Source organism: Cavia porcellus, unplaced genomic scaffold, assembly GCF_034190915.1.
Source record: "Cavia porcellus strain 051 isolate PalLab524CR breed Dunkin Hartley unplaced genomic scaffold, mCavPor4.1 scaffold_2, whole genome shotgun sequence".
Taxonomy (NCBI): Eukaryota; Metazoa; Chordata; class Mammalia; order Rodentia; family Caviidae; genus Cavia; species Cavia porcellus.
In genome coordinates, this window is record NW_026947485.1 from 107,782,658 (window position 1) to 107,854,282 (window position 71,625).

Sequence of the window (71,625 nt, forward strand, 5' to 3'; positions counted from 1 at the left end):
AAGGGCTCCTGGCCATTGGACAGCCTCCTCTAAAGGTACCATATGTTCTACTAAGTACAGCTAAGGAATTGAAAAGAAGCAAAGGACCTGGTCCTTACCATGGGGTTCAAAGACCATTTAACGAGTCACACGTGTCAAAAAAATCATGCAATACGAGTGAAGCCCATCCTAGCCAAGTGAGCTGTGGTGTGGAGTAAATCAAAGAGCCTCCCTAAAGGGAGGAGGGGTAGGAATTTTGAAGAAGAGTTGGGACCAAGAAAGAAAAGAGGAGACAAGAGTGTTCCAACAGTGGTTCCAGGAGTAAGCGGAGAGCAGAGAGGAGATTGCCAGATGTCAGGAGCAGAGAAGGAAGTGTTGGGGAGAGCCAGCTGGAGTTGCTGAGGCTGCCCGCCCTAAGGAACACTGCTCTTCAGGAGAATGTGGTGGAAATAGTGTTTCAGGGGAGACTGGGGGGCGGGGGGCGAACTGGGGAGTCCAAAAGCAAGGAGGATGGCAGGGGATTACCGAGGTTCCCTGGATGGAAGGAATCTGCCAGACTGGGGCAGGTGGCTACAGGATTATATGTGAATCCTACCTGCTAACAGATAAAAATGAAAATGAAAGTTATGTTTCATATTGCTCTATGTAAAACTATTTGCATATTCAGAATTTTTATAAGCAACAATAACTATTTGTGGCTACTGTACTCACAGAACCTCTATGTGTGTCAGTCATGTGTGTAGCTGCTCAAGAGAGCATTAAACCACTCTCTGAGTGATATAAACAGACACCATGAACTGTCACCTGATATCTATTCCAAATTTGCTCAATCAAATGACTTTTTGGGGGGAGGGGGTATGTTTCAGACAGGGTCTCACTATGTAGTGCAAGCTGGCCTTAAACTCACTTTTGTAGTCCAGGCTGGCCTTGAACTCTCCACAATCCTCCTGCCTCAATAATGCCGAGTATGAGGATCACAGGTGTGCACCCCCCATATCCAGCATCAATCAAATGGGTCACGTGAGAATCCCGTTAGATGTGGCCGGACTTACTATCCTTATTTTATAGATGAGAAAACCGATGCTAAGAAAAGTAAGATACTTGCCATAAACAATTTGGCCCCTCTTGGGCTAGCTGGGCCCTCAGGCTAGAATCCTAACACCTGGCTTTCACTCGGATTCTACCACAGAAAGTAAGAGAGACCCCTGACTTTTGCATAGTGCTGCTCTGGCTTGGAATTGCTGCCCTCTTCAGTTAAACACTGAATTCCTAGCACTGATTTACTAAACATTAATCCAGTTTGTTTGTGGTCAGTCAGCTGAGCCTGATCTGCCTGCAGGAAGTGGCCAAAGAAGAAAAGTAGGGGGGGGGGACAGGGAATGAGCCTTGCCAATCGCCTCTCTTTCAGGAGACATGACCGTGTCCCTTTTCCTTAACTGCCAACTCAGAGAGGGCTTAGATCACCAGAAAGTGGGAGATGCACTGGATCTGCATCGAGGGGCGCGGTGGGGAGGGCGTTTTGAAACAACCCACAGATGAGCAGAATGAGGCCATGTTCTTACGGTCACCTTATCATTGCACGTCAGGGTTGGGACTCAGGAAAGCAAAGGACATGCTGGTGGTTGCTCAGAATCACAACAAGCAAGGAGGTGGACACTGGGAGGTCTCTGTAGTCACCACACACTCCTAAAGCTGCTGGGCGTGCTCACCAGCTGACTCTAGCTCCAGCTGTTGGCTGCTGCCAGAATCCTTGTGTGCAAGGCAGTCATGAGTTCTGCTGAGGTCTTCCTCCTGCCCTTTAAATCTCTCTCCAGGATATGAGCTGCTGCTTTCTACTTTTCTTTTCTTTTTTTCTTTTTTTTTTTTTTTTTTTTCATTTTTATCGGTACTGGGGATTGAACTCACGACCGCCTGCTTGCAAGGCAGGGGCTTATGCCGCTGAGCTAAACCCCTAGCCCCTACTTTCTACTTTTCTAACCCACACAATAAAATGGTCTAGATCAGCGGTGGTGAACCTACAGCACGCATGCTGCAGCTGGCTATTTAATCTCATGGAAAGCTCTAAAAGGTTCACTGTTACGGGTCTATATTGTTCTCGCCAGTCTCATTCTTACAGTATGTGAATTTAAAATGTATTGCAAATCTGGCCAAATCCCAACATCTCAGGTTATCTTCCAAAATGGCTTTCCACCAAAGTGCAGAGATGGAGTCACGCAAGACTAAGGCAGGCACAGCTGGAGAGACAAAGGACAGGTGGGAGATCCTGTTCCCAGGAACTGGATGGCCACCAGTGTTGGGTGGGAAGCCAGGGTGTCACTTCTCAGCTCGAGACAGAGATCAGGCATGTGTCTGTTGGTGTCAACTTAATGGCTTGACACAGTGCTCTTCTGAGAAGGAGGTATTAAAACAGGCTTGGGAGCAAGGAGTTAGGCTAGGGATTTCGTTTGTCTCACATATTCCAAAAACAGCTGTATTCTTCCCACGGGCATTTCCTTGTCTTAGCTACAGCTCAAGGTATGAAATAGTTCATGGAACATTTTCTTGATCTAGGGATTTCATCCAAAATATTTATTGAGCATGTATTACCTACCAGGCATCTGGGATGTGGGTAGAGACAATAAGTAGCTTATACTTTTGTGTAAGTTACTATATGGTGGGTGCTGTTCATTCTCATAATAGTCCTGGGAGTTAACTCTGAAAATGGATCTTTTCAGTAAGAAATGTGCCCAAATTCACATAGTAAGATCATGACAGAATCAGAATTCCAACCTAGCTTCCAGAGGCTGTGTGGCTTGCCAGTGCCCCATAGGACCCATACAGGGAGCAACAGTCCGGCTTACAGACTCCCACGATCTACTGGAGAGACTGACAAAATAGGTCATGAACACCAGGGATATAGTACAGTGGCACAAGTGCCTGCCTGGCAAATGGAAGGTCCTGAGTGCAATTCCTGGTACACACACACACATACACACACACACACAATTAGGTCATGAAATGTAGATGCTCCTGACTCTAACAGAGATGTGAAAATTTATAATTGTCTTTCTCTTTCTGCCTGTTCCTGGGCTGGTACTCATCAATGGGATCCCAGCATCTTTGGAAAGGGCCAAGAAGCCAGCGGAGTGGGCACTTGGGTCTTGTTTACACCTGCTATTCAGACAGGACCAGATAGGTCAAGACTGCCTCATCCACTGTCTATCCCGATATGCTTGAGTCTTGCCTCCCAGAAAGGTCATCCCTAAATTCCTTGTCTAGAAAGCATGGTAGCACATGCCTGTAATCCCAGGAGGATCTCTGCAAGGCCAGCATGAGCGACATAGTGAGCTCAAGGCCAACTTGAACCACATAGCAAGACCTTATCTCAAAAAATGAACACAAAGTTTCTTTATCTACTATAGCCATTCCAGTCGTTGTGCTTGATTTTATCTCCCCCTTTTCAGTACCGAGGGTTGAGCTCAGGCTCTTTGCTCTGAGATACATCACCCCCTCTCTTTATTTTTATTTTATTTTATTTTATTTATTTATTTAAATTCTGAGACAAGGTCTCACTACATTGCTAAATTGTGCAGGCTGAGCTTAAACTTGTGATCCTCCTGCATCTGCCTCCCATAGTGCTTGGATTTTAGGCATATACTGCCACACCTGGCTCAGCTTAATTTCCCTTATTGCCTATGGCATTGTCAAATTTTTATCTCTAGGAAGAAAATAGTAAGTAATAAATAATTTAATCAGTGAGTGATTTGGTCAATAAATCATTTAAACTTTACAATAACACTGCAAGGTAGGTATCTTGAAAATCATTAGCTTCATTACCATTTTGAAAATAAGGACACAGGCTCAGGGAAGTCCTTTGGTAAGTAAGTTCGGGGCCCAGAGCACATCATACATCAGTTCACATGCATGTGGGAGGTCCCTCTCTTTCCCACATCACCCACTCTCTTTGCCCAGTTCAGCATTCCTCTCTTCTCCTGACTCAAACGCTCCATAGTTCTATGACCAGGGACAGTTAGCTCATTGTGAAAAGGAAAGAAACCCAACAATACCCGGGAGAATGGTTTATAATCCCTGGGTGGGGCAGGGTCGTGTCCTCTGAGAAGCACAGCACTGCATCAGCATCACCAGCTCTGAAGCACCGCTCTGCCAGTGAGTGCCTAGTATACACCCGTGACCGTACCCAGGTGCCCTCCAGATTGCAACGCAGGTCAACCCCACATACTCGAAAGGGGCACCTGCCTCACCTTCTGGCCTTCCCTGGGGCTCCTGGAGCAGAACCTCAACAGGCCTGCTACGGGGGAAAGAACTGATCCCACCCACATGCAGATACACAGCCTGAGGGGCAGCAGGACTGCCCTGCCCTGTGATGCCTGAGAATGAGGTAAAGACCCACCCCTGGTTCAGGTGCTCAGGACTGTGCTAGGCAGAAACCACACAGCAGGAACAGCAAAAGAGGGGCACACAGCTGGGCATGCAAGTGTGTGAGTGAGGGGCAGTAAGTGTTCCCGAGCTCTCCCCCTCTCTCCGTCTCTCTGTCTCTCTGTCTCTCTTTCTCTCTCTCTCTCTCTCTCTCTCTCTCTCTCTCTCTCTCTCTCTCACACACACACACACACACACACACACACACACACACGGGGAGAAACATGACAGTAGGAGGGAGATCTGGGTCTGTGTTGAAGCCCACCTCATACAAATGATAATAAGACATGAAGGATGTGATGGCCTTTGTTAAATGGTGATCATAAAAGACCCCTTCTTAGAGGGCTTCCTATAGGTTAAGAATAAAACTCAATAACAGATTGGGAAAGTGGTAGGGGAAGAGAACAAGAAGCCAACAAGAAGCTAAGACCTCCTGTGAGTCAGTGCCATGCTTGGGCTGACTCGGGGAGAGCCAGATGCCAGCCCCTTCCTGCACACGGGCAGGGAGACCAGAAGAGCCAACGTTGCCCCCTCCCATGAGTGACCAGCTGGTCCAGAGGGACACAGGCTGTGATGATAGCTAATGAGGTGAAATACAGTTTAATGCTTGCAGTGTTCAGCATCAGCATCACCAGCTCTCAAGCACTGCTCTGCTTGGGAGATTTCACTGACTTTGCAGGCCTTAAGCTGGTAACCTGATCATCTATTCAGAGGATAACAATATGAAATGTAGCATCTAGGGAGGATCTCCTTCTGAAGATGGCGGACATTCTTAATTCCCTATTATCTTGTCTGAAAATCCTGTATCATTCTCATTGTTTTGTTTGGTTGGGTTTTATTCTGTTTCATCTTGTTTTGATTTTGTTGTACCTGATGGCATGGGCAGCTATTTTGGAGACAAGAGGCATTTTGGTAACCATTGCTGATTTCCTATTATCTTGTTTTGAAGTCCTGTGTCACTTACACTGTCCTGTTTTGATTGGCTTTATTCCATTTTATTTTGCTTGGCTTTATTCCCTTTAAAATAAGATTTAAAAATAATATGTGAAAGTATCTTAGAAACTCTAAAGTATACCTAAACACAAAAAAATGTATTACAAGTGCATCTTTCCTGATTAAAAAAGGATTCGTAGGCCCAGCACTGTGGCATACAATTATAATCCCAGCACCCAGGGGGTTGACACAGGATAGAGGGTTTGAGGCCAGCCTGTGCTACATTCTAAAACACACACACACACACACACACACACACACACACACACACACTCACTCACCAATATAAACAGTAAATTTAAAAAACTAATTTTATTGCTCTTAAGCACTGCTCTTTTGTTGTTGTTGTTGTTTGTTTGCTTATTTGTTTGTTTTTGAGACAAGGTCTTATAGTTCAGGCTGGCCTTGAACTCACTTGTGTGGCCCAGACTGGCCTCAAACTCGTGGTGATCCTCCTACCTCAGCCTCCTGAGTGCTGCCCTTATAAGCATGTGCCACAACATCTGGCCCTTCAGGGTCTTGGCATTCAGCTATATTACCAGTCCATTTTTAAAATTTTGAGACAAGGTTTTGCTAAGGTACTAAATTGCCCAAGCTGGGCCCAAAGTTGCAGTTCTCCTGCTTCAGCCTCCCAGAATAGTGGGATTATAGATATACGCCACCACATCTAATATTTTTCTTGTACACAAAGCACATATGTACAATGCTTGTTTGTTTGAGAAAATTTTGAGACAAGGTTTTGCTAAGGCACATGCCTATTCACCACAAGAGTGGATTATATAAACTGAAACCTAGAGCTTCTCTAAAAGATTGTGTTTTTTTTGTTTGTTTGTTTGTTTGGTTTTTTTTTTTTTTTTTTTGATCTATGCTTGGGATTGAACCCAGCTCTATCCCTGAGCTACAACCCCAGCCTAAAATTTTTATCATTAATTTCATTAGAGTTTACCCTCAGTTTACACTGGTACTTTATCACTGCTCTGGATAAATAACAAGCTTTCAAAATTTACTGTTAATGATTCCTCAGTTCCTTAGTTTAATAAATACATAATTGCTGAAACATGGCACACTAGGAAAAAGGGATCTTATCTCTTTTCTTGTGTCTGCCAATAAAGAACAATAGGGCTCAGCTTCCCCATCTATAAACTGAAGGTAACAGTCTATGCTTTGAAAGTCAGATGAAATAATGGATAGGAGCTGGGCATGATGGTGCATGCCTATAATCCCAACACTTAGAAGGCTGAGGCAGGAGGATTGTTGCAAATTTGAGACTAGCCTGGGCTACAAAGTGAGTTTAAGGTGAGCTGAAACTGCATAGTGAGACCCTATCTCACAAAGATGAAAAAGAAAAAAGAAAAAGAAAAGAAAGAAAGAAAGAAAGAAAGAAAGAAAGAAAGAAAGAAAGAAAGAAAGAAAAAGAAAAAGAAACAATGCATGGGAGAATGCTTGGAAGCATCAGGAAGCATCCACAATGGAAGGTACTATCTGTATCCATCTCCATATAAGTACAGCCAGTAAGACATTACACAGGCATTAATTCCAATTTCATCCAACAAGTCCTAACAATCTAAGGCAGAGGCTACCTTGAGAAAGTGTTTGCTCCTAAAATGCTAATACAGCATTCCCTATGCCTTCAGCACTTAATAATGAGTCATTGTATCCCAATGGAGGTAAGGTGGCTGGCAAAGTAATTTACTATTACTCAGCAACCTGACTTGCAGGGGCAGGATCTGAGGACCAAGTGCCACACACTGTGCTTCTGTTTGCAGACTGGTCATACCCTTTGTTCAAGAATAGAATTCAGAATGGGAAAGGAAAGGAGCTCTTCTGTCCTCCCATAGCATCATTCCCCAGCGTTCTGAAAACACGAGAGATTCCATGCTAGTACCCTTTAACAGTCTGGCGGCCTTACTAGACCACACAGAGCCAATAAATGTCATCTCTCTGGACTTCAATAAGGTTTTGGATGGATTCTTACATAAAAAAATCCTTGAAAAACTTAGAGATCTGGTCGATTTCTAAGTTTTGCGAGTTTTATTAAGCAGAAGGTTGGAGAAATTAGTGGTGCCATTTAGCACCCCCAAAATCATTCTTGGCATTCACTGCCTTTGGCATAGATGGCCTACAAAGCTCTCCTGGATCACTTATTCTTCCCTTGTCTCTTTCCTAATCTTGATGATCCTTTAAAATCATGTACCATCCTTCAAAGGGACTTGTGCAGTCTGAAGCAGAGTTATAAACCAAGATTTACATAAAAAACTGGAGTCATGGGACTTGTAACAGAACGGTTTAAGCAAACAAAAGATACTTTGATGTTCCAATCTTAAACATAAAATAATTCTTAAATATATGCCAATTGAGTATGAAGAGAATAAAATTTCCCTTTTGAATATGAATTACACCTTCTAAAATTAATTGCTTGCACATCATTTTAGAAGTGTGGTCTCAGTAAGGAGAAAAGTGTTGCAAAGTCAGATAAAAATCAGCAATTGCCCATTGAGTTCAGTGTGGAGAAAATCCGGGGTGAACACAGCAGGAAGGCATGACGTAGCTAGATCCAGAAATTGCCCGGAATCTTTCTCTCTTCTTAGGCAACCCTGTAAACTCATAGCTACCCATCTGCAAGAGGCAGGAAACAAAACTGAGAAAACAAGAACTATAGATATTTACAGCCAGTTACTGTGTCTCCAAAACGCGGAGCACCATGCTAAGAGATTTCTCTCTCTGGATTTCCCCAAAAATTATGCAGGGGAAGTGTGAGTCTCTGCTTCACAGATGGTCTATCATGATCATCTAGCTAAAGTAAGATCAAATTCAGCTGCACCACCGTCACTCCAAAGTCTATGTATTTATTCTTTTTTAAACCACATCAGAGAGAAGATGACATAGGTACTGATACTGGTATTGTTGATATGACAATGTCTTATGGCTTATTGCATTTATTAGTATATTTTGTTTTTTTAAAATCATTTTAAAGAAATATATAATACATGTTTATTGCATTTTTTTTTCCTGAGATGGAATCTCAATAAGTGACCCAGGCCAGTCTTGAACTTTCAGTTCTCCTAAGTGAGTCTCCCAAGTAGCTAGAATTACAAGTGAGTGCCATTATACCTGCCAAGTACCTTCTTATAAAAGTCAAACAATTCAGAGTAAATAGGATGAAAAATAAGAATACTTCTCAACATTACCTAGAGTTATAAGTGTAGTGTAGAGGCTGAAGGTGTAGCTCAGTGCTACAGCACACAGTTACCACATAAAAAGACCTGGTTTGATCCCCATTGTTAGAGTTTTCTGGCACTATAGAGAAGCAAAAAGTACAAAAAGAAAAGAACAGGTTTACTGAGGACCTGGAAAGGAGCACACAGCCCGGGGCGGTTGGGCTGTCTCCTTCGACTGGATACAGAGAGGCAGAGGGTTATATGACCTCTGATCGGAAGTGGCGCGTGGGGTGGATGCTGATGATGTGTGAGCTACTGATTGAAATTTTCTTTGCATGCAAACAGGAAAGCGAGTTGCAATTAGGGCTGAAGAAGAAGCAGGAAGTGGTGAGCACTCCCACTTTGGCCTTCCTCCATGTTAGATCACCACCATAATTGCACAGTAATTTATACTGGGGCAAGAACTTTTTACCCACTACCAAAAGACTAAAAAGCATGCATGTATAAAGGCACACTGAAGAAAACCTTTTAAAAACAGAAAAGAAGCAAAATCCATAGACCCTCAATCTGAAGAAGCAACACAGTTATTCAGAATACCATTTTTCAGCCTTGGTTTCTCTACACTTGGGGTGTTTGTTATATAATAATCCACTATTTTGCATTCCATTTCCCTCCAGTTATGACATGGGCATTTTCCACATTGTCTGACTGTCTCCTTACTCCACAGAGTCGGTGGCAGGATAATAGTTAATTGGCATCCATAGTTTGCTTAACCATACCCCTATTACCATTTAAATTGTTTCTAATATTTGCTATTATAAAGTGTATTGTGACTAAGATCTCTATGCATTTTTTCCTTTCTCTAGTTTGGATTATTTCCCTAACATTCCCAGAAGTGGAATTTCTGGGTCAAAGGATGTGACCATTCCTAAGGCTTTTAATCCATAGTACCAAATTGTTTTTCAAAGGCACTGAACCAATTTTCAACTATTTGGAAGCTTCTAGCTTATTCTATGTGAGGAGTTCTGGGGAAAGACTTCGTTTAAGGCGTCTTGTTCTTCTGCTTAGCTGAAATCACTATGGCTATTAATTTTGCTATTTCATATGGCCTCTTTCAAAGTCTGCTAACAATGTCTGACCATCTGATTACTGGGTAGAAGATAAATTTTAGTCTTCCTGTCTCCAGGCTCTTCCTGGCCTCAATATGTTTTGCACAGTTTGGACAAACTGACTATTTTGAAAACATTGCTTGCCTTCTGTCACAACCTCCTCAAAAGCTTGTAGTGGCTCTTTCTTGCCCCTAGAATCAAGTTCAAACTGTTCTGCTAAGTCTTGAAGACCCTCATAACAGAGTTGTGCAATCTGATCTCCTGCCACACTTAGCAGAAACTTTCACAGATTATGTTCATCTGTTTCCCCTTTTCTTGTTTTCGCCTACTTGGAATGCTTCCCTTCCCTTCTTCCGGGTTCAAATTCTTCACTTTCAGAGTGGTTCGGTCTTACCTAGTAAATGTGAGAATTTTGTAGACAGGAGTCGTGGAAAGTATCAAAAGGCCTGGAATCAGAAACGCAGGATGAGGGGACACAGAAGAGGGAGAGCAGACAGGAAGCCATGGGTCTCACTGGCTGGGGGACACCGTTCCTGCCGTGTCTTGAATGACAACTGAGGTCAGAAACAGGTAAAGCTTTTTGCACTGCAGATGACATTTAGACTGTTTCTAGTGGCCTAAAGAGGAACTTGTGATTATGAAAGCAGGATCATGGGTTAATAAAATAAAGATAGCAATAATAAATATAATATATTAGTGATGATTAGCTTTGCCTTGAATAGCTAAGAACTGAAGTGGTTTAAAATTTTAAAAAATTCTCTTATATTTTATAAATCTTCAGGAAACCTAGAGATGGAATGGTGGCTTCCTGCTCAACAAGGACCAAACCAATGCCGTCCCTGGGATGTCACCCTCCTCTCTACACTCCAAAGCAGTGACAAGGGCACAGCCATAGTAGCTAGACATTTACAGACCAGTTCATTACTAGGCAGAAGGATGTCAAACAGGGCCTCTTTCATCTAGGGAGACGTCTTAGAATCCTATGTGAACTACCTGGCTCATCACATGCCTGTACCTATTTTGGAGCACAAGGAGGACCACGTAGCTCAGCATGAGACCCTGGCTGGGTTCAATGCTCAGTAAAGGGGAAAAAAAGGGTACAAAGAATCCCATCTGTCATTCATGCAAGTTTGCAAAAACATTGGCATTTTACTGCTCAGAGTAAATAATGATTACATTTTCTACCTTTCCATAGTCCCTTGGACTTAAATTTGCACCTGCTTTTCAGCAATTACAGAACCTTGCTGAGGGTAAAGAGAAGGGCAGCTGGCTGGTAGGCAGCAGGCTCCACTCAGCACCAGGGAAAACTGAACTCCTGGGGCAGATGTGCTGCCTCCTAGCATCCTCCCAAAGGAAAAGAGGGTCATCCAGTGACCTGACTAATGGGAACCTTCTGAGGAATGTCCCAGACACCAAGCCTGGATGGATTCTTCAGTACAACAGATGCCGAAACAAGAGAAACATCAGCAATGACAGACCCTTAAAAATGCCACCTCTTCTTCCATGTGCTGTCAACTCAGAGCAGAAGGACCTACTGTGAACCTACCTGGGTGCCGAATTAAGTACTAGGGTAAATTGTAATATTATTAACAATGTTGCTTTCTCAATAGAAAAACAATGCCTTGATTAGAAAACATAAGACAGTATCAACAAAAATTGCCCCACTAGTACATCTAGGAACTTTGGTTGGGGGAACACTTCACAGGTATTTTGGAAACAAAAATGAGGTAAGAGAGAGAGAGACAGGGAGGGAGCCAGGAGAAGGTGTGACAAGTTCTGGCATGAAACAGGACAATTCAACTCTGCTTTCTGCCTAATGTGCTGGAAGGGGTGGGAGCAGGGCTGGGGGAAGGAGGCCCTGAGGTGTGGCCAGAGAAGGAACGGCTAAAGATCTAAACCTGGAACACAACTGGAAAAGCACTGGGTTAGCCCCCAAGCAAATCTACAAACCATCCAGAGAAGTTTGGTTAAAACTCTGGGACAATATTTGCATATGGAACTGAGGAGTGAGTCCAATGGACAGTCAGGAATGCGCTCTGTCCCCAGCATCATTCCTGTATCCTCAGGCCTCACTGGTTCTTTATCCTTGTGATAAGGGATGTGCCTCCCTCGTGCCGGTTTCATCCCAGACTTTCATTGATCCTAAAACACCCAGCAGAAACCAGCTAAGGTGGTCAGGTCAGACATCTGAATTCAAGTCCCAACTCTACTACTGGCCAGCTGGGTAGTTCTTCGCCTGTCTGAGCCTCAGTCCCGCATGTGTAAAGCGGAAGTGCTGATACCCTGTCATGGGCTTGGTATGTGGATAGGAGGAGATAGGAGAAAAGATGAGCTGCCCAACATAACTGCAGGCTGGTGCCCATTTCCTGAACATTGCAGGCTACTCCTCCCAACCATCTCCCCACCCTTGATCCCTGACACACTGGTGCCAGCTGCAGTTTCTTGTCTATCTTTTCCAGATATGGCAGGAAACAGATCCAACTAGGCCAAGGAGCCAGATCCAAAGATCTGGGTTGGACTTGTCATCCTCCACTTAAAAATTGTGTGACCTTGGACAAGTCGATTACCCTCTCTGAGTTTCTCCACTGGCCAAGTGGAAATTATTCCTACCTCAAATGAGATAATCTGTGGAAGTGCTTTGTGTTTCAGCATCTTATGAGAGTCAGGTTGAAGCTTTGCTGCCATTTCCACTGCCTCCTCATCTCTGAACCCCTCTTCACCAAGCCTGGCTTGGTTGAGAGGGACCCTGGACAGGGAGTCAGGAGTTCTGAATGGGGGTCCCAAGCACCAGCATCAGTTTTGGGGCCTCAGGAAAGTCATAATCCTTCCCAGACCTCCATTTTTCTTACATGTAAGCCAAAGTATTGGATCCCAGTATTTTTCATTGTCTCTTGTACTCTGAGTCTCAACAATGTCATTGTTAAAGGGGTCAGGAGTTTATTTTCCAACAGGAATCCAGTTGGGCTTTGAGGACGTCACTGTTTCTGTGCTCAGATATGTTCTCATCACATTCTTCTATTAATATGGCCAGGATCATGCGCTTTCTGGTCCCATGTGAGTCTGAGGGTGTCTCCAATGCTCTGTTTCGGGTGATTAGTCTTTTTGACTCTTAACAGGGGAAATGTCTCCAATTGGGGGGAAATGAAGTTGTCAAACAGAGTTCTTAAGAAAAGGGAGATTTATAGGGGATCACATACAAAAGCACAGGAATTAAACAAACAAACAGGGAAAGAGCACTTAAGAGCTCAGACCAAACAATATATACCGCACGCTATGTTCAGGCAGGTCAACAGTGGTCTGAGGGCTCCCCAAGCACCACCCAGGCACAGCAGCCCAGACAATTGTCCATCTTCCAACAAGGGCTTCCCAGAAACCGCAGGGCTGCAGGAAGGTAAAGCCAATGACCTCACTGAAGGAAGGAAACAGCAGCATTCAGTGCAGTCCTTGGAGGATCATTTTGTTTCTTAAAACTTGCTTTTCGGTAGTCCAGATTTGGTCCCTGCCATCTGTCCTACCCTTCTTTGTGGTCCTGGCATCCCTGCTGCTAACTGCCCCAGGCATAGTGCCTACCTGGTGTTGCTCCAGCTCTGCTCCCATACTTTGATCCAATAAAATACAGGTCAATCAGTTAAATTCAAATGCTAGCTAAACCATATATATATATTTTTTTTTAAAGTATGAGTATGTACCATGCAATTTTAGAGATGTACTTATACTAAAAATTTCTTGTTGTTTAGCTGAACTATAAATGTAACTGAGCATTTTATATTTTAATTTGCAAAGTCAAAGCACTTTTACTTGCTATCACCTTTGCTCAGAACGCATCAGACTCACATCTTCCCTGGCCTGGCCCTTTGTCATTTCAGGCTCACAAGAGTGTCCTTTCCTTGCGAAATGCTCTCTGACTCAGTCTTTTCCCAATTTAAACTAGTTATCCTGCCCCACAGTGCCTCTCCAGAACACTTCCCTGTATTACTTTCTCACCCTGAAGTGAATTTTTATTTGTTTCTTATTTACCATCTGTTTCCACCAGCTAGGACAGATCTTGTGTTTTCCCTGATCCTTCTCTATCACCTGAATATACCGGGCACACTAGACATTTAATAAACATTGGTTAAATGAGTGAATGGGTTGTAGGTTTTAGAATAGTGCTATATGAATTTAAATGAAAACCCTAGAGATATTGTTCAATTCTACTAACATTTAGATCCTGAGTTGAGTCCTCAGCACCACGAAAATAAACATATCTAACCCTTACAACCCGAGGAGGTAGGCACAAATAGTATCTTCATAGTACAAGTGAGGAAACTGAGGCACAGAGAGGCCAAAGGGCCTGCCCAAAGCCACATCTGGACAGTAGGCATGGAATACTGGCATTCACTTCTGCAACATGTAATTATTACCTGCAGATTAACAGCCACTCCTGAAGTTCATGCTTACCAAGCTGTCCTCACAGATAATGCTAATGATGAGCCAGGTGAGTGTGTTCCGACAGTGGCTCTGACCCAGCTGAGTTGTTCCTTCTCCTCCTTCTGTGATACAGGGGCTGAACCCAGGGTGTTCTGCGCTGCACTGCATCTCCAACCCTTCTTACTTTTTATTTTGAAACACGATCTCATTACTTTGCCTAGCTTGGCCTCAAATTTGTCATCCTCTTGCCTCAGCCTTGAGAGCAGCAGGTATCACAGGCACAGGCTTGTGCTACTCTAAGCTTCATGCTTCAGCCCTCATCTGTGAGATGGGGAATAACACCTGCGTTGCAGGACTGAGGATGAAATGAGACGAGGATATACTCATAGCAGAGTACACAGCACACAGGAAGCCCTCCTGGCTACTCATGGTTGCTGATCACTTCAGTCTCCCATATGTCCCGTATGTCTCTTGAGAGGCATCATCAGGTTTTTGTTTCCTGAGGGGTCCCCATGAGCCAGTTACTCTGCTAAAACCTTCTTGTACATTTTCCCATTTGCAAGGCAGGTAGGTGCTATCATCCTAATGAAAAACATTTAAATTACGGTTTTGGCATTTGACCCTTACGAGTTTAACCACTTCCCCAAACACAAACCTCTCCTGAGTATGGAAAACAAATAGTATCTTCAAGTCAGCATCTGGAGCCTGCAGCCACCTCTAGAAGCTGCCACAGGATATATCCTGGACACCCTGAAGCTGCTAATCCTAACATCAACATTGGGCTTTTCCTTGAAGGATTTCCTTTCCTCTAACAAAATTGGTGTCAAATAATAGTAATAACAAGCTATTAACACCAATGCTTGTTTGATGTGTGGTCTTCTAGGTATTTTTATACACATACACACACACACACATATGTCTTTTTTGGTCTTACTTTTTTTATTTTATGAAAAAAAACACCAAAATTTCATAACAATAAGAGAATAATAACAGTTAATACACTGCCTAGGTAGTACTTTGAAGATAATGATACACAATGTATAGACATATGTATTTTGAGACCAAAATGAGTTTCTGTTTCAGGTATTCTTCTTTTTTTTTTTTTTTTTTTGTCTGTTTCGTTTTTATCGGTACCGGGTATCAAAATCACGACTGCCTGCTTGCAAGGCAGGCGCTCATGCCGCTGAGCTAAATCCCCAGCCCCTTCAGGTATTATTCTTGCTTTCTTGTTTAACAAATGATGTCTTTCCATGTCAGAACAGATAGCCCTACACCATTTTTTAAAGGCTGCATGCAATTAAGCATGACTTTTTAAAAAATTGGTTAAGGAGAATGAAATAGTTTTCATTTTTACTCATCTGTCTTTTGCAACACATCGATCCTAAAGACGTATTACCTAAAGAAAAAAGAGGTCATAAGTGCTTTTTAAACTAGTATTGAAGGGTAATATAACAACACTGGAGAAGTAAATATAATTTCATTTTTGGCTCAATATTCTCCAGGTCTTATCTATATTTGAAAACGAGCACAGATTGTTTTGTTTTTGTTTTGAGACAAGGTCTTGCTTGTTCAGACTGGCCAAAACTCATGATTCTGCTGCCTCAGTCTCCTGAGTGCTGAGATTACAGATGCGCACCACATGTGGCTAGAACAGATATTATTTAACCTAGTTGTAACTGTGCTGAAACACTGCATCTGAAACATTTGTCCATGTTTCTGTGGTGTTCCCTTAAACAGGTAGGGGAGGTATTGAGTAACTGTATCAGAGTTCCAGGGATAGAGACCCCTTAGCAGTCTAGTGGAGCCCCTAGACCCCTTTCAGAGTGCATAAAGTACAATGCATACATTACTCTGCATATTCCATAACTCCCCTTCTCAGTAATTTCAGGTTGATAAAACAGAATAAGTATAAAGAATAAATCAATTACGTTGAAAAAGGATTCTCAAAACAAAAACATGTAATATAGTTACAATATTACATACTTCTTTGTGCAGTAATAACACCGCCTAGCAGTTCTAATTCCTACCATGATTTCAGGGCCAGGGATTTAGCTCAGTGGCCTAAGTGCCTGCCTGGCAACTGTAAGGTCATGAGTTCAATCCCCGGTACAAAAACAACCATTACATGATTTCAAAGTAGTTTCATGATACAACACAACTATTTGATCTGCAAATATGTTATTTCTACTGATGAAAAGTCTCATGTTCACAATTACAACCACGGTCCGTGGCATTCCCTGGTAATTGAAGGAAATGCTACATTTCACTTGAAGTTAGTGGAGATGCGACTTGTTTGCCCACCCACGTTCATAGACCTGAATTCTGTGGTCAGGGAATTCTGCCTCAGCAGTACTCTGCTCTGGAGAATGCCTACTCCAACTAGCCTGGGAAGGTGGAAGGAGAGAATTAGTATTAAATTTCTTTCCCTTTCTCTTTCCTCTCCTCTATTCTTTCTATCCAAACCACCAGCCTCTTTTTTAGCTCCCATGACTACAGGACCATTCATGATTAATTTGAGGCTTTCCCCCATTTTCAGTCATCTACCTTCCCCCAAATTCCTTCCGTTCTCTGGCCATTCTCTGCACATACACAGAGAGAAGCCAAACTCAGCACCTTCCAACAGATCTAACATGTGTCCCCCTTCCTCCTTCCTGATGGCTGTAAGTCGTCTAACAAGTCTAGTCAGTTCCGAATGAAGGAAGCTAGATAATCCACCTACTTATCAAAGGCTGCCTCATCCAAATAGATGTTTTTCATCACCGACCACATCTTCCAGGACTCTGCAAATCCAGAGGATCAGCCTCCTTCCTTCACACAAGCATTGGCCCTGGATTCTTTTCTAAAGTCACCGGTACCAAGCAGGCTCTGGTTCTTGGCCCAGGCTTCAGAAATTATCTTACACTGAACTCTCTTTTCCTTCCACCAATAATTATAAGCATATTGCACTTGTATGGCACCTTATACCTCTCAGAAGTAGTGTTCACACACAAAATACTGTTATTCAGAGCCAGAATGTAGACTCAAGGCTCCAAATTTTTAACCCAATGTATATTCCATGATGCTATAATTCAATTATAACTCCTTGCATTACAACACAGGACTCCTTAAATGTAGTAAACATGCAGTCCCTTGTTCTAAACATGAAAATCTCATGTGCACCTTTAATAGTGTTTGAACAATTAAAATATCTAAAATTAACTGGTGCTTTAGCATGTTTAGCATGCCCGAGGCTCTAGTGTCAATTCCCAGTACCAGATAATAATAATATTAATACCAATAAACAAATTTAAAAATACTGCAGCTAAAACCAAATCCAATCAATGGAACATGAAAGAAATATTCCTTATTTAATTTTTAATAGCAACATATATTTAACTTCAGTTATACAAAACTTAGAGTGGTAAAGTTGCCCTAGTCTTCCTGGTACTATCTTGATTGAAAACTAAAAACCCTGTCTTCCATAAATTCCTCAGTCCCAGAAAATGTTCAGTAGGCAAAATCTCAGTCTACTGGGTGTGTTAGTCAGCTTTCCAGTTCTGTGAAAAAATACTTTAAAAATTTTCTAAAAGAAATCAAAGCCAGGTTTGCTTGTGCACGCCTGTAAACTCAGAACTTGGGAGTCTGGGGGAAGAGAATCAGGAGTTCAAGCCCAGACCGGACAACCTAAGACTTAGCAAGACCTTATCTCAAAATAAAAATAAGTAAGTAAAAAGGGCAGGCAGTAAACATCAGTGCAATTTCTGGGTTCAATCTCCAGTGTTACTCCAATCCCCCCAAAAAAGAATAAGAAAGAAAGATAGATTTGTTTTGGCTCTTGATTTTAGAGGTTTAAGTCCACTGTCTGCTGGTTTCATTTCTTTTAGGCCAGTGGAAAGGCAGAAACATAGTGGCTGAAGGGCAAGGCAGAGGGAAAGTCTCTCCTCGTGGGCAACCAAGAGAGGGAGAGAGAGAGAAACAGCAAAGGTCATGCCCCCAGGGTCGTGCCCCTTCAAACTAGGTACCCTCTCCTGTGTTCCATGGCCTCCAAATAATGACATCAAATTATGAATCCATCAGTGGCCTAACTCACTGATCCAGTTAGAGCCCACACAATCTAATGCCCTTCTAGAAGCCCCATCTCTGAACATGAGAGGCGTTTTAGGTCTAAACCACAGCACCAGGACAGTTTAGCAGTGTTTCCTCAGTCAGCAATGACTGAGTCACTGCTCCCAGTTCAGTGACTTTTACAGCATGAGAACATTAACTGAATTTAGCCCTTCGTCTCTCAGGGTAACAAGTGCAGGGCCAGACAGGGTATGGTGATCTCTGCACTGCCAGCTGCAAGGGGACACTCACGAGTCTCTGTGAGTGATGTGACCCCTGGAGTTGTGCAGGGAGGCACTGGGAGCGGAGGCTGAGCTGGATCACAGAGTCAGTCCATGAAAGGGATCGAATGAGAGCTGCGCTTTCTGAGTTTCAGTCCAGGCCTCTTTCTGTTTGCCCTGTGAAATGAAGGCTAAGCTCAAGGTTTGATTTCTTCAACACATAATCTTTTCTCCTCTCCTCACTAACCAGCCAGGATCTGGTCCTTTTGTCCTTGAGGATTCGGAGGCTGCTTCACACCTGTGCAGAGGAAGCACAGTTTCAGCCGGAGAATTTGAGAAATTCATCAAACACTATCTCCTAGATGAAGACATGCATGTCCTCTACTGGTTTATCACAGGGCCTAAGGTGAAAATGATTAACGAGACAATGGCTGTAGCAAGTGAGTCCTGGGGAAACTGCTCTGTGCTCTTTGATTCTAGAAGCAAAGCATCTCCAGTTCCTGGTGTCCTGGAGTTACTCTGCTTTTTGCTTTTCCCGAGCTGTATTTTGACCCCACCCCCCCTCCTCCCCTTCTTGGGGACAGGGCTCTTTGATGTTGGCTCAGGTAGAAACCAGAGGAAATCCTAGATTAGGCTCTGATGGCCGAAGAATGTCTATTATACCCCGGGAGGGGCACTCCACTGGAATTACATAACAGCATGGATTTTATGTTTATGTGAAAATATGCATTTGTGATATTTCTGTAAAAGTTGAGTTAATCAATGTAGAAATGGAGTCATATGATGTTGACAGAGGAAAAGTAGATTCTTAATCATTGCCCATGTTGACAGTTTAGGGTGACCATGCCCCGGCTGGCTCAGAACTGAGGGATTTCCCAGAACTTGGGATTTTCAGTAATAAAATGGGGACAGTTCAAGCAAATATGGATGAGCTAATTACCTTAGCTTTAAATAACAATAACATGAAAATAAAATAATGATTTACTATTTATTAAAAGTACTTTGCATTCATTTATTTCTCAATGGACTCAACGAAGTCTATATTTATTGCTGTCTTATGAATGAAGAAACTGAAAATCAGATAAAGCAGCTAATTCTGCAGGTAACTCTTCAAGTTCACAAGGCTAAGTGTGGAATTCAGACTAAAATCCAGATCTATTCAACTCCTGACTCCATATTCTTAACCATCTTAACTATTGTGATATGATTTTTCCTTTAAATACTGTATCTGTGAAAATAGCCATACATTGGGACTTTCAGGGTACTGGTACTGGGTTCTGGTACTGGTACTGGTACTGGTGGCTCTGGATGAGTCATACTGATGACCATTCTCTAAACTAGAAAGAGGTTTAGAAAGTTCTTTTTATTTCTTTATTGTTTGATGCATCATGCTTAATTATTTTCATACAGAAAATAGAATGTTCAGAAATAAACAAATATACACAAGAAGTAGCACATTTAGAAATATGATTAGGAATTTATTCTTTGGTAAAGATGAAACTTCAAATCAGTAAGGTAAATAAATGTTATTGGGACAATTAGGTAGCCATTTGGAAAAAAGTAAAGGTAGATCGCTCTTTCATGCTTTATACTGAAATAAATTCCAAATGGAGCAGGGCTTAGGTGTGCAAGCACAGAATCAGAAATATTAGACGTATAACAGTGAGGAATGGGCCTGAGGATGATGTGAAATGTGAAATTCAAAAGCCATGAAAAAAAATAGAAAATTCAATTACATTAAAAATATTCTACATGACAAAGCAAAACCAAAAACATAAAACAAGTTGGGGGAAATATTTTCAGTGTTCACACAAACCAAGAACTAACTTCCTTAATGGATAAAGTATATAAGTCACAAGAAAAAGACTAATAAACAACACAATCTAACACAATAAAGAAATAGGCTCTGAACAGTGAGTCTGCAGAAAGACTGATGTCTAACCATTTGAAAAAAGGCTTACCATTCAGGATGCTGAGTCAGGAAGATGAAAAGATCATGTCCCACCTGGACAGGACTGTTTCTCACAGTGAGGTATAAAAAGGGCTGAGGATGTAATTCAGTGATAGAGCACTTGCCTAGCATGTGCAAAACTCTGCTATCACAATCAAATCAAATCGGGGCTGGGGATTTAGCTCAGCAGCATAAGAGCCTGCCTTGCAAGTGTGTGGTCGTGAGTTCGATCCCCGGTACTGATTAAAAAGAAAAAGACAAAGACAAAAAAAACCAATCAAATCAAAACAAAATACGTTTAGCTTCACTGGTAAGAGAAATGAAAATTAAGACTGAAACCAGTCACTATGTCATCCCATCTACTGGATTAGCAAAGAACAGAAAGTGTAGTAACTGTATTTCTGGGTGTATAAATTAGTACAATCTCTTTTTACCAGGTAATTAGCAATGCATATTACAATTAAAACAAACCAGAACCTTTGACTTAAAAATTCCACAGAAACACTCTCCCAAAAAAGCAAATGATTTGTAAGGATTTTTTTGTTGTAAGTGCTTTTATAATTGGAAGTAACATATCTATATCAACTAAAAGGAACTAAGCTATGTTAAATAAGTTGTGTTGTATCGGTACAGCGGAATACTACGGAGCCATGGAAAAATGAAAGAGACACTACCTGTAGGAATAAGGAATGATCTCCAAGATATATTGCTTTTAGGATATATGCTGCCAAAGCAAGCATGATATGTTGCTTTTAAAAAAGCAGAACAATGTGTAAGCTATACCTGTGTGTATGTATTATAAGGGAGGATAGATAATATACTGCAGACGTGTATTTGCCACTGAACGAAGTTCCAGAAAGGTACACAAGACACTGGTAACAAAGGTTCTGAAAGGGAAAGGAGCTAGGAATTTTTTTGTATCTTAAATTTTGTGATACATTAATGTCCTCATTCACTCAATCACTCAGTAAACGAACATATAAAATTTAAATATAGGAAAAGACCAAGGCTGACATCATGGATATGAAACTTACAAAGCTCCCGGCCTTTGCTTTAATGCCCTGTTTAATCTTTCCTCCCAAGGCTGAGGATAGAACTCAGGGCCTTTCTAATGCCAGTCACGTGCTCTCCTACTGAGCCACATTCCTAGTCCTGGAAATCTCACTCCTTTCAGTACTGGAAATTCAACTCAGAGGCTTCTTACTGAGCTATATCTCTTTTTTTTTTAGAGACAGTCTCACTAACTCACTAAGTTGCCAGGGTTAGGCTCAAAATTATGTTCCTCCTGCCTCAGCCTCCTGGAACACTGAGATTACAGGTGTGTGTCTCCATGCCTGATGGTAAAATTCTTAGCAATTTTTTAACAAGAGCTCTTCATTTTCATCTTGCAGTGACTCCTACAAACTGTTCAGCCTGTCCCAGAGATCCTTCTTTTATAAATGCTGAGACTCAGTCCCTTATTAAAAGTAGATACTTGTTAAATTCAAATACATTTTCACTTTCTTGCAGTCACTAATGATCACAACTGGGAAATACATATCCAAGTAAATCTTTGCAATTACAGTGCAAGCCAACAAAATCACCAGTATTTGGGCCTGATCAGTGAAACCTTCATGATTGCCAACAAGAATATTTACCTGAAAAGATGAGGTTCGGTCTGCCCAAACTGAACAGCTCTTCACGACTCTTCGAAAACTAACTGACATTTCAGCTTTCTGTAAAGGAAGCCCCAACAATAAAAATCTCACATGATTTCCACCTGCCAAGCAGGCTAAACAGAAGCATGGTTCTGTGAAAACACACATTCATGAGATATTTCACTTCTAAAAATTCTTTTATGATAACCTTGGGAAACAAGCACTGTAGCGCCAACTCCTGCCTAGCCAGCGACGCTTTCTGCTTAAGTCTAAACCATTGTTTCATCTTGAGCAGTTTTGGATAAGGATGCTTCACTGCAAATGTGTGGATTATACATGTATTTTATTGTAATACTGGAATAAGTATCAGAAATACTACAGCAAAGCAAAACAAAGATAGCACTCAAAGGGTAAGTGATGAGAAAGACACAATGTAGAAAAGATTGACACTCCTATCAACTGAGGAATGGATAAAAAAAGTTGTGGTATTTCTATACAATGGAGTATTATTCAGCTATAAAGAAGGATCACATTGAGATATTTATCAATAAATGGGCACAGCTTGAGACCATACTCATAAGTGAAATAAATCAATCTCGCATGTATGAATACCGAATAGTTTCCCTAATGTAAGTAATGATTCAAATATATAAAAATATGTGGTAATCATGATTCCCCATTATGTGGCCTTGAAGCCTTATAAAGTTTTCACTTATTAATTGGAAAGGCTTTATTCTGGGCTTCTTGATATGGAAATATTTGAAGCTATAGTATATGAAGTTTTATTCAAATATTTCAAGGAAAAAGACAGACACTAACTACTATTAAGTTGGGTTATTTGGTGGTGAAGCACTAGGTTGCTGAAACAGTCATGCTTTGACCTCTATTGTTATATTGTTATGTCCTGTTTTATCTCAATCTCTCCCTTATTCTTTAAAAAAATTATTTAGTTATTTCTTATGTTTGTTTTAATTAAGGGGAAAAATTTTAAAAATTAGCAGGATGTATAATAGTAACTTTTTTGATTTCCTATTAACTTGTTTTGAAGTCCTGTAATACTCCCACGATCTTGTTTTGACTGATTAGACTCTGTTCCATTCTGTATGATAGTATCAAGTTTGAGGGTATAGGCAACTACTTTGAAGGCAATAAGATTCACTAAGATTCCCATTCTGGTTTGACTATTGTCTCCTTTGGAAGTCCTGTAATGTTTACAATGCTTAAGTTTTATTGGTCTTGTTCTTTACTGTTTTGTTCAACTTTATAATATCTAATGAGATAGACAATTCTTTTTAAGGCAACAAGAGACATTGTTGATAACCATTGTTGATAACCTTGTACTCTGTTTTACATCATGTGCTATGTCTATCCTTGGTTTTGACTTGGTTTTAGCTTTGTTTTGCCATATTTGACTTTATTCTCTCCCCCCAAAAAAGTAATAAGAACTAAGGAGTAATAAAACCCAAAATGTGTAAATTTTGTTGTAAAAAAGAGAGGGAAAAAAAGAGCTCTAAAGGATACAACAGCAAGTGTGTTTAGGGGTGTTAAATAGCTGACCATATTAATGTTTTTGGTTGGATCATTGAACACAACTGTTTGCAGTCTCACTGTTTGAATGTCTACTTTGTATGCTTTGATACTGTGATTTGAGCAACTATCTCTAAGATGATAATATGTAATATATTAACTGGTGATTTCTTACTTTTTTTTTTTTTGTAGTTCTGTATTACTTTGTACCCTTACACCGCTTTGTTTTGTTTTGTGTTTTTCTCTTTTTCCTTTTAAATAAAATTTAAAAAAAAGAGAGAGAGAAAAAAGAGTGACACTCATCTCTCATGCATAATTAACAAAACCATGCTATGGATGAAATAAGAATGAATGTGAGCATGCTTTGTAATGCTAGTTACTGAAGTTCTCGGGAAGTTTTGCAGACACCAAAGTGCAATGGGCTCCAGGGACACCCAGTGGGGAGAGAAGTTATTCTGCACTGCATCAGACTAGATGGCACTAGGGTCACCGTTTATACTATCATGTGAGGACCCTACACTCACACATTGTTGCACAATCATTGCCACCATATATTTTCAGAAAATGTTCCTCTTTCCAAACTGAAAGTACTATTCCCACTAAACAACACTTCCTCATCGCCCTCTTGCCCAAGCTCTTGGTAACTGCTGTTCCATTTTTCTTATTTTATGACTTTGCTTATTTCAGGCACCTCAAAAAAGAAGAATCAGGTAATTGTCCTTTTGTGTCTATCTTCATTCATTTAGCATAATGTGCCATTTTACATTCCCGTCAGCAGTGCACAAGAGTTGCAGCTTCTCCAAGTCCTCCCCGACTCTTGACATCTCTCTTGAAGCACTAGCCATCCTTTGATAGGCGTATGTGCAAATACCACATTGTTGCTCTGGTGTGAGAAGCTGAAAGTGTAAATAAGGACCAGAAGGTATAATATATATTGTGAAATGGGAAGAAAACATTCAAATAGGAAGAGGCACAAGGGAGGGGGACGGGGAAAGAAGGAAAAGGAAAAAAAAGAAGAAAAAAAGATAAAATGGAAACAAAGCTTTTATAGGTAGAAAGGGGAAGAGAGAAAAGGAGGAGAGGTGGTGGGGAAGAAGAAGAATCGAGATATATAGATAGATAGATAGATAGATAGATAGATAGATATAGAGAGAGACGCATTTAATATGATGAATGTGATCATTATGTATAACAAAACTGTACCAGTAAACCTAATTAATCATAAAAATAGCCATCCTGGGCCAGGGATTTAGCTCAGTGGCTAAGTGCCTGCTTAGCAAGCATGAGATTGTGAGTTCAATCCCCAGTACAAAAAACAAAAAAACATAGAAAAGCAAAAATAGGCATCCTGATAGATGACAAGAGGTAGAACCTGTGTTTCTTTTTTTTTTTTTTAAATCGGCACCAGGGATCGAACTCACAACCACACTTGTGAGGCAGGCGCTTATGCTGCTGAGCTAAATCCTCAGCCCTGAACCCATGTTTTAAAACAATCCCCTACATGATTTTTTTTTAAAATCAGGAATTGAACTCAGGACTTCATGCTTGTGAGGCAGGTGCCGCACCACTGAGCTATATCCCTGGCATGATTCTTATTCATACAGAAATCTCTAGAAATCTTAGCAGCCAGAGGAGGAGGCATGGTGAACCTTCTAAATCTGAAAAGCAGAACGAGCACATGGCTGGAAGCATCATCAGTAGTAGATCAAGAAAGTCTAACATACACTTCAACTCCTCAAATGAAAAGCTGTTTTTTTTAAGGGATTATCTTTTTTTTTTTTTTTTTGCTTTTTTCCGTTTTTTACCGGTACCAGGGATCGAACTCACGACTCCCTGCTTTTGAGGCAGGCGCTTATGCCGCTGAGCTAAATCCCCAGCCCCTAAGGGATTATCTTAAGTCACCAACTTAAATGCTCTTAAATATAAGCCAGTTGTCTTATATATATCAATTAAGAAGTAAGACAAGTACTTACTTGGTAGATTGGTAGACTGAGCAACACACGCAGGAAATACTGCTTCTAATCTTGGCAGCTGCTCTGAGTTGGGTCAAAGCAAGGGGCTAAAGTCTACAAGGCAGAGTTCCCCACAGCGGTCTTGGTCATCTCTGAAACAACGAATAGCACCTGGGTGCACAGTCTACAGAAGAATTAATGGAAGACTCTTCCTTGGAATTTCTAGGTGAGTGAGTGTAGCTGGGCCCGCTGGTGCCCCAGACAAGAGCTGATACCAGTTAAACCAGGGAAGACAAAGGAGAAAAGGAGACAAATGAGAAAGGAAATGCGGTCTTGGGTTTCCCTTTGCCTGAAAACCTTCCTGCTGCTTAGGTGTGTACGCTCATCATTTTGGGATGGGAAAATGCACTACGGGAACAGGACCCAGGCTTTCAAGTGGTGAAAGTGCGCCTCCTAGTGGTTAATCTCTACAACATTCAAATCTTCAGATTTCCAGGCGCCAGCGAAGGATGTACCCTGAAGGTTGGTGACTCGCTTAATCCATCACAATTAGCTGGAAACGAAGAATTTTGAAAACATTCTCCTCAACTCATTTTCCTGAGATAACGTGGATGCTGGCAGTACTTTCTGTAACACAGAGTGACACCCGCTGCATTTCTTCAGTGCTTACGGTTTGTACCATGATCCTCGGCACCTCACCGACAGGTGGGTTTTATGACTGTTATCATCATTCCTAGTCTCACTTAACGGTGAAGGAACAGGGGCTCAGGGAGATTATCTGACTTTTCCGCGCCCTAGGCTCTCCCACTGAACCACAGCTCCTCTCAGCACGGAAGCACATAGCAACATGCTGGAAAGAAACAGTGAAAACATTGGAAGGCAAATGCATGCTCCTCACTTGAGTTCTCTGCGTGGCAAAAGGAGAACAAAGATGAGCACTAGAAAACAATTTTATATGTACTTGTACCATAAAATGTATGCTGTAATAAGCTTTATGGAGAATTAAGCAGGAGATGCTTTAGTTTGAATAGCCTGGAACAACTTCTTTCTCCACTGGGTGTCCCTGTAGGTCAGGCCACTTCTGTCCTTCTGGGGCTTTCAACCTTGCAGGCCTCATCGGTAAGGGTTTGCCTATGGTCACTGCCTAAGCTACAGAACTACTCTTCCTTTTTCTCCTTTGCAAAAATGCTGGATTATCCTCTGATAACAATTTTTAAATAAGGTTGTGTATAATTTCCCAGATCCAGGCTGCAATACTCCCTCCCTGCAATAGACAAATAATTTAATATTTTAAGTCAGAAGATATTTTACAGTCAATGTCAAAAGAAACCTTCCTGCCATTACTTTTCCTTCTGAAGTGTTACTACATTGATGGTATCTTTTTTGTTTTGTTTTTGAGACAGAGTCTATGATCGTGCTATGTAGTCTCGGCTGGCCTTGAGCTCACTATGTGGCCCAGGGCAGCTTCAAAGTTCCCAAGTGCTGGGATTACAAGTGTGTACTACCATGCCCAGCTGATGGAATCTTTGAGTTGAAGAAGCTATTAGCCTCTCAAGGCAGGGAAGCGAGGAGGAAAGGATTGCTGGGAGGAGGGAGACTGGATCCCATGATCCTATAGATGGCAAAATGGGCTTTTCCAAGTTCTATGCCCAAGCAGAAGTCGTACACTGTATATAAAAAGGGCTTAGCATAAATGAATCACCAGGGATAACTGTTAGACAACAGCCATCCCACACTTGGTATATGATCAAGAGAAATGAAAACAGCCATTCACACAAAAGCATCTTCACATGTGTTCAATAGCAGGGCTGAAGCTCAGTGGTACAGTGAAATGCTTAGTGTATGTGAGGTCCTGGGTTCGATCCCTACCACTCCCTCCAAAAATGTATACTCAAGAAACATTATTCATATGTAGGTAAAAAGAAGAACAATTCAAATGTCAATTAAATGATGAATGGATAAAATGTCACATAGCCATGCAATGGACTATTGGCTGGCAATAATTAGAAATAAAGTTCTGATACATGCTATAACCCCAACAAATCTTGAAAACAGCATGCTTAGTGGATAGAGCAGGCAGAAGAGATCATGTACTATATGTTTCTACTTATGTGAGGTCTTCACAACAGGCAAATCCCTAGAGACAGAAAGTAGATTCAGGGTTGTTAGGTGCTACAAAAGGGTGAACAGAGAGTAAGTGTTAATGAATATTGAGTTTCTTTTTGGAGTGACAAAAACTTTCTGGAATTAAGCAGAAGTAGTGATTGAAGAATTCTGTGAATGTACTAAAATCTCCAGGTTGTGCATTTTAAAAGTTTGAGCCAGGCGTGGTGGTGCATGCCTGAATCCCAGCACTTGGGAAGCTGAGGCAGGAGGATCCTTGCAAGTTCTAGATCAGCCTGGGTTCCAAAGTGAGTTCAAGGCCAGCTTGAACTGCATAGCGAGACCCTGTGTCAAAAAATAAATAAATAAAAGAGTTTTATATAAACTGTCTCAGTTTTAAAGATCTAAAACCAAAAAGCTATTTAAATAATTTTCAATAAAAATAGAAAGGGGAGAGGTCTTAGCATTTTCCTCTTTGACTGTGAAAAATTTGTCAGGAAACACCTCTTTGCTTAGAAGACAGACAAATTCCTAAGAAGGCAGAGTCTGTCAGGTTCCCAAGCCTCCAGTGAGATCTGCAGCTCTTAGGGAGCTCTTACATTACATTTCAAGACATCTGACATCCCAGCACCCTCCTAAGGGAGCACATATAGTGACACATGAACTCATCCTAACACACCTGAAGGCTGTGACGTGGTGGAGGACTTGGGATTTTGAGTGACTCCATCAAGCACAAATAGGACCACTGGATGCCATGAGGGAAAGTGCAGTCTGGGCAAAAAGAAGGAAGACTGCAGCTGCCCAGACATGGTGGGACTCACCCACACAGGAGCCCAAAGTGGGCTGCTCTCAGGCCAACCTGGATCCTGGCGCCTTTGTGTGTTCCTCGGGCAGAGGGCTGGGTGTCCCAGCTTTAAGTCCCTTAGCCTCCATATGAAGGGTGAGGGAGGAAAACAGGAGAAGGCAGCTGATGGCGGAATCACCATGGAGGTATCACTGTGGGGCAGCTCCTTCTCAGTTTGAAGGGTTTTTAGCAGCCGGGCATTAAACGAGGAGAACCTGGCCCTGAATCAAAGCCAGCAGCTTCCTGACACTGTTGGTTTCAAGCAGGAGCCTAAAGAGATGTCTTTCTATGATCTGTTGGCCATTTCAGAACTTGGGCAGTGAAATGGTCAATTCATTAGAAAGAAACAGCTTGAAGCCAACTCCACCCCTCAGCCCCCCAGTGAGTGGCTGTGAGCGTGGCAGGGTGGCAGGCTGAGGAGGCCCAGGATTTGTGCCTCCGCCATTTACTGGGACCTGCGCCATGCTGGGCCCTGGAGCGCCAGGAAACCAAGCAACCCTTCCAGGCTGCCTGTTTTGTTGAACTTCAATATACATGAAAGTATGGACAGCTATTTTTAAGAGAATGAGAGACTCTACAACAGCCATTAGTGATTTCCCTATTGTCTGGTTTTGAAGACCTAATCTGTTCGGATCAGTTTCATACTATGTTGTTTTGTATGACTTCTCTGTATGCCAAGACATGGACAACTTTGGAAGAAAACAAGAAACAATATGATAGACAGTGAAGATCTCAGGTCATCTAGCTTTGAAATTTACATTGCTTTCTTATGTCCTATTTTGTTCTGTTTTGTTGTGTTTAATTTTACCTCCTTTAAAATAAAAATATTTTTTAAAATGAGGAAAACATAGCTGCTAACAGCTGGACTATGGCCCTGTTGGAGGGAGGTTATTCCAGCTCTGACTCTGAAGATTCTCAAGAAGCACCATACAGTAGTTAAGTACAAGGGCTCTGGCCTCAAACTAGGACTCACTTCTTCATAATAGTCATGTGACCTGGGCAATACATTAAGATCTCTGAGCCTCCTTTTCTTTTTTCTTTTCTATTTTTTTTTTTTTTTTTTTTTTTGGTCTTTTTCCTTTTTTATCGGTACCAGGGATCGAACTCACGTCTGCCTGCTTGCAAGGCAGGCACTTATGCCACTGAACTAAATCCCCAGCCCCTGAGCCTCCTTTTCCCTGGAAAGAATCAGGAAAAAATAATCAGATCCACCTCAGAGACCTGTCCTGAGGCAAAGCTGTTAGGTTTGTTGGATAGACACACACATACTCTCTCTCTCTCTCTCTCTCTCTCTCTCTCTCTCTCTCTCTCTCTTTGGTTTATCGAGGGGCTAGCTGTTCCCCTCACTATTTCACATCGTACAGGTTGACAGGTTGTTCAGATCAGTCAGGGTGAGCTATAGTCGCAGCACTTGGGAGCCAGACACAAAGGGCTGTGCATTTGAGGCCAACCTGGACATAATAGTGAGACCCTACCTCAAATAAAACGATCTAAGATAATAACAGTAAGAAGTTTCAGAGTAAATTCTGCCACATTTCAGGCATGCTTTTATCAGCTAATAAGACAAAAACACCCCTTTGGAAAAGCTAATCACAGCAGGGATACTAATCATGCTTTATATGAAAGGTTCACTTAAGGGGAACTCTGCAACCCAAAGGCAGAATTCAGAGACCCTAAAAGCTTTGGACAGTTTGACTCCTTTGACATGATGATTGGACACAGGGCCATTTCAGAATCTAGGCTCAGGTACAGGGCTCAGGATCTGTTCTGATAAGGAATCATATAGTTTGGTCAGTTTTAATAAGGAGAGAAGCTTTAATAAGCTTGCCAATTTTAATAAGGAGAACTCATTTCTAACTGGCTTATAAATAAGTCACATCTTCTCCCCTAAGGAAGACCTACCTAATATACTAAATGATACTCATTACAATGCTCTGGGACTAAAGGGAACCAACAGTAGCTGAAATCCTTGAAGCAGTTGAATGTGTGATTAAATGCTGGGTGGCCACTTGTGTGCTATATATAACCCTTGATTAAGGGGCTGATATCCTCTCGAAGACACACTCACTATCACACTGTAAGCCGCAGACATCTGAGAAGTGAGAGCATTTCTCTAGGGTCCTGGTATTTCTGAAACAGAAGTTTGTTGTAGTGGAAACTAAACATCTAGAGTCGGAGTCCATTAACATTATGGGAAGTGCCCTCTGAGCCAGTCATCCCTTAGATCCTTCATCTCACTAAGTGGAATGAGGAGACCGAGGTTGAGAAATATCGCATTACTCACCCAGGGCTACAGAGCCATAGGGTATTGGCCCAAAGTGAAGAAGAAAACAAAAATCTCTCCATAAATGTGTTATCTCGCTTTAGGTGAGTGCGGAAAGGAAACTGATTGTGACCGCCAGGCCTGCCTGCTCTCCCTGTGGAGAGCTTCCCCTTAGTAACCAGAATCACTCATCCTCTCATGTCACCCTCAGCAACTCATTTACCTCCATCTGAGTGTTGATTTCATGCTTCCAACTACTGCACAGAGATGCACTCTTTTCTTGCGGTCTGGCTGAGGACCTCTCAGCCTCTTCGCACTCCCCCATTCACATGTGCCGTCCCAGACCACCTCCGTCTAGAATTACACCAAGTCCAGGGCTAGGGTTACTGCACTTAGCACTGAAAGGTCCCTCATTCCGACCTTTTAGAGCCAAGAGGCTAATCATTCATCACTTGCCAGTTGGCTGGTGTATTTTGGGCTGGCTTTGTTTCTGCCAGGGCTGAAAACAAGCAAAGGATAAGGGGCCGAGGGGAATGGAACAGGCTGAACAGGGCTAGGAGACATGAGTGACAGGGGAATTTGGAGAGCCAACATCCCCAGGGCGTCGGAGCTTGTGGACACGTGTGAGGGTCTCCACAGATAACACGGTGCATGTGACCAAGGGCCCTCAGGCTCTGTCTCCAGCTGGGATTACTGAAACCTACTGGGTGCGAGGCGTTTTGAATGGGAACTTCAATGTTGCCTCTTGCTTTGGAAGGGTGCCTAGTATGAGGGGGATAAAATAAGCGTCTCCCTTATCAACCTTGTCCCCCATTAACCTGATCCTCCTCTTCTGCCTCTCTTCACATATTGTTGGTCTCCATGATAAGACACATTCACTCACCTTCTCATCTAATCCAAGAACCTGGGAGCCATTCTAGTCTCCCTCCTCTTTGCTTCTTACTTCTGAGCAACTATTAAATCCTACAACTACTCTCATTTTTATGAGAGTAGCTCAGTAGCTACTCTCTAGCTCAGTAGCTCATCATCTTCACCTGGGCTACTGCAGTAGCCTCACTAGGGTCCTGATCAAAGTCAGGGCCTTAACCGCCCCCTCCACACTGTAGCTGGTGTGGTCTCTCTAAAGTGCACACTTGTCCATGATTTCTAGAAATCCTCCCACAGGTTCCCATCACCCTAAGAACAAAGACCAGTCTCCCCTTTATTTTATTATTCCTTCAATAGGTGTTGGATAAACACTTTTCTGTACCAGGCCATATACTCAGAGCAAATATATAAGAGTGAACAAAATAGACATAATTTTTACTCTTAGAAAGTTTGTGATCTTTTGAGGAAGATAAACAGAACATGCCAATAGGGAAACATAATATAACATCAAATTGGGGTAAGAGCTGCCCAATAAAGGAACTGGAGCTAGGTAGAAAAATAACAGGCCACCGGTATCTGTTTAAGGTCAGGAACTCAGGGAAGGTACCTGAGAACTGAGGATGGAGGAGGAGGTATTCAGGTGAGGAATAAGCACAGTATAAAAGAGTTCATGTATTTTGGAATCAGACGAAAGTTCATGGGGCAGCACAGAAATGGGCCAGGGAGAGATGCACGGAGGGCTTGCATCTGTGCTATTTAGTCATGGGAACATGTGGCTTTCATTCTAGGTACACGGGAAAGTCACTGAAGGTTTTGATGCAGGTGATTTGGTCTAGTTCACATCTTTAGAAAATGGCTTTGGTGGCTGCATAAAGAACAGCTCAGAGGGACACAAGAGTAGAAGTAAGGCTATGTACTGAACCGTATTCCCTTACAATTCATATGTTAAAGTCCATATGCTCGGGGCTGGAGATTTAGCTCAGCGGCATAAGCACCTGCCTTGCAAGCAGGCAGTCATGAGTTCAATCCCCGGTACCGATAAAAAGGAAAAAGACAAATAAAATAAAATAAAGTCCATATGCTCAGAACCTCAGGATATGACTGTATCTGGACAAAGAGTGAAGTCATTAAGGTTGGCCTGACCCAATATGGATGCTGCAGAGGCTCATGCAGAGGCAGGACCCTGTGAAGTCACAGGAAGAAGATGGTCACCAGTAAACCAAGGAGAGAAACCAACAAGATGCTGACACCTTGATCTCAGACTTCTACGCCCCAGCTTTATGAGGAAATTTATTACTGTTGTTAAAGCCGCTCTGTCTGTGATATTTTGTTAAGGCAGTCCACACTACACACTGAGGTGGGCTGTCTAGCTGAGAAAAGAGGGTATTTCTGGAGGGTAGGAAGGAGATGGAGTCCAGAGCATGATGCAGGCACGGTTTACAGAATCAAGTGAAGGACTCAGTGTGGGGCAGGGGGCCAGCGGGGCCTAGTGTGGGCTGTAGGTTGCTAACCCGTGTAACTAGATGGTGGCAGTGCTCTTTGCTGACAGAGAAGGGTCGGGGGAAAACAGGGTAGGAGGAAAAGGTTAGTTTCATGCCATGATTTCCACAGATTTCCATCTTCTCAGTGACCACTCAGGTAACTTTGACTGTCCTCTCAAAATAAACAAATTTAACCATTTAACATAAGGTTTAAAAAATATGGTATATCTTTTAGAATTATAGAAAAATTGAGCACCTTTGCTCTGCTGCCTCCTTAGTATTCTAACCTGTTTATTTTTTAAATTATTGTTTTAATTGACAAATAAAAATTGTATATATGTCTCAAAAGAAGGGGAGGGGGCTGCGGATGCAGCTCAGTGCAAAGGACCTGAGTTCAGTTGCCAGTATTGCAAAAGCAACAAAACAAAAAAACCCTGTAAAATTATAGTATACCTGTGTTTTCCTGTACGCATACAACATGTACTTTGTGGAATGGCCTGATTAGGCTGCTTAGAAGATTTACTAACTCACATACCTAACTTTTTGTGGAAAGAACATTCAAAAGTCACAGTCTTAGCAGTTTTCAAGAATATAAATGTGATTATTGACTAGACTCACTATGTTGTACAATTGACCTCCTGAATTTATTCCTCTTGTATAACCAAACCTTTGTGTGGCCTGACCAGCATCTCATATCTCTCCTAACCTCTCTCCCCTCCCCGACTCCTGGTAATTTCTGTAACTGCCATTCTGCTCTCTGATTGTTCTTCCTCTTGTGTACTGAAGATAGAGGCGTCACGGTAAGCTACATTAATAATCATTTTATTTGATTTTTGAGATGGGGTCTCACTAAATCGCTAAGTTACGCAGGGTGGGCTTGAACTTGTTATTTTCCTTCTTTAGTCTGCCAGAGTCCTAGGATCACAGCGTGCACCACGATGTCTGGTTTACTCTCTGCTTCTGTGAATTACACTAATTTAGACTCCATGTGAGTGATGGCAGGTGTATTTGTCTTTCTATTTAACATAAAATTCAAAACCAAAAGAAACTGTTTCCAGAGCCAAAACAAAGCCTACACATCTCTACCTGCTTGCCACAGAACAGTGTCATCTACATGGGAAAACAGCGACCCAGCAAGCGAGCTCAGCTTGATCCCCAGCTCTCCTTCTACCTGCTGCCCCCACCTTTCCTTTTACAAAACAAGTGTATCTTCTTCACTCCGCTCCTTCCTATTCCCGTCTCATGACCCGGATCGTGTCTCCCCCTCCTCGATGTCTTCCCTGACCCACCTATTGAGGCAAAAGCACTTTGTGCAACCCATAGGTCATCACTTCCCTTTTCTGAAGAAATGTTCCTTATCCTGCCCTCTTGTCCTCTTGCCTGGTGATACTATAACTCACTAGAGGGTAGAGACTCTGGCTTTTGTATCCATATTCCTACTCTCCAGCATTCTGCTGGGCTATAATATATATTCCATAAATATTTTTTGCCATCAAACAGAAAGGGACAGGTGTCATTAAAAGAAAAAAGTACTCTGGTAATCCAGGACTTAATAAATCCAAAGTCAGTCAGCAAAATGGCCTGCCAATTGCAGATCACTGCCTCCCCAGAAGAGGAATTCTGTGGCTTATCACGGAAGGTGCTTAGAGGGTGTGGGAGCACCTCGGTAGAGGCAGCAGCTGTGTGCCACGAGCTGCTATCTGCTGTGTCAGTGACAGAGGTGCTGAGTGCATGCGAGTGCTGAAAGGAAGGCAGGTCCTCTGCTGTGTGGATGCTCGTGCTCCTGACTCTCCATTAGAGTGACAAACCTGTGGTTTGCAGACGGGAAGTGGACATGTAATCTATAGACTTCGGGGTTGAATCTGATTTTGTCTGCCTGATAAATGAGTGCAGGTTAAATGATCTGTCTTTTCCCTGGAGATCATAAATTGCACTTAAATCATGACTGGATCTTATTCAGCTGTCTGAGTCCTTGTAGCTCCTGTAAAAGACAACATTATATACCCTGTGTTACAGATTTGTTGCATTCTGCAAATAGATTCTACTCAAGGTTTTGCCGTGAATTTATTGTGTGACTTTGGAGAAAGAAGATAACTTCTCTGGATATCCATTTCTACCTTGGGCATGGGATGGAGGGAGAACCTTGGAAATAAAGCAGGAACCCGGAATAGAGACTCTACCTTCAACATCCTCCCACCCAAGGCTTCCCTTGTTGCTAGTATCACAAGGATCCCCCTGACGCTAGTCAGAGGAACACCTCACTGCCAGCTTTCCTCTCTTTCTTCACGTTGTATAAACCATGGCAGGGAGCTTTTCTCTATCAAATAGCACCAACAGGCAGAAAATACTATTTATGGTTTAAATAAATAAGAATGTTATTTAATAAAGCTTATTTTTGTGCAAGAAGTGTAGCTTAAATTGCCTGATTTTTAACCACATAAATTAGCATACATAAAGCTAGTGTTTAATTCCATCTACTGTAAGTCAGTTAGTGGGTAAAAGGAGACGTGAAGCAGGAGAGAAAGGAGAAGAAGACAGGGAGCGTGACACACGACACGCAGGGGGCTAAGAGAACGCACAGAGCATGAAGCAGGGAAGCCGGGAGGGGAGACAAGTGGGAAGGGAAAAGAGAGCAAAGAGAGAGAGAGAGAGAGAGAAGAGGCAGGAGACGGAGATAAACACAGAGGAGACAAAAGAAAGCAGTCCAACTGCCCCGCGAGGTCCTGCCACTGACCAGGGCTGAAGTCTTTCCTCAGTGCTACTGTGCCCACCTGACCTTGAGGGTAGCCACTTCTTTTAGGGCCTCAGGGACCGACCCCAGGGTAGGATTTATGGTCAGGAAGGAAGAAATTCACTAGGTGTAGGACCAATGATAAGGAATAATATTTGCTCCATGCTCCAGAAAATGGAGCAAACCCAATTAGAGGAGTGGGCTTTTTCCTCTTCCAAAGAGAGGCCACATCACCCATTTACTGTTAAATTTTTCCTAAAAGGGTGTTTGTTGTCCTGCAAATGTAGTCAACAAACTTATTTGGTACTGTGTCATTGAGGGAGTACAAATGTTACGATGTAGACCTTAAATGTTCCCCAGAAGTCTCATAGTTTGGGAGATGATTGGATCCTGGGAGTGCTGCTCTCATCAGGAGCTTCATAACTGTGGAGGTCAACAGCTGAACACGCTACTAGGTGTGGCCTGACTGAAGGTAGGTTGTTGGGGCCATGGCCTGTAAGCCCTGTACTCTTGTCTTTAAAAAACCTAAACAAGACTGGGGCCCTTCCAGGGGGAGAACCAGCAGCAGCTCCTGAGATCCACGCCATGTTGGAACTGAGGATGCTGTGAAACCAAACAACCAGCCTGCCTCCCTACTAAGCAATAGTGAACCTACTGATGCACGGCCTAGAGTCAAACATCCCACTTTCCCTACCCCGCTTCTTCTGTCCTCCCCGCCCCCCGTTAGCAAATGGGAACCAGAAATCTGAATGTCTGCTGGGAGGTTGATCATAGCAAATAAGGGGGATTTCCTTCTACCATCTCTTTGAAGGCAAATATTTTTATTACTGTTTTGCTGTATTCTGATTAATGGTACTGCTCTATTCAATATTCTGTTTTGATAAGTTCTATAATGTTCTGTATTCATCTCATTTTGATATACGTGATTGAAAGAACAGCTATTATAAAGATAACGAAATATACTGTGATACCTATTACTGTTATCCTGGTAACCTGCTGTGAAGTTCTGTACCGATTTCACTGTACGATCTTAGTTGGCTTTATTCTGTCTTGCTCTGCTGTATTTTACCACTTTCAAAATTAAAAAAAAATGTAAAAAAAAAAAACCTAAACATGTCCGTCATACAATGACACAGGGTATATATTTCATTCCAAAAGGGAGAAAGAAAGGAATGGGACCCAAGGAAGACCAAAACCCAGCAGGGGATATTAAGTCTGACAGTTCCATGTGCAGCTGCAAGGACAGGTGGTGGTGAGCTGTCAGTTCTAAGGCCTTGGGAAGCCTAGGAAGGTCTAGAGAACCTAAGACTGATCTCAAGGAACAGCCCAGGGAGGCCTGGAAGACTCATCGTCCTCCGAGGCCTGGATCTATACTGCCTAGGGTCACTGCCAACAGCAGAAGGTGCAGGTCCTCAGAAACAGTGCCTGAAAGAGTTGGGCATCCTCCTTGTGACCACTAGAGGGCAAAAGCAGGGAATTGCTTCAGGACACCCAGGAGATGCGAAACAGATGTGATCTTTGATAGAGTTTGCAAGGTAGAGGGCAGCTGATACTTGACAGACATCACCACTGAGGAGAAAATGGGCATCCAATTAAAGGGACCAATATTCAGTGTGTCAGAATTTTCTAAAGTAGACAGATCAGTCCAGTCTCTTGCTCTAACAGTAGCTGTGTGACCTTGAACAAGTTGCTTCACCTCTCTGCAACTTGGACCAAAATAGGCATTCTCTGTCAAGAATTCAGTCAGCCAGTGGGCAATGGAGTGTGACTCCTATACATCAGTCTGAGGGCAGAAGAAGATGTGGAGGATTAAATAGGAGGGGGAGAAAGAAGAAAGTGGGGAGAAAGACGACGAGGAGGAGGAAACCTGAGCCTGTATGTTTTTTTGGTATGGGGGATCAAACTCATGACCATTGCCAGTCAAGGACTTACACCACTGAGCTAAATCCCCAGCCCTAAGCCTCTGTCTTTTATCCAGCCCCTAAAGTTTCTGTTGTTTGCTGAATCTGTGCCTGATTCCAACCAGATAAAATCTGCCAATATTTAATATCAGTAATATTTAGACTAATGTGCCTCATTTCTGGTGTGTGTTTCTAAGAACAATTTTTTTTGGAGATAGGGTCTCACAATGTAGTTTGGGCTGGGTTGGACTCTAGGTAGCCCAGGCTGCCCTTGGGCTTGAGGTGATTTTCCTGCCTCACCTCCCAAGTACTGGGATCACAGCCATGTACCACCACACCAGGTCCTTAAGCATTTCTTTTGAATTATTTTATCCCTACTCATCCCATGAGACAAAGGGAAAATACAATACAATCCTTACCCTCAAAAAACTTATTTTTAAATCAAAGATGGAAATAATGAGACAAATAAGACTGGTTTGTGTCAAGGTCCATATTTTCTAGGTAAAGCCATTTCATCTACATTCAGGGAATGTGATCTCTCTCTCTCTCTCTCCCTTTTTTTGAGACAGGGTTTTGCAGTTCAGGCTGGTTTTAAACTTGCCTTGTAGCTTAGCCTGGCTTCAAACTGGCAGCAATCCTCTTGCCTCGGCCTCCTGAGTGCTAGGACCACCACACCTGGCCAGAGAACGTGATTTCTGAATGCTGTGCTGGCTGGAAAAGTCTTCATGATTAGAAGAGATTTGACTTAAATCAAGGAGGGGTTTGGGAAGAGCTGAGAGGCTTTCAGTAATCAGTATGAGAGATAAAGGGGTTGGAGGGAGACTAAAGAAAACTGAGTAAATTATCAATAAATTAGAAATTTTATTGACTATGCAAGGTAATTAAGGTTGTCAGGAGTCTTCAGTGAATACTTGAATGTATACAAGTGAGAACCATAGTAATACTGAGAAAATATAAGTAGCTACTCCTGAATAAAAGGCATTTTGGGGTGTTAATCTAGTACTTGCATAGAATTAAGTTTATTCGGGACATACTCAAGTCAAGAAGACAAGTTAAGGGACAGTTAAACAGTACAGGTGTTAGAATCAGATAGGCCTTTAGTTAAACCATGAATTGTCATTTCAAAGCTGGACCTCAAATTTTGACTTCTTACCATGAAGATAAGGCACTTACTTTTCAGGATGTTTCTAGGAATGGGTCTAGAAATAGATCAGGATATGCAGATCCTGAGGCTTAACAGGTATGGGGCAAGGAGTCAGCCAAAGTCAGTGCTCCTATTTTTCTGCCCCAAGTGAAGGAAGGGCCGTGAAGCCACTTTTTTTTTTTAAGAGTAGGGAAATTTATTAGAGAAAAGGAATGGGGAATGGGAATGGAGGAGTGGAGACTAGGACCAGCTCCTGAGGGGTTCCCAATGGGTTGCTCTAAACCCTTTTCTTGAATGTTGGGCTTCACACAAAGGGAAACAAGAAAAGGCAATAGCACTGACAGGAGCTGAGACGTGAGTAGTTTCATGTATAGTGACCAACTTGAGCTGACAGTGGTGTGTATGTGTAAAATATCCTCTTAGGCATGTGGAAATATGGTGGTAGAGACTAAGGTTAAAACTACAGACTCACAACGACCTTTGTGTAAAAGTGGTAGCTGCCACCATACAGTGAAAACATTAGGAGAGCAAGAGTGCAGAACAGTCACTGAGATGTGGCGGGTCCCATTCTAGGCAGAGAAGGAAAAGTAATTATTCTTTGTGAAAGAAAATGATCAGAAAATAAAAGGTATCAAAATTATGACACAACTTTACAGGAAAAAAGTCATGCCAAAATTAAAGAGACCTAATTAAAGAGACAAGTTTGCACTTTTCACATTCATGGAGTGGAGAAATGAATGATTCTCCCACAAGTGGTGTCTAGGAAATATGGGATGGTTTCTGGTGGCGGATGCTGCAAACAGAACTGCACATCAGAAAAGGTGCACTTTGGCAAATCCTAGCTGAAACCTACAACTGAACCTGTAGGTATGTAACACATTCAATTTAAGTCATCTCGGGGCTGGAAGGGACCTTAAGGGTCACTTAATCTAATAATCCATTTGACTCTTGACCCCTTCTCTGAGAACTTACCAAGTGATCAGGGATTGTAAAACGCACTCCAGGGATGCCTGAATCTACCAGTAGCCACTGTAGGCAACTGTTTTCTAGTTACTTTTCATCTAGATTCGGAAGTAATCTGAGTATCTCCCCAAGAACTCAAGACAGTCCTAGAGAAATGTTCATGATTAATATGTCTCAGTGAATGAGGAAATATGCATGAAATGTTGATAAAATGGGCAAAAATATTGATGAATCATGTAATTCTTGGTTGCTCATCCCTCTTGTTTATATGGCTCGCAACTCTAAACTTATAAAAACAAATACTGAGTTCTTATTCAAAGAAATCCTTTCTTTACAAAAACAATACACTTTGGGACACTTTTAGGTAACAAATTACAGTGATAATTTTTTTTGTTTGTTTTTATATTTGCTTTTTGAGACAGGGTCTTACTGTGTAGCCCAAACTCACAGTGATCCTCCTGCCTCAGCCTCCTGAGTGCTAGGATTACAGGTATGTGTCACCACAACCAGTGTGTGATGATCTAGAAACACACTCAATGTTCTTCTATATCATCAAGCAAAAATATCATTGCCCACAACTTTCTAAAACAAGTGTCACACACAGTGAATTCCATTGGTGTTACAACATGGCAAATACTTTCTTTGCTTGATTGTCAATACATGTAGTCAGGGATTAGTCTAGGTACACCCAAAAGGAAGCTTACCAAGAAACATTTAATTTCATCTAGAATTTCAAGATCTGTACTAGGTAGAATTCTGTTTTGCCAAGAGAAGAGAGGTAAAAAAAAATGTCATAAATGTTCTCATTTGCATTGGGTGAAAAATACTACCAGGCAACTCCTATTGTTTACTAGCTGTGAATCTTGGGGGGAATGACAATCTTTCTGATCCTGTTTCTTCATATGTAAACAAGGAATGCTTAGTATACATGTAATTAACATGGTTATTCTTAGGATTAGAGAGAATGTCTTCCAAATAACACAGAGAGAGAGAGAGACAGACAGACAGACAGACAGACAGACAGACAGACACAGAGAGAGGACAGAGAGATACAGAGGGACACAGAGAGAGACAGCCTGACAGTTGGTCAGAAAGCACCAACCACCACCACCATCATCATGACCATAACTATTTGTTATGATTAAATAGCAATTTCACAAGCTTACCTAAGTGTTAAGAAAAAAAGCCTTGGGGCTGGGGATTTAGCTCAGTGGCATAAGTGCTTGCCTTGCAAGCAGGTGGTTGTGAGTTCAATCCCCGGTACCGATAAAAATGAAAAAGGCCAAAAAAAAAAAAAAGAAAAAGAAAAAGAAAAAGAAAAAAAGCCTTTTAACTCCATGCACATGAAGAGGAATGAAATGAAAGCACCAAGTATTGGGAACTATGTGGTATTACTTGCTGACAGTAGTGTAAAGTGGAAAAACCACCTGTAGAAACTGCTTGGTAGAATTTATTAAAGCTAACCAGCACATTGGTGTACATCTGTAAACCCAGCACTTAAGAGAGACTGAGGTAGGAAGGTCACAAGTCCAAGTCCCTCCTGGCTGAGTTAGCAAGGTGAATTTTAAAGGGTCAAGAGTGTATCTTGTGGTACATGGGCCCTGGGTCAACCCCCAGTCCAAAAATAAGATAAAATAAAATAGAAAACAGAAAAAAATCCTACTACAGCTCATATTCATAATCTGTGACATAATGAATGCACTACTACACTCCTAGGTATAAAATATCTATAATACAAATGTGTTTTATTACCACCCAAAGGACTACAATTACGCTACCCTACCTATCTGTGTCTATAAACTGTAACTATAATGACAAGTTTAGAAAGTTAAGATTTCAATATTTCAGTCACATCTGTCACATTTCCAATGTCACATTTCCAATGCTCAAAAGTCACACATGACTAGTGGCTACCATATTGGGCAGCACAGATATAGAATGTTTCTCTCATCACAGAAAATTCTGTTGGCTCTCTGTTGTAAATGTTCCTAGCAGCAGTCTTCATAAGAAACTATCCAGATTCTGTTAGCATCGGAATGGAAAAATCAGTTGTATATTCACACAATGGGATACTTCAGTTAAAATGAACAGCCTACAGCCACGTGCAGAAGGAATCCCACCTGTGAAGGAAGCTAGCCACACCAGAATACATACTGTAGGAGTTCATGTATATAATGCTCTCCAAACTGATAAAATTAATCTGTACCCTTGGAAGCTAGGATAGTGATTGCTCTTGAAGGCTATAGTGGTGACCAGAGGCATGTAATGGGGGCGGGCCGGGTGGGGCGGATTAGGGGTGGGGTGCTGCCTGGAGCCCAGTAGCTGTGCTCTTCACCTGGATGGTAAAGATGATTGAGGGAGCTGCACAATTAGGATTTCTGTATGCATCTCATAAATTTTCTAAACACTCCTTCAGAAAACATTGCTGTTATTAATCTGTTACCTACAGCCCAGGTAGGTTTAAAAAAAAAAAAAAAAGCCTTTCAACACCGCAAATGCGGTGTTGCGCCCTCCTGGAGCAGCCTCCCCAGGACCGGCTCCAGGGATCCTGCGGACGCCCAACAGCGCGCCTACCAAAGCGCGCCCCGGACGTCCCACCTCCGCCTGGCTCCAAGCCCAGCCTGCGAAGATCCAAACTGCTGGCTCTTCCAGTTTGGGAGCTCGCCCTGCAGCTGGCCAGGCTCTTTGAGCCGCGTGGTGCGCTCCCTGGCCAGCCAGCCCCGACTGCTCCAAGCCTCCCCGGGAGGCCGCTCCGGGCCAGCACCTGCTTCACCCTGGCGGTTCCCGGCGGTCAGTTCCCACAGCGCGGAGCTAGACTGCGGCCGGTCACTGAACCGTTCAATCACGGACTGTCTCGATTCTACCAGGGTTCTGGTCCCTGCTGTACAGACCACGAGCTAGGAAGTCTCCTCTGGGGATCTGAACCATAGAGCCTAGCAAGAGGCTGGGCCTGAGCCCTTGGACCACCCCGCCTTCCGCAGGCGTCCTTCTCCTAGGAAGCGCGCTCCCATCTGGGTCTCCCCGTGTCACAGACGCGCGGCTCCGGGTCACTGATGGGTGCCCATTGGGTTTCCCTTCCAGAGCCCTTTCCTCCAGAGAGGGATGGGCTAGAAAGGGCTTGTGGCCACACCTGGAACGATCTTTTACTTTTTCAATCTAATTCTCGGGGAGTAGCCAAGGTCAAAACCTCTGCTAAATGTTTTCTGCCCTGCAAGCCCCACCCGGTACCGCCTATCCGGGTTTACTAGAAACGGCCCTGTCTGGAATGTGACACGCAAACTATACTGGAGTTCAAAATCCTCAGGATTGACCTGCCACCCCGCAGACCTGATTCTCAGTGTACGCACATCCTAACTCTATCCTGGTTGATGCAATGTCTGATGAGTAGCCGATCGTCTTGTTTAATTTTCAAAGTGCAGGTGATTGGTTATATGGGTGAGATATACATACATATATATGTACATATATGGCGTTGTATATGTAAATTTCTGCATTTTATTGTTGGTTTTTCAGTAAGATCTCCCCTACACACACCAGGGATTGAACTCATGACCTCATACTTGCCAGGCAGGAACTGTGCCACTGAGCTATATACCCAGCCCAGGTTTTTCAAAAAGACTAAGAGAGGCACTGTAAGCATACTCATTGTATAGAGGAAGAAACTGAGGTTCAGAGTTCTTCCAGGTTGATACTGCTTGTGGGGGTGGCACTGAGGTTAGAAAGGAGGTAGTCTGAATCAAAAGTCAAGATCAGACTTTGCACGCAGTGGGGCAGGGGGAAAGGTTGACCTTTTAGAAACTATTCTACCTCTCCCACCAGTGCTGTCTGCTCACCTCTGAGCTGTGTGGCACAAGTGAGATGGGGAGGTTACACAGCCATTCTGGACGCAAAGAGATTTGAGGCAGGAATGACCTCTGCAATCATAGACTCGACCATTTTATGCCTTAGCACTCAGAAAGCAGAGGGCAGAAAGACCTTTCAGGAGCTCCTCAAAGTCTCAGGTTGTTAGAAGAGTTGCTTGAACTGTAGGATTCCTCCTGGCTCATGGGACAATTTTGTAAAACAATTGTTTGGGCCTTGGGGTGGGGTAGTTTTTTTTCCCTAGGGAGAGAATCCACAGATGTAACTGTGTTGGTCAAAGATTTTGTCCCTTGATATTCCTAGTGCTGGGGCCCCAGCAATGACCAGTACGGAGATCCTTCAACAAAGTAATAGGAGCTATTTATACTCAGAGTCTGCAGGCTCCGAAGCAGGACAGAGAGTGGGAAGAGGACTGCCCCAGTCTAGTTTTAAGTATCTTAAGACACGCAAACCACTTGGTAGCCAATCTACAGAAGCAGCTGTGTTTTATCTATGAGGGGTACACAAGAGAACCTTTTTAGAACAAGAGGGGACACAGAGTGAAGGAAGACTAGAGGAAGCCATGCAGGGAAGGGAAGATCAGGTGCAGGAAGCATGGGAGAGGCCATGTTCTAGTAGGATGCGGGACAAGGTTGAAGGAAAAGTAGTTGCTTATGTAGGAAACTCCCCAGGCAAGGGAACAGCTGCTCTCAGAGACTTGTGTTCCTAAAGCCCACACACTGAAATTTTGCCTTGAGAGCGAACCAGCTGGGTCTTGCTTGCCAATCATTCTCAGCACCTAGTGAATATAGGGAAGCCCAATTTCATCCCAGACTCTGCTGTTTGCCTTATCTCTAAAATCTTCCCAACCCCTATACGTTGTATCTTGGCGTCAATGTCTTTACCAAATCCTCACTCAGTTTCCTAGGTTTGGTCTGTAGGGTGAAGTACAACATCTCTTGGGCGGTGAGGAAATGCTATGCCCTCAGATGGCATCTTGGGGTTACAGAAGGCAGGACCCAGCTCTAGGATTGGAATGGGTTTTCGGATGTTCTACGAGGTCCAGGTGAGTCCTACTCAGCCTCTCCCTCACAGCCAGTACCCAAGGCCATAGCTTGACTCAACTAGCCATGTGCTGGGCTCTGGGGCACCAGGATAGGAGCAGATGAAGAAGTGCAGAAGGCATCTCAATGTTGTCCTGTCCCATGATACTCCTACCCCTCCAACAGTGATACGTGATCTGGAGGGAAGAAATGCAGCATATAACATAAGCTCAGTATATATATAGTTAATGAATGGATCAGTGAGTTTTATGCAGATGTAAACAGTGAAAGGCCAAGTAATTCCAGCCCTTGGCTAGAGCAACCCAAGGGAAGCTGACCCCAAGGAAGAGAACTCAAAAGTAATGCCCACCCCTTGGCTAGAGCAACCCAAGGGAAGCTGACCCCAGGGAAGAGAACTCAAAAGAAGGAAACAGGGTGGGGTGGTAAGAAGGAAACCTGCGGTGAAAGGGCATTGGGAGACAGCATCCCAGCCACCTTCAGGGCTACAGGAGAGGAGGAAACTGGCAGAGAGGAGCCGAAGACAGCGGCCTGGTGCACTAACTGGCCGAGGTCTTTCGGCCGGCCGCCCAAGGGGGCCTGGAAGGGAGGATCTTCACCCTCTCAAGCTTCGCTTCTCCAGGCTCGTGCTAGGCTCTTTTGGTCTAGTTCAAATAGAATCCTGGGCAGTCAAAGGGTTTCTCAGGGCTCCCTTTCTTGTCTCCCTAACTTCCTTCCTCCCTTCCCTCCTGTTTTCCTGGTCCTCCATCCTTCCAGCTCCCCAGCCAGGCTGCCCAGTAGCAGCCTAGCAGCCCCCACCTCCTCCTGTAAGGGCGAAATTGCTAAACTTGTAGCAATAATGACCCTGCATTCAGGCCGTCGACTCCCGCTGAAAGTCTCCGCGCCCCGGCCCGCCCGGCCTAATCAGCGCGCCCCTCCCTGCCGCCCGCCCAGCCCCCGTCCCTCTTGCCGCCCCTTCCCCCAGTGCACAAAAAAATGGGGAACAAAACCCCCGCGCATTTCTCCGTCCCTCTGTTGAGCAGACTGCTGCACAAAGCCCCCGCTCTGAGAAGCAATGGGGAACGCGGGGGGGACGTCAATCCGACGCGCTAGGGTTTTTGTTCGCGCAGGGGACCTCGCCTTCCTACCACACCTTTTGTTCGGGACTCCAATAAAAAGCCATTCTTTCCGCACCTTCCCGGCCCGGAGTCGCCTTTCAGCGAGGCCCGGCCCCACAATGGTGCGGCGCTCTGAGGCCTCCCCATTCACCCGCCTTGGCACGCTCACAATCGGCCGTGTGGCAGCCCAGGCCTCGCACAGGCATTCTCCGCAAGTGACAAGGCGCTGCATAAAGCCGTGGCCGCCGGCGGAGAAGGGAGGGCGGCCGAGGGGGAGAGCTCGTCCGCGGCGGGGCGCACCGCAGCGCCCCCGGGCGCGCTGGAAGCCCTGGCGGCGGCGGTTGAGCAAGGAGCCCTTTTCGTGCAGCCAACGGCTGAGCACGGGGACTAGGTTTCCTTTTCCTTAGCGACCCTCAAGGTAGGGCAGTTTAGGCCTTGACCTGGGAATTCAAGCATCTCGGTAAAATCTGAGGGTGTTACAAAGCCCGGGACCGCAAAAGGTTCTGAGTCTCAACAACAGTAAAGAGAAATTACTGAACAAAGCCAGGAAAGAACAGACTTGCAGCCCGGGGCTGGCTCAGGGAAGACCAGGCCTGTGCTCTCCCAGGGAAGACTGTTTTCCCTTATGCACATTTTCCTTTTTTCCTGCTCCTTTTAAGGGATCCCTCTCAGTTCTTTTGGTCTAAACAGTGTATCCAGCCAGTGGTTTGGAAATATTGCACCTTGTTTATTGACTCCTGTAGTGTATGGCATCGGGTGTGTACACGGCGTGTGGTTATAGTTATATATAGATAGATAGTATGTGCACAGTACAGAATATGAAACAGAAAGGAAACCTGGGAACACCTCCGGTGGGCCACCAGGTCTTGGGTTAGCGCAGCGTAGCCTCCCCCACACCCCCGACTTTGAATTTCACTGGGGCTGTTTTTCTTTGCAGAGCCCTTCACTGACAATCCGGAGACCCGGGCTGAAGTCGTCACGGGGGGTGGTGGGGGTAATGAAAATCAACTGTGGTGTGGCGCTCCGGAGCCCCGCGGAGGGGTCCGGGGATCCCTGGAGAGCTTGGGTTTCTCAAGCCGCCAGCCCTATTTTCTTCTTCTTGCCTTTCTTTTCTTTTTTTCTTTTTCGTTTTTGGTCCAGGTTTCCCACCTTTATTTCTTCTTTCTTTTCTTTTTCACTTTTGGTCCGGGTTTCCCACCAACGCTTCGCGGGGACCACAGGAAAGCCGAGGGCAAGAAGCCTTCACACTCCCGGAAAACAAGCGGCAGCCGAGTTCCAGTCTCCTGCCCTCCCCTGGGGTCCCCAGGGCTGGGGCCACCATCCTCTCAGGCGCCTGGTCAGCGTTTCCGACTCAGTAGTCAATCTTGGCAACTGGACCTGGGCATGCCCTTCGTCCCTTCACCCCCTTCCCGGCCTCGAGTGATATGAAATCCAAAGCTCTGGGGAGCAAGACGTGAATTTTTTTTTTTTTTTTAACGAGGCGACCAGGCCGTGGGCTCTGGCCTTTCTCGAGCTGCATCCCGTGGCGCCAAGCTGTCCCTACCAGGCCCGGATGCCCTGCAAGGTGCCCTGTGCACACGCGGCCCCGGCGGCGGCTCCCTGATGCAAGGGCTGCGCGCCGCCGCCGCCGCCCCCGAAGCCTCCCAGGTTGCTCACGTTCACAAAAGACCCGGCTCCCGACGCGCTGCAGGCGGGCTGCATGGCCGAGGCGGCCGCGGAGGACCCCCCGCCTCCGCCAGGGGGGTACGCGCAGCCGTAGCTTCCGCTATAGGCCGCGGCGGCGGCGGCGGCGGCCGCGGCGGCCGCAGCGGCGGCAGAGTTCCCGTAGCCGTAGGCCGGGAAGCTGTTGTAGGAGTAAGCGCCGGCGCCCACACTGTAGGGCGCGCCGTAGGCCTGCGCTCCGGGCGCCACGCACGGTTTGCCGTCCCGCACCAGCACCGGGACCGCCACGCGGCGAGGCGGCGGCGGCGGGGCGTGCGCGCCCAGCTCCAGTGATTTGTCCTGCCGCTGTCTCTTGCACTTGTACCGGCGATTCTGGAACCAGATTTTCACTTGCGTTGACGTGAGTTTCAGGCTGCTGGCGAGGTGCTCGCGCTCGGGCGCGGACAGGTACCGCTGCTGCTTGAACCTGCGCTCCAGCTCAAAGACCTGGGCTTGCGAGAAGAGGACCCGGGGCTTCCGGCGGCTGCGCGGCTTGGGCCTCTCGCCGTCCTCCGCAGCCTTCCCATCTCCAGCTGTCTCTAGGGGCTTCTTCAGCTGGCAGCTTTCTGCGGAAGAAGTAAAACCGTTAGCTCATCCTGGTCTCGCTGTCGTCTCTTTCTTATGGTGGAAGTTCAGAACATTCAGTAGCAAATTTCCGGACTTTTTAGAAAGTTTGTAGCTCCTGATGCCAATGGACCCTGCCATAGCCTGAGAACCCAAAGAACGCCGTCAGAAGGCAGAGACACATTCCACGGGGAGGAGTAGCGAGAGTGCATTTACTAAAATTGAGCATCATCTTTGAGAGAAGAATTTATTCTTATAAAATGTGCGACTTGGCGTGCTAATGGCTGTTTTCGGGACGAAAGCTTGTGACAGCGTAACTACAGTATTTGCAAGCTAATTTGCCTTCTATTCTACCACCAGTCTGTGAAGGTGTGAGGTGTGTTGATATGGCGGGAGACCAGTATTCACAGATTGCACAAATGTCTTCCTATTCGGAAAGGTCTGAGTGTATCGCTTGTGAGTTGCCAGAGAAGTGATATTTTGCTTATAAAAGACGACATGCAAATGTGTGCATGGTAATGTCTGTGTTACCTTAGAGAATAAGTTTGAGTAGTTTTAGACAGTTTTATGTAGATTTTAGGCCTGAGGAGTTAGGAGTTAGCATGATGTACCTTGGCCCCTAGCATATCAAACTTCCTGCTGGGGGATGTAATTCTTTGATTTAGTTCCTTCAGAAACAATTCCTTGGGGCTTTATTAAGTTATTCGGTCTCACTTTCTAATTCACCTCCCCATCCAACGTGGGCAGTCAAGATATTGTACTAAATTGGGCAGATTCTCTATTAGGCCTGCAGCCTGAGACACAAAGCAAAATGATTATGAATTTTCAAAAAAGGCCAGCGCCTCAGGCCTGTGAGTGTTATGGTCATGCAGTGTTCTCAGGCATCCTTCGACCATCCCCTGTGCCGAGTGCCCTATTAGGATGCTGAGCTTCAAGCAGAGAAGGAAATCACACCGCTGCTGCAGTCTCTACCTGCAGCCTGAGGATTTGGACTCTGGAGACACAACCTGCTTTAGCGGCTTTTTTGGAGAAGAGGATTGGCTACCCTGACCTCATAGAAGCTGCTTCACGTTGAAGGAAAAGTGGAAGCACAGTTGAGCTCCTGCCCATTTTGGAGGAACAGCCTTTGATTGGGTGAGGGGCAGCAAAATAGTACAAGATGTTTAAGACCCAGCAGCTGAGCGCGTGGTGTCACTTAATCAGCATCAAGGCAGCAACTTTTCTTTTCTCGGGACTGCAACTTGTCCCTGCTCTGGGGAGAGCAGTTGTCAGAGTCGCCCTGTCTTTCTCCCTGCCCCAGTTCCCTTGCAGGTACCTGCGCTTTGCAGAGCGTTTGTGGAGGAGGGCAGAGGCAGGACCCCAGTCAAAAATTAAAAGGGCGAGTAGCCCATTCTGGCCAAGTTTTGGGAGTGTCTGCTGGTGCTGCCCCACGTTTCAAGTGTAGGGTGCGTTTCCTTCCCCCCTCTACTCACTTTGGCTCCGATCCCTCACGACCTCCTCTTCATGCTGTTTGGGCCCGCTGCATGAGTCTCGCAGGACCGTGTGGACATAGCTCTGGGGACAGAGACCCGAATCTCCGTGGCCATCGGCTGCGGCTAATGAGTTCAAATACGACAGTTTCTCGCCCTCTTCTTCCTCGTCCTCCTCCCCTCCATCAGAAAACTGTGTCCCCTCGGTTGCGGCCAGCATACAAGGCGCCGAGTGGAAAGGGTGCTCCAAGTCCGCTTGCAAGTGGGCGCCGTGGAAGTGCTGCTGCTGTTCCAGATTCAGAATGTCTTTGACTGAGAAAGGGGTGGAGGTGACCGGGCTTGGTAACATCATCGGGGCCACTTAATTGTCCAGTCCAAATACTCAATAAATCCCGGCGGGGGCGGGGAGGCAGTGCGGCTGCTCCAGCTCTCCTCCTGGACTCTGCCGCTGCTGCGGAGTCGGGCTTTTGACAGACGCGGTCCTGCTCCAGTCTAAATCGCCTCCATTGGCCAGGACCCGGGGGTCTGGGTTTTGTTACAGCCACTGCAGGGACTGGGGCCGGGGCCGCAAAGCCTCAGTCCCGGGCCCTTGCGTCACGTCGGGGGCGGGGCCGCGCCCTGGCCTCCTTCCTCATTGGTTCTGGCGCTTGTGGGCCACGCCCCGGCGTCCAACGGGTAGGATGTTGCGCCGCTACCAGAAATAGACAAGGATTTGGACAGGGTTTGGTAAGTGGAGTCGCTGTAGTTCGGGCTGCCCTGACCCAGTGGCCGAACTACCAATATTCCGCTCTACTTGGCTGCACCTTCCAGACCTGGGCCAGTTCAGAGAGGTTTACTATCCACGCACCAAAGTCCGGGAAGAATGCAACTAGAGTGTGGTTTTTCTAGCTGCGGAGGAGGCAGGAAAACTTTTTTTTTTTTTAAGGAAAACTTTCTTGCCGGTCAATACTTGGCGTTGTATCCACAAGGAGGCCGAGAGTTTTTATCTATGGATGAGCGACGTCCATTTCTGCCTTATTGCCCTTGTTCAAGCTGTTCACTCCTTTTGGAATGTCTTTCCCATCTTTGGTCGCCAAGAGTGGCAAGTTGTTCTCCAAGGCTCTGCTCCAAAACCACCTCTTCCAAGGAAGCACTCCCTGATCGCCTAGCCAGAGACCTCTTTCTCACTTTTCAACTTGGCAGCTACTCTTAGCAATGGACAGTCCAATGGCTTATCACCTCCCACCTAGTCTGATAGTTTGATAGTGTCTTCCTGATTGCCCTATTAGACTGTGAGCGCTCTGAGGCCAGGGTCCAGGTTGCATTTGCCCCTGCAGAGGCTGCGCAGAGCAGGTATGTGAAAGATAGGATAATAGAGTTTTTCTTTTTTTTTTTAAATGGAGTTCTTTCTATGCTTTGCTGTTCCACTGCTCTTGTTTGGAATCGTGGCCTAAGGCCTTGGGCATTTCTTATTTCTTCAGTTTCCTAAGCAAAGGAAAGGGCAGTACCCTCTGTGGGATTCTTGTTTTGGTTAAATAAGCCAAAACATATCAGAAATTCAGTACATGGTATTGTGTAAGTTCTCAGGACATGTCAGCTGCAGCCTTTCTGTGTCAGTGGATAATACAATGTGTTGACCACATTAGTGACATGGCTGGGATGCTGCACGCACTGGGCTTTTGAGAGCAGAATCTGTCCTCAGCAGGGAGGTGACCAGTCAGTCATGGCCACCATCTTTTCTGCCTATTGAAATCTGGAGCCTGAGTCTGGGCCTTGATTCTTCGACATGGCCTTTTAATTTCTCTACTCATATACCCTGATCACTTTCTGGAATAATGTGTGGGGTTTCCAAAGATTCTGGAAACTCTGTTGGGAACCACCTTCTTCCTGCCCAGTAGGCATTCACTTGCTGCCAAGATTGTCCAGTGGGTAGCAGCAGGCCCAGCTGTGAGGTTTTAGGTAGCTCTGGCCTTGAAAAATTTAGGAAAGGCTGACGATGGTGTCTGTCATCTAGTTGACTCAAACATCTTTTCCTTTTGCTCTTGGGATGGCAAAATTGTAAGAAATCAGTATCAGCTGGAAGGGGCAAGTGGAAGTCGCAGAATCTCTGGACAGGGCTCCGGGGGAACAGCAGATTCTAGTATGACTGGGGATGAAAGTAGAGAGCTGGCCTGCAGGACCCTGCAACCTGCCAGAGAATTTGGTGCCCAAGGCCCTGGAGAAAAAGAACAGCCTGTTGGGAGGGGGGAGGCGGGGCTCTTCAGGAGAGAGCGGAAATGTTGCGGGACGCAGCCCTTGGGGCCGCCTGGGGAGCTGGGATGCCTCGCGGTCCACGTGCGTCGAGGAGCCGACCCTTAGGGAACTGTAACCTGCTGGCGGTGGGAAAAGACGTCCGTGGACAGGGCCAGCTCCGGGACCGTCTCTCAGCCACAGGGAGGGTCCAATGCCTTTCTGCTTTAAATCCTGAAACTACTGACGCCCCAGGCGGAGGCTGGTGCATCCAAACCAAGCCGGCGTCTGCAGAGGGAAGAATGCGCCTGGTTTTGCAGCGGACCACAAGGCTCGGCGCAAAGATTCAGACAGAGGTGAGGGTGAGTGCGCGGCAGTGCAGAGAGGGGGGACCTTGAGTGTGTGTGCGCCAGTCACCTCCTACCAGAAGGAAGCTGCACTCTAGTCTGAACTCCCTACCCCCACTCTAGGGCAAACTTCTCTGAGAAATGTTTCTGCTCCCTTTGGTCCACAATTTTCTTTGCCTCTTAGGTGACTTCAAGATTTCCACCAAAGGAAAATGACTAATGCTACCGAAACTAGCTTTCTTTCTTTTGCTAGTTCTCAACTGAAGCTGCGTTTCTGCTTGCTGCAGCCTTTCCTTCTGACCATCGCTTCTCTCGTAGGCCTTACCTAAAGCTAGTCCAAGGAACCCGAGGCGTAGAATCCGACCCGGACAAAGCGCTGCTGCAGCCTGACCGCAGTGACACGCCCATACCCCCGCGGCGGCAGCGGGAGCCCACCCAGACTCTGTCTCTGCACACGCAGAAGGTTGTCTTCTTCCCACCCGCAGGCCACGCACCCAAAGCCTCGCGCCCCGCAACCCCGCCCGGGGCCAGACCTGAGCGTTTCTGTATTACGGACCCCGACCAGGTTGCTCCTCCTGAGGCCCCGGGGAACGCAGCCCCGCTGGTTGAATTGCTGTTCTGGCCAAACCAGAGGCCTGTGAGGACTCCGGACTTGGGGAGTCCCGGCGAAGGGGCCTAGCGCGCAGCTTCTGTGCCATATCCTGCTTTTCTCTTCCCACCCCGAAGGCTCGACCAGAGCTGACCCAGTGCACAGGAGATTTCTGTCTGGGGCTTTCTGAGCTAGGTTCCGGTCATCTCCAGCTACTTTCTCCAGACTGCTCAGGTTCCCTTTGCTCTGGTCGCCGGGTTTCCCATAATGGATCCCAGCCTGGCGGGTCGAATGAAGCCGGCCTCCCTCTCCGGCGTAGCAGGCTGAGTCCTCCACGACCGAGGGCCCTGTGTGCCCCCAGCTGCGTGCGGCCGTCGGGGAGGAAAATCAAGTGCGGTACTTGCAGGTCGGCTGTGGCTACCGGGAGTCGCTTATCAGAGTGTGAGATCTGCTTCCAAAGTGTATCTTGTTACTGCAGGGCGTTCTGGGCATTTGCAGTCTCTTGTCTGCAAAGGGGATCTTTGAAATCCTGGAACTATGCTCCACTAATGATAGGTTTTCGTTCCAGATAGTTTAGCTAATTACTGTCAGATAATGTAAATATGGCTGCATCGTGGAAGTATTTGATTTAATTTTAATCGAGTGTATATCATATCACACACTTATAGAACCTCCAATCGGATATTAGATTAAAGATCATGGTTAAATGATGGCAAATTCCACGTTCAGGGAAAATGCTATATAGATACTAAGTAATAAAATCGAACCTTTCTTTCTTTAAAAAAGAGAACATGCTAACCTTTATACATTACTGTGGCCAGGGATATAGCTCAGAGGCACAAGTGCCTGGCTGGCAAGAGTAAGGTCATTTGATTCCTGATATCAAAAAAAAAAAAAAAAAAAAGAAACATTATTGAGTTAGTATGTGAGAATTCTTTGAAAACTGAAGTGCCCTGGTTTTATTCTCTACACAAAACTTGCTTAATTACTGTACGTATAAATACAGGCAGATAATCAATTATTTTAGTTATACATGCCACTGTTTGTCATGTTGTTTAATAGCCATTCAATTATGTAACAAAGGTCACATAGAAGTTGAAACTATTATGGCTTTCTAATCTAAATGTAGCACCACAGTCGAAAATAATTTTTATTAAAACATGAAAAAAAATCCTGCGATAACTCAGCTAGTCAAAACCAGTATCACAGTTCTGGTTTAAAAAAAATTTTTTTTTTAATGGCTATCCTAGAAATTTCATTTTTAATGATATCTTACAAGAAGGATAATGAAAAGGAAAAAGTTTTTCTCTTTAGCAACAAAAATGAATTTTTTATTCATTTATTATTGGTGATAATGGTGTGGGTTTGGTTTTTAGTCAAGATATGTCAGAAAGCTTTTCAGAATTGTTGAGCAAGTTAGAAGCAATAGCGTTTTACTTTAAGAAGGTAGAATGAATTTTCTATTGGGTTTTTAGAAAGCACTAAACTGATCTAATTTCTTGAGAGCATTTGTTTCCCTTTTGAAGTAACTTTGGAAGAGGGATTTTAAAATGCTGTTGTGAACATGTGGTTTGTTTTGTGTGTTGTTTGCATACATGCCACATTTTTCTAGATGTTGTTTAAAACTGAGTTTTCTAAATAAAACACCATTTCTATCCCCTGGAAGAAAATCAGTCCAAATTCAGCAAATTTTGTAGTTTTTGTAAAATACAGGTCCTTGTTAGCAAAGTAACTTTCGATTTCTTAGGGAGAGGACTTTTAACATCCCTCTCCAAAAATTGCAAAGATAAAAGTGTAAATTCAGCTTTCCTCACTGAAACGAGCTCCATTTTGTTAGTAAACATTGGAGTCAGAAGGAGTACCTTTTCCCAACGAAAATCAATTCAATTTTTTGGTCAAATTAAACCACCTAACTGAAGGACACCTGTATGTAGGAATTTATTTGCACTGATTGAGAGTGCAGTGAGCACTTGTAACTTGTAGGGGCTTAAACTGGAATTCTGAATGCATTCCATAACTTTTTTTTCTTTAGAGCGATTTTAACTTCCTGTAGCGAAATGTCAACGTCTATAAACCTTTTAAAATACAACTGTAGATGAGTGGCTGCCATCTTTGGCGAATTAATTCACTTAAACCAGAACAGCTATCTGCGTTGTGCGGCTTGCTGAGCAGTGTTGGAGCGGAGGCGAATCCCTTTCCAAGAAGCAGAGATTTTATGCACATCTTGCTAGCGCTGTGTTTTCGTGGTCTGCTCAGCCCCGCGTCTGCTGGGAACTTCGGCCTCTTGGGTTGTAGAAATCTTTCCTCAAATCTCCCTGGGCTTCAAGTTGTGGCGGATACTCTCAAGCTATTTCAGAATGAAAAAGACTTTTTCACTTGGAAAGAAACGTTTGCCGCAGTCTGGTGATTTAAATAAGGTTTTATTTGCTCCCTTTGCTTCCAGCCTGAAGTCACGGGGTAGGACTCCCAAGGTTGCCCGAGACTTTTGTTCCGCCACTGCCACCGGACAGCCGCCAGCCTAGTCTGCAGGCCTAGCCACACCCTGGCTCCTGCAGTTCCCGGGACCCAACCCTCGGGCGGCTGGCGGTGGTGGGGGCTTTAGGGGTGGAGGGGTGCCGTGAGCTTCTGGCTTTGCTCGGAATCCACAAGGGACCAGACCCCGAGATGACTGAGGCCCCAGATGGGTGCAGAGTGCCAGGATGCCCGGCCACAGGGGTCCGAAGACGCAACGAGCTGGCAGCTCAGGGCCTCTGGACTTTGCATCCCCGCCCTGGAGAGATTCCTAGGAGTCAGGTCTTCGGTCAAGGGTTTGAGGACTCCAAGCTTGGGGACTAAGTGCGGGGTCGTATCTGTGCCGCCTCTAAGTCGGTGCGCGCTCGACTGGGGTCGCGAGTGCGGGACTTTCTTCCCCGAGCGCGCGCTCCTGCTGCGAGGCGGTGGAAGGGCCGGCGAGGGCGGCTCTGCTCTGGCTGCGTCTCTGACCTTGAACCTGCCTCTAGGGTCTCTAACTGCACCACTGCCCCCACCCCACATTCCTGCTCACCTGACCGGAGGAGGGGACCTTCTCACGTCTCGGAGCTGGTCGCTTCCAGAGAGCCGGCAGAGTTTCAGGACTCCAGACTGTATCGCCTTCTTCCCCGCATCTCTTCTCCTTCCCTTCTTGGCCAGAGTTTCTCCTCCCGGGGCCTCTTCCTCTTTCCCAGAGCCCACCTCTTACTCCTGCAGCCTTCCCTTCCCCACTCCCCCTTTCCTCACTCCTCTAACCCCACTTCCTCTAGCCATCACCTTCTCCATCTCCCCAGCTTCCCTTTTTCACTCACTCACTCCTTCTCATCTGTTGATGCCTCACTTTCTCTTACTCTCTTTGATCTTATTTCATTTCCTCCTATCTGAGCTCCTTAGTTCTGGTCCCCAAAGGTGTTTGATATAAAAGAATCCGGGGTTACAAAGGAGGGCTGAATCAGGTGGAGTCAGACTAGTTGAGACCCATATCCTGTCCCCAAATCCAACCCTGTGTGCCCAGAGGCACTTGTGAAAGTTTTGACTGACCCTGGGGCATGCAAAAAGGATGCTACTCTAGCTCTGTCTCCTAAGACTTCTGTCACCTCCCAGCACCACCCTCCCCCCCAAGCTCCACCGAGGGCCCCAGCTGCTCTGTCCTGCTCCAGGTGGCAGGCTTGGCCACCTCCTTGTGGAAATTCCCACTCCAGGCAGACCTCAAGGAGCTTCCATTTCCTTCTATTGTGGCAGTACAGAGCAGACCCGAGGAGAGCTGAGATTGCGCCAGAGGCCCTGGCCCCAGGCATCCCTTCAGAGCAGATGGGGGAATCAGGGGGCACTTTCCTTCCCCCACTGCATCAGGTGAGGCAGACTGGCCTCCCCTTGTTTCCTTCCAGTCCACTTTAGACTGGACGTGGTTTAGCCTTGAGATACCTGCGCCAGGAGGTGTTTTTAGGACTGCCTTGAATACAGGGGTTGAATCTGGGAGAGGACAGTGGAGGCCCCATCTTCTCGGTGTGCGAGGATGGTGGTGGGGGGGGTTAGGAGTGAGCGTTCTGCAGCTGCTTTGGGCCCAACCACAATCTCCTCTTCCTCGCTGTGGATATGGTGCCCATGGTGCTACTGACTCACTGACCCCCCCCCCCAGGAGACAGGCTTCAGGCTTTTTCCACTGAGTTGGGCTTTCCAGGGAAGGTTAGGTAGCTGGTCAATCTCTACGCCCCTCTTTTACCTTTTGCCTGCAGTCATGCCTGAGATTGGAGGCAGCTTTCTCACTCTGGAAATACAGTTTTTCAACAGACGAATGTAGGCCTGCCACATATGCTTCTATGAACTTGTCTTTCTCCTTGAATAAAAAGAAAGATACTTCCTTGTGTGAAGAAGGATGTGTACATGTGGACATGCATGGGGAAGAAGGCACTCAGGATTCCTCATAAATGTAGGCAGCACATCAATACTTTGCACTTTCAGAGCGCCTGGTCATTACAGGAGACTGAGCCAACACTCAGTTTTAATTCTTCTCCCTCCCTTTTCCCCACAGTAATGTGAATCACTGGTAGCCATGTGAGATTTGAAGAGAAATGTTTATATAATCTAAGAGGAAAACTAGCTTCCATGACTATTAGATGTACTATTTCCACATAGGCAATTTATGGGATCCTTACAATTAGTCTTGTGCAAAGTGGCCCCATAAGGACCTGTCTAAGCTGCAGTAAGAGAAGGAGGAATAGATTTTACTGCCAGAGTTGTAATAACTGTGTGTGCTCTTGAAAGTAATAAAACCACATTGAAATATTCAACTCCACATTCTGTGACCTCACCCTGCTTTAGTACAGTAGAGACAGTGGACTATGTGTGTATGTATGTATGTATGTATGTACTGTGTACCACACTGAGTGCACATGTACCTGGGTACATGTGAATGTTTTACACTTCTCACAGCCAGTAAGCCAATAAACATGCATGTGGATGGAAAACACAGACCTCATGAGCACGCATGTGTAAGGGTTGATACCTAAGAGCTCTTCCCACTCTCAGTCCACCCAGGGGGAGCCCATGGAGTAGGGAGGCTGAGTGTAGAGTGGACCCTGGGAGATTCAGCTTTCCTTGAGTCACAGTCACACTTTGTTCCTCTGTTTTGAGGCAAAGCCTGGGTCCTGGAGTCCACTAAATCTTGGTTTGGATTGGAGTTCTTCTGCTATTCTAGTCTTGTGCCCTTGATCCAGTTTTTCACACTCATCAAGCAGCAGGTTTCTTACCTGTAGGAGAAGATAATAATGGTGTGGATTTTATAAACCTGCAGCAAAGACTAAAGAAATAATGAAAGTAGCCCGAGTGGTGGCTCAAGCCTATAATCCCAGCACTCCGGAGGCTAAGGCAGGAGGATCACTACCAGCCTGGGCTACAAAGTGAGTTCAAGGCCAGCCTGAACTACATAGAGATTCTATCTCAAAAAGACAAAAGAAGAAAAAAAAAAACAATGAAAGTAAGCCACTGACAGAATGCTCTGTGGAAAAATGCTAAAAAAAAATATTTTTGTGGTGTTGGCTGGGGGTGGACATGAGAAGTAGTTGTCAGGCAAGGAACTTGCTAAGCAGGAAGCAGGATTCCAGCCCCTTCCCTCACTTTCCCACCTGGCAGAAAAGAGCATTATTTAATTACCAATCACGGTATGCACTTTTTTTCACTTACAGAAATAGTAACAGCTTCCTTTTGGTATCTCACATCTCCTCTGAGTCTCACCCTGAACACTGCCCACCCTCTGTGGCCCCAGAAAACAAATCTGGATCTCCAACTGAGCTTCCAGCTACCACAAATGCATCATTTTCAGCTCCTGTAAACAAATCCCTGAAGTCTCAAGTCATAGTGATTGTGTTTAGATAAAGATCTGGCCAATTAGTGTCTTTACTGGAATGCAAATAAATCAGCTGCCCTGAACCTACCCAGAATGTGGGCATCTGTCTCCCACTATGGCCCTGCTCAGCACTCCTTTGCTCTTTTTCTCCTTTTTTCTTTGGTTGTGGGCAAGAACATCTGGCCTTGGAATCTGTCTGGTTTCTAATTTTTCCAGTAGGCCCCACTGGTTGTGGGGTATTGGACAGCTCTTACCTTCTCTGAGCCTATTTCCTCATTCATTAAGGAGTTCCTTATGACCACCTCTCAGGATTGACAGTGAAAGGTGGTAATGGTAGAAATGATACAGCTGACAACAATGACAATAACTCCACCATCAGTGACTTTATGGATAGCACCAGCTGCTGTTCCCTAGTTTTCCTACAAGCACCACATAGTTCTCCTTCCCCCACCCCCAAGGTAAAGGTGAGACAACTGGTCTACCCACCTCCACAGGGCTGGGAGAATTCATGACTCATAGGTATGAAGATCCTGTAACAGCACCAGGCTGTGACCGTTGCTAGTGTATCTGCTTCCTGCAACAGCTCTCGTCTTTGGTCCTGTTAACATAATCCTGTCACAGAAGAGGCTGTTAAAGTTCCTTGTCTTGCACACTCAGCTTCCTTTCTCTGCCTGTTCCTCTCCCTTTCCTGCACAGCCCGGGCCTGTGACCAGGTTGTGTCCTATTCCCTGCTCAGGCACTTTTCTCTCCGCTTATGCAGATTCCTGCTCGACAGCCCTCCCTGTCTTAAAATCTTTCTGCCAGCGACCAGGCAGCGGTTCACAGCCTCCGAGAAGAATGTGCACTGGCGACAGGATTGCCTGGAAGCTGCCTCGAAAATAAACACTGCAGGGCGATGGGCGGGGTCTCGTGAAGCCCCCTCCCCCTCTTCCCTTCCTCATCAGTACCCCAGAGCTACTGTCTTTCTCCCCACCTCTGTTCTTCGCTGTCTTCAGGACGAGGCTGCTATCTCTCAGCCTTGCCCTCTGAGACGCCTCCTATAGAGTCAATATTAATCAGAACAAAGTATTCCACACACCTGATCTTCCCCAACCGCTACAACATAGGAATACGAGACAAGTGTCATTGCCCTTCATATTTAGGGCCATGGAAATAAAGGCCGCAGAAGTGAAATTATTTGTACGAGGTGATGGAATCTTACGGATTGGTGCAAGGTCTCCAGGACCGTGCTGCGTTCCACACCCAGGGAGAAGGTCTTGCTCCAGCGGAACTCCTAAGACTCCATCTCCATGGGCTCACTTTGCTCCAGTGGAACTCCCAAGACTCCATCTCCATAGCTCCGGCTCCCCGGAAACTTTCCCTGAGTGGGGAGTCCCCGGCCCAGATTCTACCCCGGCAGCCTTACACTGGGAGCTGCATCTGCATTCCCCACGCTGTGCCAGGGCCATCCAGGCCTCTGGCCGTGGCGAGTTGAACAGGTGGATCCCTGGGAATAGGTCATCAGGCTTTCGCAGTAGATTTCCCGACCTCTCCCCCCACGCCCTTGGGAGAAGCGAGAACTCGCCACTGGAAACCGAACACTCAGACATTGGGGCCAGGGTGCTCAGGAACCCGTCTTCAGACTTGGGAACTCCATGCAGGAGTTGGCGCAAGTGACTCTAGAGGCTGGGCACCGTGCACTTCCCGGAGCAGCACTGCGGGTTACACTCGCCATCGAGCAGTTCCTTAACCACTGTGAGTTCTGCTTTTCTGATCCATAGAATTAAAAGTACCTGCCTCGTAGGCTTCCTGACGATTAGAGCTTACCTCAGTGGAGCACTAGGGAGATGCCTGGCACAGTTAACGCTCCACAAATGTCAGCCTATTACCACACTAACCCTGTGATAAGCGGACGCGCTTTCCCTTCCTCCTGTGAGCTCTGGCTCCTGCGGGCGCGGAGGCTGCAGATAGGGCCCGGTGACGCCCGCAGGCAGAAGGTTTTTGCAGAGCCGGGTTATCCTGGGCTGTGTAGCGTTTGGGACCAGCTGTGGCCTCAGGGCGACCTCGGAGTGTGCGTCTGTCTCCAGCCCTCTGAGCACGTCAGGAGCCAGGACCACACTGACGCGCTTGCGGGCATCTTACCTGTGCTGGGTTTAGATTTTGGCCGGGAGAAGAACCTCTGGTTCACCTGACGGATGCGCAGTGTCCACGCTGTGTACACAAACCCCGGCGAAACCTCCAAGTCATCGAACAGTTTGCGCTATTAATGGTTATTTTATTTATATCGTTAGAATTGTCCCCTCTGGTCTGTTTACACCGAAGTCTGGCCATCCTTGCCGCAGTGTTTGGACAGGGGATTACGCTAATGGATAGCAGGCTGGGAGGGGAGAGAGAAAGCTGCTGGAAACGGGGCTCGGGACTTCAGAGCGGGTGGGCCTGGGGAAGGGGCAGCAGGCCCCTCCCAGGCTCGACCTCTGACCTTAGAAGGGAAGGAAACGTGTCTGTCCTCGATAGGAAGCTGGGTGGGAGCTAAAGGTGGCTGCTCTGGGATTTTAGGTCTCTAAGGTTGATTCCAAAGTAGAGGTTGTGTAGTTTGGGTGTACACATGTCAACAAGTAAACAAGACCCTGGGCTAGCAGGATGATGGCTGCTCTGATTTTCTCCTGAAGGTGGGGACAGGTTTAATGTTGGGCCTCCAAATCTAGATACCACCAGCCCAGAACGCCTAGCTGCTGCAGGTGACAGCCATCCCTTGGATGTGCTGAGCGGTTTGCAGCCCTCTAAGCTGGGGAGGTTCTGAGGCTCCTTGTCTCAGATGTGCACTGTACATCTGGAGCTGTATGCCCTGGAGCAAAATGTGGTTTGTACACCCCCTGACATAATGAAAAAGCTAGCAAAGGGCACTGGCGACTGGGACCAACAGAGGTTTGCAGGATTTTGGTAGCCTTCAGTTTGAAGGGCTAGTCCTGGACTTCCTGGCTCAGGAGCCAAACATCTTTGCTAGGAGGCCAGCGACTGGTGCATAAAAACAGCTATCATTTGCTTAGCATTTACTATGTGCCAGACATATATTTCCAAAAATCCTAGAAGCTCGTTTACAGAAGAGGAAAACCCAAGGCATTAGGGATTTGGGAAACATCTCATCCCTAGTAAGTAGCAGAATCAGGACTGGAACAATGCAATAATTTGTCTAAAGGACTAGGGCAGGGGTAATAAGTGTTTTGGGTTGAGATCACTTGGTTGGGATCCAGACACCAGCTATATAGACCCTCTCCATCTCCCTCTCCCTCAAAGAATGTACATGGACACATACATTTCTATGTCAGCAATTATGCCTTCTAGGGTCGTCCACAGACCTCTGGTTAATACACAATTTTGACTTTACAGGTTTCAGAAATGACATTTGATTTCATCTGTTAATTCTGAACACAGACTAGGAAGACAGTGCTTTGCATATCCATTTTACAACTAGATTCTTGAAGTTCAGGGAGGTAAGGTCGTTTGCTGGAGATCACATAGCTCATAATTGTGGAGGTAGACTCTCCGGTGTTTGAATGCCAGTGCACTGCTGCTCCAGTGTCCACAGATCCTGATGTTTTCCCTTTCTTTCCTTCTGGCTCTCTCGCCCCTTCTGATGGAGGATGTGGGATAGCCCTTAGGAGGACCTAGATGTTTCTAGGAGAACTCCAGGAGGTGCTCTGCTTGTGGGGGACACGGCGCTAGGCCCAGGTTGCCCTGTGTTCTGAGCACCGCCCTGCCAGGACACACACTCTGGTAAACCGTTTATCTAAAGACAACTTCTGTTTCTCGTTGGCTGTCTGGAGTTGCCCTGCAGCCAGCAATGAAAAATGCGTCTTTCCCGAGGCTCTGGTGCTGGTGATTTATGTGGGAACTGTCCTCACCCGTGAGGTCTGGGCTACTCACCCTGGCCTGAGGGTGGAGGGAGGGGGCCTGCCTGGAAGGGAACCTCGTGCCCGCCCTTCCAGCACCCTCTTTTATGGTGCCCCCTTTCACTTCTACCCCCAGAACATTTCACAGCTCCCCCAGGAAGCTGAGCGCTTTATCGCAGTCAAGTAAACACCATTATCCTAGGTCCATTAACACGAGACTTGAACATTGTAAATAGACTTCGAGAGGGAGATGAGTAGCCCCTGAACTCCCTTGTAAAACGGTGAAGGTTCTCTAAGATTTATGGCTGCTGATTGGCCCCCCAACCTTCTAAGAAATCCCAGTCTTAGCCGAGGACAGAAGGTGAGGCATTCCCCCAGCCTAGAAATCCCCCAGCGGTGTTGGAACTGCTAGGGTAGTGAGGCCTCAGGAGCCTCTGGCCTAGTCATTAATTTTCTTTAAGTCGCAAGCACAGGAATGCTGATTCCTTTTCCGGCTGTGGATGTGTAGATAAACTCTTAGCAGGGAACAGCCAGTGTAGATGGTGCCCCCGTCCCCGCCCCTGCCCAGGACCAGGATGCCTGTGTTCCAGGCTCCTTCCTTGTTTGTAAATTGGATAGTGCTTTCAGCAGCTACTGAGGCCTCTGTGAGGCAGATGGGATTAGTAATTGGCACTGCCCAAACACCCTGTGACCCAGGGCAGACATTTGGCCAGCTTGAATGGCCTTGATTCTTTTGCTTCTCTTTCAAAAAGGATATGCCCATCCTATTCACTCTCTGGCCAGCCTATAAATATGAAATCAAATAAGGATGGTGGTGCTGGCCTACCCTGGAGAGGGGAGCTGTGTCTCACCTCTCCATGGCTATTTTGGATGAGTATAGAGTGACCTATCCCAGGAAGTTTCTCCTCCTGTAGACTGTAGTTTTCTTAACCCTCAAAGTCAATGTTTATAACAGTGGATTCTGAACTAGGAAAGGTGGCTCAGTTCAAAGAAAGCTGTGGAGCCCAGCCCCTAAGAACCGCTGCCAAAGTCACTTTCAGGACACAGACCATGCCCCCCAGCTCTCTCCTTTATCCCTGAGAACCCAGCAGTTCTGCAGAAGGAGGAGCCTCCTCACTGAAAGGTGCTTTTGGGGAGGAGCAAAAGAGAGGGGAAAAAAAGGGAGAGGAGTACCAGAGTGATTTTTTATTTTTTGGCATAACCAGTTCTCTCTAGGGTAGGGACTCTGTGCATGTGTGCTGCACACATGCTAAGGACTTGGTGGGTAGTCCTGTAGGGGCTATAGATCCATTTTCAGGATATTTTAAAATTTTTAAGTCCATCGGATTTAAAGCAAACCAATGATATTTAAATTAAAATCATTTTTCAAAATGATTTCAAAATCATTTTTCAAAAAGATATAATAATATATGCATTTCTTTACAGATCAATTAAATAATATGTTCTAGTGGTAGGTCTAACCATAACCATAATTTCAAAGCAGTGATAAATGTAAACAGAATGGAATTTCCAGGTACCTGTAGCAGCAATAATGTGCTGTAATAGTATCAGTGATCTCTATTGATGACAAGAATCATTATTACTATTACTATTGGGTTTGTTTCTTACTTTCAAAAAACAGTCAAAATTGTTTTCACATGAAATGAGAGCATTGCTTTATCTGGGGTTCCCTAATCAGCATCAGCATTTGGGTTATCTGTTTGGGTAACGAAAGGAAGATCCCCTTAAGACTTGGGTGGTTAGGTAGGACAGTGAGGGAGGATTCCAGATAAAAATTCTTCCCCTGAGACTTGAAGTCACATACATGAACTTGGAGGGCACAGTGAGCTGAGACATACAAGAACCCCAGTGAAGGAGGCTGGAATGGGGCGTCCTGGTGAAGGCTTCCAAAGTGCTGGAGGAGACTCAGAAGCTTGTGAACTTAGAGATTAACTGATCTCCCTCCCTATGGCGATTCTATATTTACTCACAAGAAAGGAACCTCACTGAACACTTCATTGCTAGAGGCTGAGGCCCTCCATTATACTGAAGTATCATGTTTAGTTCTTACATGTTGCAGATGGTCAGTTTGGGACATGACCACATGGTCAGTGGCAAACCACATCCCTCTGTGACTTCTCCCTTCACTCTAAGCACTGACTTCCTTTTTGCTTTCAGGTGCTTCTGAGTTCTGAGCTCCTCTGGAGAGTCTCTCTGAGTTGGAACTTTTGGAACTTTGATTGCTTGCTTGATTGATTCACTCGCTCATTCAATAAGTAACTGCTTACCAAGAACCAGCATTGATTTAGGGATTATCAAAGATACAGATATGAGAAAAAAAATTATCACTATCTTTAAGCATTTTCATAGATTTCTTTTCTCATCTCTCTCTATATATATCTATATCTGTACATACATTTCTTGTGATGGAAATGGATTCCAGGGCTAGGCAAAACTCTAGTACTGAGCTACATCCCTGGCCCCTGTATCAGCCTTTTTTTTTTTTTTTTTTTTGTCTTTTTCCTTTTAATCAGTACCAGGGATTGAACTCACGACTGCCTGCTTGCAAGGCAGGCACTTATGCCGCTGAGCTAAACCTCCAGCCCCACCCTGTATCAGTCTTAAGTCACCCTCTCATTCATTAAATTTCCTTGCCAATGGCTTGGCTTGATGCTTGTGCAGTTACCCAGTGGCAAGTCTTATTAGAAGGGAGAAAGAGCTTTTGGCATCTTAATTGGGGATCTGTCATTTCTACTGTAATAAGTAACTAGTTAGACCATTTGATGAACATTATTACAGTGTAAAAATACTGAATGACATGAGGCTTTGTTCCAGATGTTAATAGGTGTGCATGGTCCACCCAGCATGATATTGCTAACCGTAGACTAAGTAAGTGACTATCCTTGAAGCACAGAATAAACACAACTCATAAAATTTCACCCGACATGAGCTTCAACTCTAGTTTTCCCATTGCCTTACTTTGTAGTCTCCGTGAGTCTTCATCAGGGGCTTAGATCACGTTCTCATATATACACCCTTGTGCAGAATTCAGAACTTAATAAAAATATAGAGAGTGGAAAGAGATTAGGGATTATAGTCTGAACCGGATTACAAGTCTGTTTTTATCACTTAAGAACTCTGAGACTGGAGCAGCTGAGTTGTATGAGTTTTCTGTTTAGTAGAATAAACTTAGTAATACTTATAAATCTGTTCGGAGGAAATAAGATAATACATGATGAAAGTATTTTGTAAACTCTTGGCACTATACCCTAGGCATAGTTATTATATGCTTTTGGAACCAGATAGTTCCAGATTCTTTTTTTTTTTTTTTTTTGTCTTCTTCTTTTTTATCGGTACCAGGGATCGAACTCACGACTGCCTGCTTGCAAGGCAGGTGCTTATGCCGCTGAGCTAAATCCCCAGCCCCGAGATTCTAAGGCAGCCATAAGTAACTTAATTGCCATTTGTTTGAGTTATTCAACCTTCCAAGCTTCAGTTGCATAAACTATAAAATGAGACTAGCAACATCTATTTTTTTGGGTCAGTGTCTTAAGACTTAATTGAAATTGTTGTATGTAAGAGAATCCACTATCTAGTAAGACAGTCAGCAGCCATTCCTAGCTTGTTGGTGTTGGGAGAGCAATAACTGTCCCATTTCCTGTTTACAGGTATGTCCTTAGACATGTCAGAGACTGCTGTACATAGCAGTCTCTTGGTTTTAGTTATGTGAGTGACAAAGGCATATTTATATATAATCTCCTCAGGCACACCACACATTGTGCTTATCCAAAGTCTTCACTGACTAGGAAGGGCTGCTCCTGGGTTGATTTCAATTTCTATTTTACCCTGGAGGGCCACTGCCTTCATTCTTCTCTTTGGAGGTGACTGGAGCTAATAGAACTCATGGAGTCAGCAGCATGAAAGCACTCCAGCACATGGCTTGGGAAAAACATACAAACCCCCGAAGTACCATTTGTCTGTCAAGGAGTCGATCAACAAATATTTTATTTAGCTATAACTGTATATGGCACTATTTAGCAGGACAGACACAATTTCTGTCACCAGTTCCCTTTAGTAAGTACAAAAAATAACTGACAGTTCCAGTTTCTTTTCTTATTTTCTTTTTAAGATGAATGCATGTTTGAAGATCTGGGGTTAAATCTTAGGAAACTTGCTAATAACTAGATGGTCTGTTTTAGGAATTCAAGAATATATATAAACAATATCAGGCATACTGTGGTTAAGTACTCTAATCTGTATGGATAAAATTCACAGATAGGTTAAAAGAGAGAGAGAGAGAGACAGAGAGAGACAGAGGCAGAGAGAGAGACAGAGCAGAGACAGAGAGAGAAAAAGGAAAGAGGGCCAGGAGGAGCTAGGTAAAAAGAGAGAAGTGAGAAAGAAGAGAGAAAGGAAAAATATTTTTTGAATATCTTTCTCAGAAAAATGGACTTATACTAACTGAACAATTAAGAACTCAGCTAAAGGTCAGCATGTTCTAGTAAACTACATTTCACTTTTTGCTACATGTCCAGCAGCTTTAGAGATGATACATGACACTCAAGGCACAAGCCAGTGCTATTAATTTTGGTTCCCTCTCTGCATCCGGAAGTCTCTTGCTCTGTGCAAGCTATCTTTGTGTAGAAAATCAGCTTCTTGCCAACTGCATTTCAGTGTTTGTTGTATTTACAGGATTCCAAATCATGCAAGATGAGCCCCAAGCCAAGCTGCAATAGCTGAAGTTTGTCCTTTTTGGTGTTTCCCTTTGCTTTACCCTATCACTGAGCAGACTTCCTAGTTTAAAAGCACACACAAAACTCTTTAGGGATAAATTTTCCTTTTTTAATGATATATATGAAAAATATTTCTCTTCTAAAATTATCTAATGTTCTTTTCTGTTTATCAGTGATAGTGTTTATGCACAAGTGTTAGCCATCTTTGGAGAATCAGTTTTGCAACATGGAACTGAGAATTAAAGATCAGGATTTAGATTTTGTACTATAATTTCTGAGGAGGCAACCTTGCTCAGAAGTGATGAATATGACAATCAGACACATTGGAGTTGGAGTTCCAATTCCTCTACATACAACCTAACTGAGCTTGGGTAAGTGACTTAGTTTCTTTAGCTGCAAAGTGAGAAAATGAAATAGCCTTTACTTCATAGCATTACTGTGGAAATTAAATTACAGATGCAAGCCAACCTTTCAGGCTGGTGTCTAGCACTTAATAGGCCCTCAATAAACATGAGTGTTATTTTTATAACTCAAACATCCTTAATTTAGCTTTAACACAAACATTAAATCTACTATCAAAAACAGCAGGGGTGGTCATATTCCCAATTTCTGAATGTGGCAATTGTGCACAAACAGAATGTGTTTTCATTTGAGAACCTTCAATTTGGGTGAAGGCCCATACATGACTTAGTTATGCAGACAAACTATTTGCAATGCTGCCGTGAACAAAAAAGCAGTCTTTCAAAATTTATTTACTTACTGCTTATGGAGCACTTAGTATTTTCTAGGCTTCCTGAGAACTTATAGTGTAGGAAAGAAATGAAGATAAAGAGCTCTAAAAAGAGACAGAGTAGAGGACAAATACTCCGGAAGGCTAAAGAAGAGGGTTTATCTGCAGGGTGGCCAGGGAAGGGTTCACGGAAGAAATGGGGTTTTAGTTGTATCTCCGTGAAGGGTGGAACCTGGACAGGGCAGCAGGGTGGTGGGAGGACATTCTGAATTATCTCACAAGTGTTTTCAGGTACAAGCTTCCACTGCACAAAAATCCAATCCACACTACTCACTCCCGAGACTTACGCTCTTTGAAACAGGGAAGAGTTTTTAATGCAATTTTACATGGCTCCTACAGTTACAAACATGCAAAGAACTTAGTAACAGATACTTATGTTAAACATATTCTCAAAAGAGGAATATATCAAAATATATGCACCAATATCTCAGGAAAATGCACAGAAAAAAAGATGAAATACGCGAATGTTTTAATATCTGCTATGCTATGATAGATGGAGGGAGTATAGATTTTTCTTCTATATATTGTTGCATTTGTATGCACATACTAAATACTTAGAAGGGAACTATAAAGCATGTGTTCAATGTAAATAGCAATAGCAACAATGCAGACAGAAACTCACCACCCAATTATGTACCTTTTGTATGCCTTTCTTTTCCCCAGATATTATTGTCTTAACCCTTTTCTTAGATTTTTCAACCTATGTGTTATCCTAAACACTTCATTGCTTAGTTTTTGTTTGTTTGTTTAAAAAAAACCTGAGTCCCAAATGTAAATCTAGCCATAGAAGAAGAAGACAAATTTGCTTTGTTACCTGAAGATTCCCAGGGGAGGTAAGGTGAAGAGCTGCTGGTCACAGGCTTTTCTGCAGCTTTCCTGAGAGTTTATCTGAACCATCTTTGAGAAGTCCGTGGGCAAGACCATAATTAAGTCCTAAAACTCTGGACTCTGGAACCAGGGAATCTAGAAGGGCTGTAGTGGGAGAGGAACTACATGTCCAGATTAGCGGGTATAGAGAGTAGGTGGCTTTGCGTAGCTGGTTTCTAAGCATCTGTAGACTTTGACTCTTGGAGCAGATAGGAAAACGGCAGGATGGGGTAAAAAGAATGTCTCTAGGGGGCCTCATCAGCTGGTATGGAAGGGAAAGCTAGAATCCATACACTGCCAGGAAAAGGCCAGCACAGACAAGAATCTGCGTCGGGCTCACTTGGGTACTCTATCTTTAGGTTAAAAAATGGTACCATGGTAGGACAAATCTTGGTGACAGTGCTTAGAATGTCTAATGCTTGCAGTTTACTGCTCCGATCTGAACTGACTGTCTTCTTCAAGGGAGGCAAACTTTCTGGGGCTGTCACTGTCAGAATTCACCTTTACCCCTCTTCTGCGTTGCCTTATTGGTTTTCTGTATCCTATGGTTTTTTGTTTGTTTGTTTGTTTTGTTTTGTTTTGTTTTTTCACGATTACTGCCTCATTTCCTAGGAGCACTACTTCCAAGAGCTTTTGAAAAAGGTGCGTGGGAGGTCAACAATATGAGATCTTGAATGTCTGAAAACTACTACTCATATTTGATTTTTTTGTTTGTCTGGATCTAAATTCTTGTTCAGAAAACATTTTTTTTTCATACTTTGGAAAGCATAGCTTCATTGTCTTCTAGCTTTCCAAGTTAGTCTTGAAACTCTCTCTCTCTCTCTCTCTCTCTCTCTCTCTCTCTCTCTCTCTCTCTTCTTTTTTTGCCCAGGTACCAGGAATCAAACTCCCAACCTGGTGCTTCCCAGGCAGGTGCTTATGCCACTGAGCTAAATCCCCAGCCCCTGGTGTTTGTTCTGAGACAGCATCCCACTTTGTAGCTCAGGCTGGCCTTGAACTCACTATGTACTCCAGGTTGGCCTCAAACTCAAGGTGATCCTCTTGCCTCAGCCTCCTGGATTCTGGGATTACGGGTATGCACCACCATAGTCTGGCTAATGTGTTGAGAAGCTTTAATGCTCTGTAAGTCACCTGCTTTCTCTGGGATTTTGTAGAAGCTTTTCTCATCCCTACTCAACAAAATGCTGTAAATTTTTACAGTAATTTGCCTTAGTGTGAGTCTGTTTTCATTCATTATGGTAAGCACTTGGTGAATCTTATCAGTCTTGCAACTCATATCATTCAGCTTGGGATATTTTCTTTTCTTTCTTTTTTTTTTTTTTTTTTTGTCTTTTTCATTTTTATCGGTACCAGGGATCGAACTCATGACTGCCTGCTTGAAAGGCAGGCGCTTATGCCGCTGAGCTAAATCCCTAACCCCAGGGATATTTTCTTGAATTATTTCATTGATTTTGGTTTCCTCTGCTTTCTTCTTTCTCTCTTCCATTATTTGAATGTTTGATTTTAAACTAATCTTTACTTTTATCTTTCATTTTCTCATCTGATTTTTTGCTCAGCTTTCCTTGATTTCCTGGATTGTGTTCTTTTAGCTATGAGCTGAAATTTAAACATTTTTTTTTTTACTATTTGGAAGGTAGTAAAATACAACAGAACAAGACAGGACAAAGCCAGCTGAGCCAATGCAGTGAAATTGTACAGAACATCACAGCAGGTTACTGGAATAACAGTATTAGGTACCACAGTTTATCTCGTTATCTTCATAATACTTGTCCTTTCAATCAGGTATAGCAAAATCAAATGAAATATAGAACATTATAGAATTTATCAAAACAGACTTATGAATAGAAAAATACAATTAATCAGAACAAAGCAAAACAGTGATAACAATATTTGCCTTCAAAGAGATGGTAGAAGGAAATCCCTCATATTTGCTGTATTGCATATGGTCAACCTCCCAAGAGATGCTCAACCTCTGGCTCCCATTTGCTAACTGGGGCGCGGGGATGGGGGGGGGAATGTTTGTGTCTCATCCCGCATGCTGGTAGGCTAATGGCTGCTTACCAGGGAGATGATTGGGTTGCTTTGTTTCCCAGCATCCTAAGTTCCAACATGGCATGGATCTCAGGAGATGCTGGCTGGTTCTTTCCCTGGGGCGGCCCTGAAATTTTCACTATTGTATTTATGTTTTTAATTTTCATGAGCTCCTTTTGTCTTCTGAATACTATTTTGTTGAAGCACAATGTTTTGTTCTTGTTCCATGGTTGCAATATTTTCTCACAGTAATATTGGTAATTTTGTTTTGCTTTCTTTTTTTTTTCCATACTGGCTGTATTTTCCAAGTTACTTGTTTTGTTGTGTCAGGAATCACAGGGTCTTGCACATGCTAGGTAAGTGGTTTACCAGGCAGATACACACCTTGTGCCTAAGTCCCTCTCTCCTCCGCCATGGAAGCCAGGGTCCTGTACATGCTAAGTACACACTCCACACTCCTGCCCTTTCTCTTCTTTTGGTCATTGCATTTCACAATAATGACTTCCCTGAAATGTCTAATGATATTTGCAACTTAGTTGAGATCTGACCTAAATGTTGAAATCCAGAATGATCTGAGAGCAGAAATGATGCTTTTGACTCTGAGCTTCACTGCATTGTGATTTGAATGAGCTGTTTGTTTCAGAATTCCTAGTGCGAAACATTGGCTAATCCAGTTCTCTTAAGCTAATCAAATTCTCAGAGAAGAATCTTCCAGAGACTACCCCATCTGAGACTTTGAGGATTCTACAATACAAATCAGATTGGTTCTGACTTGGGGTCCATCTGTCTTCATTCTGTTTCCTTTCCCTCCTCTGTAATTGGGAAGTGAAAGAGTTAAACAAACAGACAAAGACCTACTATGTGCAGTTAAATTCTGGAACCTAATGTCAACT

At 44.5% G+C, this 71,625-nt stretch overlaps 1 protein-coding gene, 1 long non-coding RNA gene and 1 other non-coding gene across 3 annotated transcripts; 1 reads left to right on the forward strand and 2 right to left on the reverse strand.

The window, feature by feature from the left end:
• The first annotated feature begins 28,598 nt into the window (after positions 1-28,598).
• Positions 28,599-28,735, forward strand: LOC111754563 (small nucleolar RNA SNORA2/SNORA34 family). The gene has a single exon (XR_002789238.1). It is a non-coding gene; the product is annotated as a small nucleolar RNA SNORA2/SNORA34 family (small nucleolar RNA).
• A 17,702-nt stretch (positions 28,736-46,437) lies between these two features.
• Nkx2-3 (NK2 homeobox 3) lies at positions 46,438-49,981 on the reverse strand. The gene is made up of 2 exons (XM_003479786.2): positions 49,469-49,981; positions 46,438-47,998 (listed from the first exon to the last, which is right to left on the reverse strand). Exons 1-2 carry the CDS (start codon positions 49,815-49,817, stop codon positions 47,271-47,273), a joined length of 1,077 nt encoding a protein of 358 aa, XP_003479834.1. The 5' UTR covers positions 49,818-49,981; the 3' UTR covers positions 46,438-47,270.
• A 7,514-nt stretch (positions 49,982-57,495) lies between these two features.
• Positions 57,496-61,487, reverse strand: LOC134475249 (uncharacterized). Its single transcript, XR_010046297.1, has 3 exons — positions 60,585-61,487; positions 58,950-59,075; positions 57,496-57,867 (listed from the first exon to the last, which is right to left on the reverse strand). It is a non-coding gene; the product is annotated as an uncharacterized LOC134475249 (long non-coding RNA).
• Between the last annotated feature and the right edge of the window lie 10,138 nt (positions 61,488-71,625).

Excerpts from the sequence above, each read along its gene's own strand:
- Nkx2-3 (XM_003479786.2), bottom strand. The coding sequence starts at position 49,817 with ATGATGTTACCAAGCCCGGTCACCTCCACCCCTTTCTCAGTCAAAGAC. Across the intron at positions 47,999-49,468 it reads CGTGAGGGATCGGAGCCAAA|AAAGCTGCCAGCTGAAGAAG; the intron begins GTGAGTAGAGGG and ends CTTCTTCCGCAG.